This window comes from Macaca fascicularis, chromosome 17, assembly GCF_037993035.2.
Source record: "Macaca fascicularis isolate 582-1 chromosome 17, T2T-MFA8v1.1".
NCBI classification, from domain to species: Eukaryota; Metazoa; Chordata; class Mammalia; order Primates; family Cercopithecidae; genus Macaca; species Macaca fascicularis.
The window spans coordinates 73,657,453-73,729,541 of NC_088391.1; the positions used below are offsets into that span (position 1 = coordinate 73,657,453).

Below are 72,089 nucleotides of genomic sequence, written 5' to 3' on the forward strand. Positions count from 1 at the left end.
TGTGCACTTGAGAAGAGAATATTTTATCTACTTTTTGGAAGCTCACTGTGTCATTAATTGGAAGAGTAAGCTAAAATCTTCATCTCTCTCATGATTTACTTTTCAACTTCTTATACTTTTACCATCATTTTCTTACATATTTTGAGAGTAATATTTCTGGCGCGTAAAAAGTTAAGGCTTTTCAAGTATTTCTGTTGACTTGGCAGTTTTGTCATTACATAGTGGATCTTTTTCCTCCCCAAATAATCCACATTGTCTCAAAATCCCTTTTAGCTTATATATTGTTTTTATTTGGAAAATATTATTTTGCATTTGTCCTATAAAATAAAAATTGGATATCATAGAGAATGATGGGCTTTTTCTTGAAAGGGGTATTAAACAATATTATAAGGACAATGTGGTACATATTTGTATTTCTAGTCTATCATAATTTAGTTTTCAGATATTACTATTTTAGTTTAATTATCAATTCATACTCTCTTATTCCTAGATTCACTTGTATCCATGCATATACATTTACAAAAACTTTACGTAAATATTACATTTGTTTTTGATTATAATGTTTTGTTTTATCCCTTTTTGAAAATCTGTATGTTTTTATTCATCTTTTTTATTGGATTAAAAATTTGTTCTTACTATGAGAAATGTAAATAAAACAAGTGATATATAATTATACTTTAAAATATTAATAATATCTTGTTAACAAATGTTAGATGAAGTTTTGAACTATGATGTTCTTTATGTCTTGTGTTCCATTCAAAAGTAGTTATTAAGAATAAGTTATATTTCTGTAGCTATATTATAGTTAAAATTTCCATGTTGCCTCTTTGATGTGAACAACATTTTGCTTTTCCCAATGTTGTCTGATATTACATGAGTTTAGGCACCTCTTTTTAGGGTGTCATCTATGTTCAGAGCATGATAATTAGAGTAAAATTACTTTAAAGCATGATTATGCACATATTTCAATTTGAGTAATACATATGAATATTATTTTATCACGTTTTGCTTTTTAAAAAAAATGCCAAATTACCTGAAGTTTGAATGTGAGGCTCTGAGAACCAAATGTGATATACAGACCATTTTTTGAGAAGTCCTGCTGTGTAGGTTTGCAAAAGACATTGGCAAGAAGATAATGGAATCCAGAAATTGGGCACCGTTTTGAAGTATAGAGGAGCATATATATAAAGGAGTATAGAACACTAAAAGTTAAATTTCAGTTAAAGACTCTCTCAGTCCTCTTTCCTTGTGGTGGTAATTCTTAATTTGGTTCATTTTCCTCCTAAAATGCAACGAGATGCATATTTTTCTTTTAAATTTCTGATGTAAATATTTTGGTTTCAAACAGAATTTAAATACCATCACTTTTGAAAATGATTTTGATTTTACCTGATTCCAGTGAAGACATTTGTGCATATTCACAGAATCTTCATCAAAATTTATGTTCTTGAATAAAATGATGAATGTAAAATAATATTTTAGATTTTTAAAGACTGCCAGCAGTCAATGTTAAGGGAGTGTTATTTAACTGCTAGTTCATGATTCTTTATTATTAACAGAAACAAACCTTGTTAAGGCAACAGCACCTTGTGACTCCTGGCCATATTTCAGAAATTGTAAACAACAAGAGCAATACAAAACTAACATAAACAGGACTATATCAGAGATATTAATTGGCATGCAAGTAGGTGTCTATCAGGTATACCAAAACAATGCTCATTTGCTGGAATCTATGTGATGAGAATCAATACTGATGCTACCCATTGTATTTTAAATATAAATTTGTGACAAATATGGGTAAGAGAGAATATAAAATAGGGTAAAATCACATTTTTATCCATTTTGAATGAGTCTCCAGAAGAGTTTACATAAGCTGATGTATTTGAAAATACTAAATAGCACAGTAAGGCTTCACCTTTAAGGTTATTTTCCATGCAATTATTAACCTTTTCAATGCACAGCATCTGGTTTTACATGGAAGAGTCTATCCTGCCCTTCAGCTAGTTATTATTTTTATGTATTAGAAAACATTTAACAAATAAGTTAAACTGGCACAATACATAAACTGAAAAATCTTAGACTTACTCATTCTATGTTTTCTTTTTAAAAATAGTTATCTAAACTTTAGAAATTTTTTTAGCAGAAACCTATTTTAATCTTTATTTTTGTTCTATTCAGCTCAGCAGATGCTTGTTGAGACAGTAGCATGCAACATCTTAGATACCAGGATTCAAAGGTGAAAATGCTAATAAGATCTCAATCTGGTAGACAACATGCATGCAACTAAATGTATCACAAAACAAAATAGAACAGAATACTGAAAATAGGACTCTGGTAAGATGTTTTACGTGTTAGCTTAGAGAATAAGATATTAAAATGACATTAATGGGAAACAATATTTCAGGTTGCACAGGCATGTTTTATTTCAGTCTTTCCTGAGTATATATATATTTATAGCAATATCTACATTTGATTAACTGTTTTACTGGCAAATTAGAACAAATCAACTAAAATATAAATAGAGTGAACAGTTGATGATGTACAGTCAGTTGTCTGTATCCACAGATTCCACGTCTGTGCATTCAACCAACCACGTATCCAAAATACTCAGGAAAAGATAAATAAAAATAATAGTACAATAATAATCATAATACAAATAAAAAGCAATACTGTATAACAACTATTTACATAGTATTTATGTATGTAAATTTAAATTAGATATCATAACTAATTTAGAGACAATTCAAAGTATACAAAAGGATATGATTTATATAAAAACATAAAACCATTGTATTTTATTTAACTTTTTTCAACTTTTATTAATATTTTAGAATCAGAGAGTACATGTGCAGCTTTGTTACAAAGGTATATTGCATGTTGCTGAGGTTTGAAGTATGAATGAATCTGTCACTGAGATAATGAGTGCAGTACCCAATAGGTAACTTTTCAACCCTTACTGCCGTCCCTTACTCCCTCTTCTTGTGTTCCCCAGTGTCTGTTGTTCCCTTTTTTATGACCATGTGCACCTGATATGTAGCTTCCACTTACAAGGGAATACATGCAGTATTTGGTTTTGAGATTTTGTTAGTTCACTTAGGATAATGGTTTTCAGTTGCATCCAGTTGCTGCAAAGGATGTGATGCTGTACAATGCCATTTTATGTAAGGGACTCAACTGAGCATCTGCAGATTTTTGGTACCTGTGGGCATACTGGAACCAATCCCCCATGAATACAGTGGGAAAGCAGTATATCATGTTCCTAAATCCCTACAGCAATAAATCCTGAAAATCTATCCCTGAATCACAACCCAAATGCAGTTTTGAATACTTCCATTAAAATGCTAATATTCTGAGAGAGAACAAAGATTATTTCACAATTAAGAAATGGTTAATGATGAGTTACCGGGTGTATATAGCATGAAGCTGCTCTATTTAGATATTAAGGAGAAACAGTAGTCTATATCTGTTAATACAGTCCTTGGAAAGATGTATATGGAGTAGAACCTTTGGGGGTAGTAAATACTATTTTGGTACCTGGACTTTGTAATGAGGGATGCGTAGATAGCCATTGTACTTCTACATTAAAACACTACTTAATTAACCAGATTGCCTCTGGCGGATCATATCTTTAAACGTTATGTTTACAAATTAGAAAATATTTAACAAATAAAATGTAAAATCAAATATATTTAATGTAAATCAGAATACAACAAGATCATAAGTTAATATTTTTTCTTTCAATTTCTTGATTCCATATCTACGATGCCTAGATATAACCTTTTTAAAATGCTATAAGGCTGATACAATTATTGGTTCTCTCCACTGAATTCTTTCTTCCCAGTTTCTGGTAACTACAATTGCATCTCCCCGTTCAGGCTAAGATAATGTGTTATTAGTAGCTCTAGTGTACTGTAATATATCTTCTAGAGAATTTTAATTTCAAAGTAGTCCTTTTATTAACTCCTTCTTAAGTTATACTAATTCTAGTTCACAGTGGGAACCAATCTGATACATTTATCATAGAAATTGATCTAATACACTGAGACTTACATGAGAGTTTTGAAAAAAGATGATTTTATCCACATCCTGGCTAAACTTTAGGGAAAAAAGGCACAATCAAATGTCAGTGACTTAACGTGATAGTGTCTCGTTTGGGTTATATGTCCATTATAGGTTGGCAAGTGGACTTTATCAGTATATCTAAGGAACACTATAAGTTCCACAGAAATACAACTCTAGTATTTCAGAATCAAGGAAAAAAAAAAGATTTTAAAAAATAAGTGTCAGTGGTTTAAATTCTGACCAGAAGGTCATTTTTCTTATGTTTTTCTGGCTGATATGTCACATAGTTTAGCCTGACCTTATCATATGACATTTTTCAAGATGGGACCCATATATGGTTGAACACCAATGCATTCTGTCATTCTGGCCATCAAATATTTGGTTTCCTCCTCATCCATGTATGAAACATTTTTACCCAATCCCAAAAATCCCACCTAATCAGCATATCTAGCATTAGGCTCGAGATCCCATTGTATTTTGTGATTTCTTCTATGTCAGTTGTACATGGCTTCCTTTGCTCTGGACACCTGAAAACTAAAAGAAAAAAAAAGTTATCATCCCTCATCACACAATTGTGCAATATAAAATATAAAAATGAGAGAACTGAGCAGAAACATTACACATATATACATACACACACACACACATACACACACACACACACATATGATATTTAAGAGACAAAAAAGGAGGGAGGCTTATGCGTCTTTGTTATACGAGATTCTGAAACCTCACTGGATACATATTAAAAGGAATATAGTTCTTAGAGGAGCAAATATTCTTTGTCAGACACTTATTTCACTCTCTTTGTCACCGTTTATCATTGTTCTTCTTGATCTTTGGTTCTGTCTTCTGTAAGATCTTTTTTTATTTCTATTACACTTGGTTACATCAGATGGAAGTTACTTTGAATGTAGATTCCACTGACACTTATTCTAGAAATTCAAAAGATAACTTTTTTAATAGTAAAATTCTTTTAAATTTTTTGCTCAGCATGCTTCACTTAAAAATGAAATGGTGTTTAAAATGTGTGTGTGTGTATATATATATATATATATATACACACAGAGATATACACACACATTTATATGTGCACATATATAAGAAAAGTAGTTAAGGAAAAGTCTATGTAAATGCATGATGCTTCCTTACTATTTTCATACCATAAAAGACATTTCAGGAGAGAAATAGAATAGTCACAAAGTATAGGACAGAACAGATTATAAGAATACAAAAGAGTCAAAATTAAATGTAGTATAAATTAGTTTATTAGTTTAAAATGAATCTCATCAATTAAACTATTATCTTAGTGATTAAGAGATTTGCATACCATATAGCCAATAAAACTAGATATATGGTTCTGCTGGGAATTAAGCAATTGGGTATGTTTTTATGCCTCATTATTAATGACCTCATATGATATTTTAGGCCAGTGGATACTTACTAATTTGAATAATTCTGTTTTTATGATAGCCTCAGAACTATATACTTTATACATAAAGCCTCTGGAATTATTTCCCTCTGGAATAATTTAAATTTATAGACAATTATTAAAGATTTAAAATTATTAGCATGCCAATGAAAATGTTAAATAGGGGTAGTCTCACCAAAAGTAATAAGTACCTTTAGACAGTCAACAATTTAAACTTAAAATTAAAAGTGTAATCACTGTTTTTCAAACCTACTTTCCATTTTATTATCTAAACAAAAGACATCCAGAGATTGAAGATAATGTATTTTAAGAATTTCATAGAAGAAATTAAAATTTAATGTCACATGTGATAAGATTTGGTGTCATAAATACTAAATATAGATAATTATGTTTAAGGAATACAACTATGAAATAAACAAATTAAATATGTAATCAGAAGAATGATTATTTGTATCAAATTTTATTTTATTTTTATTTATTTATTTATTTTTTTGAGACAGGCTGTCACTCTGCTGCCCAGGCTGGAGTGCAGAGGCACAATCTCAGCTCACCACAGCCTTGACTTTCTGGGCTCAAGCAATTCTCCTGCCTCAGCCCCCACAACTCCAAGTAGCTGGGATTACAGGCACAAGTCACCATGCCCAGAAAATGTTTTTTGTATTTTTTGTAGAGACAGAGTGTCACTATGTTGCCCTGGCTGGGCTCAAAACTCCTGAGATCTAGCAATACGCCTGTCTCAGCCTCCCAAAATGCAAGAATTACAGGCGTGAGCCACCTCACTCGACCATTATCAAATTTTAGAAACAATCATGACATTTGTCCAACCTAGACACTTATTACAAATGTGCTAATATGGTATGGTGACGTTGCCTATGACTGTTTCTTCTTATTTAACATTAACTTAAATATCTTAACAAGCTGAACAACAAATTCCAATTTTATTTTCAAGTTTATTAATGTGAGAACTACTCAAACAATGAAGTTTTGAAAATTCCTTGTCTAAATATTTTAAAGTTCAAAACTTCTCTGAGAATAAATAAGATTTTCCTGTTCAGGATCTCTACTCGGAGCTGGTTTCTTGGCCATGCAGCCTGTGCAGTCTCACAGGGTCCTAGGTTTAGAAGGTCCTCATACTTGGCTTTTCCATGGCTGTTGTGAAATTATTTTTGAACAAGGAACCCCCATTTCCATCTTGTCCTAGAACACACAAATTGTCCTGCTATTATCTATTTTTTCATATAGAAATAATTATTTGGCAATATGCCTTCTATTTTCTGTTTAAAAAAATTAATTTGAAAAAATGAAGAAAAATATGTGGAAGTAATCCAAAACTCATAAGAGATATAGAGGATACCCATGACCCTTACTACTAAAATTTGTGTTAAAGATCCCGCCTTTTCCTATCACAAAGATAGTTTTGAGTTGCTTCATGGAAAAAGACATTAAATAAATGGCCAGGAGACAAGCAAAGATGAGGCCAGATAATAAAGGATGAGAACCTCAAGTATAAAGGTTTGTCTGGAAAAAATATTTCCCTATAGTTACTCAGCAGGAAAATTTATTTGAAGTAATTAATCCATAAGGCTGTTAAGATAAGAATTCGTTGGGTTATCTTGCCAAAGAAACTCCTTACAACATGTAATGATTTCAATCCCATAAACTCTAAACTGAAAAAAAAAACAGAGGAAGAACTATAAAAATTCAATCCTCTAGGAAGACTATCTTCCTGATATCCAACACAGAAGGGCCAAGAGGACTAATGGGCAAGACTTCCCAGAGGACAGAGCCAAGGGACACGGTGGGTGATAGCAAGGGCAGTCCTGTCAGATTGTAGAAACAGTGCTGACTGTTTAACTTAATTTGTTACCCAAGGGCAAGAAAGTTATACATATTGCAGATTTTTTTTTTCAGTTGAATTATATATATATATTTTCCTATATGAAAATAACACCAAAAAATAGCAAATCAAACACACAAATTAGTAAGTTAATAAAAGAATTGCAAAACAAACCCACAGAAAATAGAAGAAAAAAATGTAAGTTAAGAGCAGCAATTAATGAAATACAAATTAATGTATTTATCTGTATTAATAAAATAATGAGATAAAAAAAGATGGAGAATAAAGAAGTCAATGTCAATTAATTGATAGGATGAAATTTTATAACCTAATTGTTACATAGTAATAACTGATAAGCCAATTATAAATTCTGGTATTTCAGAATTATCAATTTAGAATTCAAACCATTTTTGTTTAGGGAATTCAACACCTGTCACTGTAGTTCTTATTACTCTCTCTCAACTATCTATCTCTGTATCCATCCATCCATTCGTGTCTATATAATCTATATAGATAATTATCAATTTATAATCTATATATGCATATATTGTAGGTTAATTTTAAATATAACCTATTAATTTATAATACATAGACATCATTATACATGTGTTTAGGTAATACATAATTATATATTTTATATCAATTACATATACATTTTGTTATATATTTTATATATTGTTTTTAAATCTACATGAAAAGAGATTGTGTCTGTGAGAGAAAGAGATTGATTAATTGAAAAAGATAAAGTGATCTTTATAAATACATGTTCATAAAATTATATTCAAGGATTTTGTTTCTATTCTACACATAATAGTGACATATGATTAATGAAGTTCAATGCAAAACTTTCTATTTTAAAACTAATTTTATCATAGGGAAACATTATTAATTGCCAAAAGGTTTTCTACAATATAGTTTTCTAATATCATCTAAGAGATCATCCACTGTATTCTTAAGTGTAATGAAGGCAATACCAACTACAAACACCAAGGTTTTAATGGAAATCTACACCAGCAACATGAAGCAAAAAGTTGTTATACTGGAATTAAATTATGAAGTGTATTTCTATGGTTTGAAAAAAATCTCAACTGCACCATCTCACAAGTAAACAATATAAATCTATAAAAAAATGTAAATATCATAAACTCTGACTGGTATATCAGGCAAATAGGACATAATCTTCCTTTGTTTCCCAATCCACAGGACTGGTTTAAGCAAATAATGATGCTTATGGTGTTAATTCTGTGGTTGAGTAATTTTATTAAAAAAAAATTAACACTGTAGTTTGTTTCCTGGAGATTGTTGGAATGAACTCTCTTGATATCTGTGTCCTTGAAAATCCCTGCCGCTTGAATTGAGGCATATCTGCTATTCTTGCATATTGATTTTAACTATTTTAAGTAAAATGTGTTTAAAACGTTTCTTCATACTCATCCTTAACAGATTTTTTTTCCTTTAACTCCCATGGGCGATATGTGCAAATTTTTTGGTTATTTTAAGACTATTAAATTTCATCTAGATTAAATATAGACCAAACAATGATATTATGTGATTTCCGCAGAACATAAGACAAACGGCACATAAGATTTTCATGCAACTTTCCCTGAATTTCTAAGCTCTTTTATTCTATAAGTGCCTGCATTTTAATTTAAACATATATTTGCAAACACTTGGTTCTGTTTAAGATGCATGATTTCAAATGCATAGGTGTATATTTATTTATACTTAAATATGTTAGTTTCAAAGATGACCATCAATGATCTGTGCCTCCTTGAACTCATATTAATAAGGAACAATTTCTAGGGCAGAAAGAATATTATTCAAGTAACACCAGGTCATAAAAGACACTGCTGCTTCACTCTTGCTTTTCTGGATCATGGAACCTGATGTTATGATTATATTTTGATGGGCTTGTAATGAGGCTCACTTAGGAAAGAACTGAGATCTCTGTTAATAACAAGTACACAACGCTGTCCACGTGTGAGACTCCTTAAAAGAAGTTTCAGCTTACTAAAGCCACAGGTGACATGGAAGTACAGCCTCATGAAAAAACTGTCAGCTAATGTCTCCTTATAACTATGACCCACAGAGACTGTGCCAACCCAAACGTTGGTCCCCAAGCTTTTTGGCATCAGGAACTGGTTTTGTGGAAGACAACTTTTCCACGGACGGCAGGGGATGGTTTTAGGATGAAATTGTTCCACCTCAGATCATCAGGCATTACATTCTCACAAGGAGTGCACCGCCTAGGCCACTTGCCTGTGCACTTCACAATAGGGTTCGTGCTCCTATGGGAATCTAATGCTGTGGCTAATCTGACAGGAGGCAGAGCTCAGGCGGTAATGCTTTCTCACTGACTGCTCACCTCCTGCTCTGCAGCCCAGTTCCTAACAGGCCACGGACTGGTACCCGTCCACGGCCCGGGAGTTGGAGACCCCTACTGTAAGCGATAATAAACATTTATTCTTGCTGTAAATCATGAATTTTCAGGGGCAATTTGTTATGCAGTAAGAGAAAACTAATTCTATCATATGTCTAGCTATCTAAGATGGAAACAAATTCATTTAAAGCAAATAGATTTGTTTTATTCAAAGAGATCTCATGGATATATAAGTGTGTCTAATTTGTGACAATTCAGCAAACTGTGTTCTTCTAATGACGGCCCTTTTCTGTACGTAGTCAATACTTCAATAAATATTAAAGTAGAAAAGATAATTTACAATTTTGATTATTTTGCCAGATCTTCAAATTGTTCATCGTTCATACTAACATTATCCTCTTTGTGATTTATTTTATAATGGTTTCTAAATGTGTCATTTGTAATTAATTTTCTTTTCCTCTGTAGAAGTTGGGGAGACAAGTAATGATTCCCTAGGCAAAATATATAAGGATACTTCACCAGGGAAACCAATAACACTACAATTTAAGACATTTGTTTCTTCCTGAGAAAAGTTAAAAAAGAAAATTTGTAAATGTTCTCACTATCACTTTCAAACATATTTCCTGATTTTGTATTATTTTTCCATTTCAGTAGAAGATGTCAGGAATCACTATGGTTAAACATTTGTGATTTTTCCTTTTCTCACCAAATTTTGCTACATTGATTTAGGTTGCAATTATCTCACTATGATTTGTAGATATGAAATATTGCTGTGTCTAAAGTCTATTTGACTGATTTTTTTTCTTTTTATTAAACTGTAGTCTAGTGCAAAAAAAAAAAAGTCAAGAATAAGGGTGGGATACAACCATGCAATTTTTCTCTTCAGTTCAAATCATACTCAATCAATTGAATATAGCCTGACTCTTTGAAACAGAACAGATAAGCAGAACCGCTTATGTTGTATAATGATGTTATCTGATATCAGCTTTCCTGTTTCCAGCACTTCATGTGCCATGAGACTTTCCTTCTCTCTTGAAATGAAACCAGCGAAGTTCACTCAGCCCTTTCAAAGCTTTGAAATACATGCCGGAATTATTCTTCTGACAACCCCCATTACCTAAAGCAAGGCATTCAAACAAATGTGGCATAAATGCAGTTACACTTCTCACTACCATTATCTGCCATACTCAAAAATATAAATGTTATCTGGAATATTAGCATCCGAAAGGAGTCATTAATATTACATTTTCAGGACTTTGCCATCTGGGTCAAGAGTGTACTTTCTAAATAATTTTTAAGATGACATCATAAAGAACTGATATAATTGAACTTCTATATTAATACTTTGATACTGACATGAAATCACTATTTGGATATGTATTTCACCCAAGAAAATGCCTCATGTAGTTATTCTGTAGCATTGTATAAGAGAAGACTTTAAAACATGAATTGTACTGCAAAATGTCATGTTCAGTATGTAGGCATCCTGCTAAGATGATCAGCTGAATTCAGAGGAGGTCTCCAGGATATCTTCAGATAGAAACCATTTACCACATTTGAGATCTTGGTGAAAATTCAGAGACATATAACACAATTTATCAAAAATACTACTGGTAGAAATCAAGCCATAAAAATTTGATAAAATTAAACAGAATAATTGCCTTGGTAATTAACATCAATAGACATGAGACCATCTAGATTATTCATAATAAAGTGAATACTGAAATCTTGTGCACCACTCAGATTGATATGGAGAAGTGATTTAGAATACTAATATTCTCAATAGTAGTCAGAGAAAGTAAGTGTTATTTTTATTTCAGCTGTCTAAAGCCTTTTAATTTTTTGGAAACTTTTTTTCTACCAAGATGTTGCAGTGATGTATCCTTTATCTTACTTTTATTCTGACACATTGGCTACTGTGACTCACTAAAATGTAGTCTTTCCTTCTTCCCATTTAGTGTTATTTTAAAAACAAGGAGGATGAGTGTTATGGGCTGAATTGTGCACTGCCTTCCAAATTAATATGTTGAAGTGTTAAAACCTCAGTACCTCAAAACGTAATCATATTTGGAGATACGATCTTTAAAAGGGAAAATAAGTAAACATTAGTTCTGTAGGATGGGACTAACCCAATGTGACTGATGTGCTTTTAAGAAGACTAAGTTCGTACACACAGTGACACCAGACATGTACATGCACAGAGAGATGACCATGGAAAGACACAGTGAGGCCTCAGAACAAACTGAGCCCGCCAACAACTTGACCTGGACTTCTAGCTTTCAGAAATGTGAGAAATCAATTTCTGTTGTTGTTGTTGTTGTTTGTTTGTTTGTTTTTGTTTTTCAGGTGGAGTCTTGCTCTTTCACCCAGGTTGGAGTGCAGTGGTGCGATCTCAGCTCACTGCAACTTCTGTCTCCCAGGTTCAAGCAATTCTTCTGCCTCAGCCTCCGAAGTAGCTGAGACTACAGGTGCGTGCCACCACACCTGACTAATTTTTTGTATTTGTAGTAGAGACGGAGTTTCACTGTGGTAGTTAAGATGGTCTCGATCTCCTGACCTCATGATCCACCCTCCTTGACCTCCCAAAGAGCTGGGATTACGGGTGTGAGCCACTGCACCTGACCAATTTCTGTTTTTTAAGCCACCCTATCAGTGGTATTTTGTTATGGCAGCCCTAGAAAACTAATACAGTAAGGATGTTTATTTGGAACACATAGTATGTGCCAGGCATTTTTTGGGGGAAGAGTAGAAGAATTTGGCAAATTCCAGGTAATATTGCTGTGCTTTCTATCTGATTTCCCTTTGACATCATAATTCAATTCATTTTTGTAACACAATTTTAAGCTATCGCTTCACAATACCATGCATTTTCTTATTTCTACTCCCCCATTGTAGAGGTGTCTGTTATGGAATATGCACCTGGAATAATCTCCCCATTTTTTGGAGATTTCAACTCTTAAAATAACTAAAACAAATTCCACTATTTTATCAATCCACATCATTTTTACTGTCATATAGCTATCATTTATGAGGTGCAAACATTGATATCATAGTAGTGACACATACGAAATAGACTTTTAACTAATTCCTTTTTCTCATTAGTGTCAGGTTGACTATTTATTAGTTGTTCAATGGTGGCACATGTTTTAAGAATAACAGTCCTATATGTTTCATATAAACAAATTAATGTGTGCAACAGGTGCAATAATTTTAAAAAGCAAAAATATAACACTAGTGGGATATAACACATTTATATATTAATATAATATATGTATATATGTTACCTAGTAATAAGCAGCACTTACCATGTACTACAGCCTATGCTAATAACACTAATAGGTTATAACAATTTTAGAAATATTATTTATATATTATCTAATACTTAAAGCAGTTGCCATGTTTCATGGTCTATATGAATAATACACATGCAATATTTTAAAATTTTATTATTACAGCGAATGTTTTCAGAATAGTAGAGATGATCTTAAAGAGTTTAAGTAACTTGCCATGGTCACATATCTTAGTTTCATTGTTGGGATTTAAATACATCACTTTTGACTGAAGAGTGGAGATGTCCAAACATTAGTCTATACTGCTATTCTAAATTAAGTCAATAGATACTAGGTAAAAGACCACGCATAGAATTATTACCATTACACCAAAGAAAGTTAAAGCAACATTTGTTTCTGTGTCTTTGTGAAACAATACTAGAATCATGGATGCTCTATTTGGCCTGTGTTAAATACTGCCGATGACAAGAAATATCTTAGCTACTTGTTTCAGGGGGAAAAAGTGGTGATCAGAGTTGAAACTGTGAACTCCCTCAAATAGCTTTCTTCATGATGTGAACAGCTTATCAAGACTTGCATGAAGACTTTTGCTTCAATGTGCCATCTAAAAAAATAAAAATAAATAAAAACAAAAACAGAAAGAAAGAAAACTGCATAAAAGTCTGCACAACATCACTTAGTACTTTGGTATGCAAGAGCCATCCTAAAATGTCTTACTTTAGGCCCTAAGGTTTTATCATTATCCTCCTTCTGCATCGCCCATTTGAGATACCACGAACACTGTCCCTGTGGTTTTCTGATGTAAAGAATATTTGACTAATACAAATAACTATTTAATCAACAGTTTTATTTCTGATGTCTTTTAGGAAGTTTTCAGTTAATAGACATATAACATATGTAAATTTTATGTGTCACTTGGGTAGAAAATGATTTCGATAGACTTATTCATTAGTACTATATTTATAATCGCTGTTCTAGTTCACAAACAATAACGTAAAGCATCAGAGCAAAATATCAAGAGTATATGCAAGAAATGTAAATTATTTGTTAAAAAGACTATGAATGTTTAGGAGACAGAAAGTGTATCTCATTTGTTAGGAGCACTGAATTTGAAATATGTGGATTAAAATGAGGCTGGGAGGAAATTAAAAGATGTCAATTTATGCAACAGTTTAAATACTTTACCCAATATTTATGAAAGCGAAATTGCCCTAGGGGCATTTGGCCACATAAAGAACTAAATGTACTTTTATTCTGAGTAATAAATTCTTCCTTATTGATCTATGTTTAATAATTTCACTAGATATATTGGAAATATGAATTTATTCTTCCAGAAGAAATTTTTGTGTGTATGTGAACAGGAGGGAGAAAGACAAAGTAAGAGAAAGATTTTTAATGAATAAAACTTTGTATTAATAAAGCCTGAAAAATTTGAAGTTACAAGTATCCATGTGTTTGCCTAAAGCATCTTGCCTGATATCACACTTCATAAGATATGTTGGTTTCATTTTTAAATAAGATTATTATTTTATTTATCATATTTTCTTGTATATCTTGGCCAGTACTATCTTTATTTTAATAGTGTAAGTCTGAGAGCCCAGGAAACCTCACATTCCTTACAAAACAAAGCCTCATATTCACTCTATAATATTCAGCATACAAAGAACAAATCTAAAAGGAATATATGTGTTTTTTCTGTTATATCAATGGAAATGATGAAATTGTAGAGAGCTTATTTTTAGTGTTTATTTATTTAAATTAGTTGCATTTTTATACTGTCTTAAATCATTTATTAGCGTCCAAGACATGCGGCAAAAAGTCATGTACAAATTTATGAGTTCTCCTCGACATTGATATGAATCAAATGAAAATAGCAGAAATGTATATATGTTCACATTTAAGTTTTATTATTTTATAAATGCAAAATATTGTGCTTTCAAAAGGATATAAGAGGACCAATATAACAAACTATACATTTTCTTATGTTTTCAGAGCATTTATAGGAGTCGACAAACATCTTTAATGTATTATACTGACAACTTCTTTAAAATTATTTTTAATTGACAATAATAGTACTAGTTTACTACTAATAATAATAGTAATAGTTTATGAGGTACAAGATGATATTTCAAAACCTATATGCAATGTGTATCAATCAAATCAGAGTAATTAGCAATCCATCTCTTCAAACATTTATTATTTCTTTGTGTTGAGAATATTCAAATCTGCTCTTCTAACTGTTTGAAAATATGCCATTGGTTGTTGTTTATTACAGTCACTAAATAGTGCTATGGAACATGAGAACTTATTTCTGCTATCTAGCTGTACGTTTACATTCACTAATCAATCTCCAGCTATGCCCAACATACTCTTCTCTTCCCAGCCTCTAGTAACCACTATTATATTCTCTACTACTGTGAGATCAGCTCTTGGAGCTTCCACATAGGAGAGAGGATATGTGATACTTATCTTTGTGTACCTGTCTTATTTCACTTAACAGCCCACAAGCTAATCCATATTACAGCTGACAAAATTTTGTTCTTCTTTATCACTAAGTAGTGTTTTAAACAAGGGCAACATTTCTCTTATGACACTTTTATGGCAAATAAATAATATAAGTATATTTGTTAAAAATTGAAATGATTATCTTCCTGGGCATAGTTTCTCAAATTTGCATAATAATAAAATCAATTGAGCATTTCTGAAAGTACTTCTTCCCGGAGCCCACCCCAGGCAAAGTGGCTCAAAATCAATTAAATATATTATTATTTGTAAATTAACTTCTCTTAGCTTAAAAATAAACACTTTCAAAATGTGTTTTCTCAAATATGAATAATTAACACACAATGCAGGCCCCTTTTCCAATCATAAATCAAGCTTTTGAAAGAATGATGCTGAAAATTAGGCAAAGCACTAATAATCAGAATAGTCTCAGGTTTAAGTTAAAATAAATTATTTTGCTATCAAAATGAGGGGCCACATGGAAGAGCCTAATGAGAGATAAAATTCAGTCAGTACAGTACTATGTATATATGTGAAATTAAGGCTTCTTAAAGAGAAGAACACATAATATCTATTGATACTTATTTAGTGTGCTGAGTTATAGAAATTTCTTTGGTTTCTGGGAGTTACAGTATTAAAACTGAGACAGCATCAGCCAATAAGGAGTAGCAATTGCTATATTAATTGAATTACTGATGTAAGCAATACTATGTAGAAAATAAAGATTGCTTTTTGCAACTTATACAGTACAGATAAATTAAGACCTATTAGATGACAGTTTTGTAACTAACACATTAAGTTTGTGAAATTTTTCTTCATTTCCTATGTGAAAAATACAGATTCAGAAAATAAATAATTCATTAGAAATCTCATTAAAAATTCATTCATAAAATAACTCATTAATAAGTGTCAGATTTCAGTTTGGGAGATTCAAAAGGAAGTGTTGGGATATTCCAAAACACTTGCTCTGAGTAGGTGTCAGAGATCATTAAATAAATATTGTAGCAGAATTTTACCACTCCAAGTCACTCTTGTCAGATGAAGCTTTTGACAGTAATTATTTTGTAAATGCATCATAGTGAAGAACTCAGGAAATGAGAAGAAACTTTATATTCAAATGCTCTACAAGGATAAATAAATACTTTAACATTTGAGAAAATGTATTGACTGTGCCAGATTTGTATTAGTTTATACCTTTGTGGAAAAACAGGATGAAATATGTAACAAATATTGTATGCAGTAATATTCATGATATTTCAATTTATCTTTTTCATGACTGGCCATATTTATTCAAATAGATGGTTGGTGACAAATAAGAATTACTTATTTTGACATATTCAGTAGGCTTTACTGTATTGCCTAATGTGGTTAGGTGCTTCTATATACAAGAAAATAATTAATTATCTTCCATCATCATAACAATAACATTGTGAAAAACATAATTTATTTACGGTTATGAAACTGAGTACAGTATAACAAAACTTTTAGAGTTTTCTCATTTTATGCAACTATTATGTCACAAAATGAGATCTTTATACACAACTTGCTTTTATATAATGACTGCATGTGTCCCCCAAGTGAATTATTTTAAACAACCATAATATCGTTCAGGCAAAAGTCATAAATCAGAAGAATCATATCTGCAGTATTATTTTAGTTGGAAGTTATTAGGCAATACTTATGTAATAACAACAAAATTCAGTCACTTGCCACAAAGGCTTATTTTCTGCTCTGGCTGTGTTTTCATTGTTGGTCAGCTGACTCTTTTCTCTGTCATCATTACTCTGTAACAAAAAAACGGTAGAACAGCCTTCATCTGTATTATGCCCAATTGTCCTGGCAGATAAAAAGAAAACAAAAGTAAAAAGAAAAGAAAAGAAAAGATGACTATGGTGGGTCTCATATTGTTACAGGATTCCTTTGGTGCCACTTTGCCAGCTGGAAATCTCTGTGGCCGCCACTGCCTCTGCCCTGGCCTTTCTAGGGCCACCTACACTTGCTCTGTCTGCTCAGCCCAGCAGCCTGCAGTCAGTTCACTCCCTGGGCCGGATCCCTTGACTGCCTTGGCTCTATGCTCAGCTTGAGGCTGAATCAGGCATGCTTTGAGTGGCTTCTGCACAGGGCACCATAGTCTAAAATAGGGGAAGGTGTTGGTGCCCAAAACCTCCGAGATGCCAGCAATCAGCAATCACCGAGCCCCAAGGGGTGTTACAGCTCTTGCTTGGGGAGTCCCAAGGTTTGAACCCCCAAGAAAAGTTGCAGCTCTTCACTCTCGTAGCTCAGCCAGAGCATGTTATAGCTCTCTCTTGTAGTCTGGCGAGCAGGAGTGTGTTACAGCTCTTTCAATCCAGCCGCCCACAGCTCAATAAGTTCCAAGTTCTTGTCCTGTGACCAAGAAGAATAAGGTATGTGGACACTGGAGAGTAGGAAAGGCAGAGAAGAATTTTATTGAGCAACAGAAGGAAAGTTCTCAACTATGAGAAGGCACCCTGAAAGCGGATTGAGGCTGAGTCTGGGTTTGTTTGGGTTTACAATGGGAGAATGTGTGCTGATTGGTCCATAGTTGGTCTTTAAAAAAATCACCATCCAATTGGTTAAAAAGCATCATCCAGAAGGAACCAATCAAGAGAGAGAAGGTAAGCTGTGGATAGAAGTTCTAACTCTGATGTGAACTCTATCTGGAACTAGCAGCTCAGTGTTCAGGCTTTAAACTGCCTTTGGCTTGAAGGTCGGGTTTTACCAGGGACTCATCCCTGTCTGCCTAGGAATGTGTCTGTCTCGTGTCACTGTCAATATTGGCATTAATTATTTAAAGATGCTGGCCTCAAAAAGAGCTATTCCATCAGCACATTCAGTTCCTTGCTCAGCATTTGCCACAAAATCCCATAAACCTACAAGGTAGATTGGAAGTGCAATCTTACCAGGTGCTTCAAATAAATCAAAACAGAATATTTATCAAATAGCACATAAACTGGTATAAGTTTATTATTATGAGATTATGGCCCATATACCATATCTCACCTCTTGTCTGATTATTAAGAGATGCCTCTCTCCCAACCAGCCAAATGAAAAAAAAAAAAAAAAGATGTCCCTCTTCAGTTAAATGATTTGTATTTTATTTTATTTTTTTTTCTGCTGAGGGCTTCAAGAGATTATTTTGAATGAAAAAACAAAAATAGTCGAAGGTTATTTACTAGTTTTCTGCTATAACTGACCTTTTTGCATTGTGGGCGCCTAGGTTATGAGAAGCATATATAAGGAAGTATGGAAAATAAATAGCTAAAATTAACATTTTAAGATATTTTCTGACTCCATAAATAAAGCCAAGGTTCCAAAGGAGTGTATAACAAACTTATAGTATTGGTCTCTTCTGGGAAGTAGCAATGAATGTGTTAGAAGAGAATGTTACGCTTTGCTGCATTATATTATACATATAATTTACAATAACTTCAGTTATATTTAAATTCAAGAAAATAAGTGAATGCAGGAAGGAACAAAAATAATAAAGAATAAGTAAATGAAACACAGAAATATGACTAAATAAAATTATATGAGCCAAAGAATGAAAAACATGGCATTTAATACTTAAGCATTTGGTTTTTATTCCGTAGTCTAACCAAAAGCTGAGATTCATCCTAATCAATTTGAAGGTTAACTTTGCCAAGGTTAAAGACCATGGCTCATGACACAGCCTCAGGAGCTCTGAGGCTAACAATATGTGCCCAAGCTAGTTGGGTTACAGCTTTGTTTTATACATTTTAGAGAGATAGAAGATACAGGCAAAGACACAAATCCATACATGTAAGATAAACATTTATTTGGCCCAGAAAGACCAGACATCTGGAAGCTGGGGCTTCCAGATCATAGGAGGATCCATAGGTGGATTTCATGATTTGTTTTAATGTTAATGCTGGTCAGTTGTGTTTAAACTCTGTAAAGCAAAAAGTACCTCAGACAAGTCTCAATCAATTTAGAAGGTTTATCTTGCCAAGCTTAAGGATGTGCCTGTGACAGAGTCTCAGGAGGTCCTGACAATATGTGCCTGAGGTGGTCAGGTTACACATTGGTTTTATACATTTTAGGGAGACATTAGACACCAGTCAATATATGTAAAATATACATTGGTTTGGTCTGAAAGGCAGGACAATTCAAAGTGGGGAAGGGGCTTCCAGCTCATAGGTAGATAAGAGGCAAATTGCTGCATTATTTTGAGTTTCTGATTAACTTTTCACTGATACACAATTTACAGAGATAGTCATTTGTGCTTTTGTCTGGCTTAGTGAAACAGTAGAGCAAAGGAAGCAATTGCATATGTATTTGTCTCATGTGAGCATAGGGATGACTTTGTGTTCTGCTTATCCTTTGTCTACAAGGAATTTCCTCGTGGGCAAATTGTAAGGGAGATATGTAGCTTTTATGTAGCTATCTTATACAGGAATAGAATGAGAGGCAGGTTTGCCTGAAGCGGTACCCAGCCTGACATTTTCCTTTGGGTTAGTGATGTTAGGGTACTGAGATTGATTTTCCTTCCACAACTCCAAAGGCAGAAGGGCATAATGAGGCATGTCCAACCCTCCATTTCCATCATGGCCTGAACTAGTTTTTCAGGTATCTTTGCGGTCTCCTTGGCCAAGAAGGGGGTCCATTCAATTGGTTGAGGGGCCCCAAATTTTATTTTTGGTTTAAACTAGGCAGTAAAATATCTTTTTAGGTTTCAAAGAAGGTTGGTAACATGATTAGATTTATATGTTACAAGATATATATAATATTATGCCATTATGCCGTATATTCAAATAAATAATAATGAAATAGCAGTTAGTTGTCATTCAACCACTCTATGAAAAATGAATGACACATCTCCTTATGAATCTCTGTACTAATATGTCTAATTTTAAAAATATATTGAAATTGAGCAAAAAGTGAGTTATCACAACCTAATATCTACAATATCCCAAATGCTTACCATGTTCCAACTACTAACTTATGTACATAGTAGCAAAGAAATATTCATCATGTTAAGTAGCATTTATCCACATTAAATCTATCAGGCATACCAAGCAAGTTCAACACATTTAATCCTCACAATACTTCACCATAGTTGTAAGATGTAGGTATTACTAGCCCAATCTAATAGATGAGAAAAATTCAAAGAGGTTTAATTACTAGCCCAAGGTCACTACCTCAAGATTGGTCCACATATGAGTCAAGCCCAAGTCTGTCTGTCCTTAAAAGACATAAGTTTCCCACTAAGTTTTACTATTTCTCTATTTTGATTTTTATAGTAAGAGCAAGTTGTTTTTTTCAGCACATACATTTTTACAATGGGAAAAAATAATCAGAAAAAATTGCTTATAGTGAATAAAATGTACATAGAAGACACTGAAGCTATTAGAATGTGTGTACTTTCTTTATATTCATTTTGATTGCAGTACCTGAATAAGCTGATAACTTCAGTTCCATTTTGAATATGTAGTCACAGCAAAATGTTATTTTCTGATGCCAATTTTTTTCTTCCTTTTGGAGAAAGAGTTTTATTTTCCTTTTTTCTTAGACAAAAAAGTCTTTTACATTTGTCAAATATACATTACCCCTATGTTTGAAAGGAGGAGATGCAAGCAGCGGCAAACAGTCTGAAAAAATCAGCAATAAGTACAGTTTAGCTATTAGGCAAGGGAAAAACATTGACATATGTATTATGTTTCATACAACCTAATGCTTTTTTCCCCAGAAACTAACTTTAGACTAAACAAGAAAACAATGTTCATTAGCTGTTACTTACAAGAAAATTTGCCTTTAGTGGGGGAAAAATAAAAAACTTTAGAAAGAAACCCAATAGGAAAAAAATGCACATGCTACAAAGACCTTTCTTGAAATACCTTTTACTTTTTATTTTACATTTCCATCCAAATCTCTAATTCTGATTCCAACTAGCAATCTTTTTAACTTATTATTGATATGAATAGGAGACAGGGAAATACTGGGTAAAAGAGGGCGGGGTCTCTGGCAAAGATTCCACCCTCAAACCTAAACCCGTGGCCCTAAATGAGAACTTCACATCCTTCACATCCCCATTTTCTTGCCTGAGTGTTGCTGCCTTTTGGCTCACTATACGCCTCACCCTGTACCCATAAAAAACCCAAGCTTCACTGCCAGAGGAGCAGAGTGGCATAGCAGAGAAGGAGAGAAGAGAAGAAGCAACTGAACCTCTAGAGGAGAAGAAACAACTGAGCCTTGGAGACTACAGATAGAGGCAGCTTCACTCAGAGATCACCTTCTTCCCACACCATCTCCTTTCCAGCTCCCTTTCTGCTGAGAGGCACTTCCACCGTTCAATAAAATCCTCTGCATTCATCACCTTTCAAACCATTCACGTGACCTGGTGCTTCCTGGATGCCTAACAAGAACCAGGTATCAAGAGGGTAGGGTGTAAAAGGCTGTCAACTTGACTCTCCAGTGAGCTGCTTAACACTTAGCCATCTACAGGCAGCAACTGCTAAAGGAGCATTAATTATAACAAACCCCTAGATGCTACTGTGGGGCTGGAGCCCAAAAGTGCTCGCCCTGGCCCAGATACCTGCTCACCTGAGTTCTCCCCCTCCCATGATGGATTTGAGCACAGTGACTAGCCAAGTAAGCAAGCCACGCTGGTTACAAGTCCTACAAGGGGTCAAAGAAACTCTCCCATCTCATTATTTCACAGAACATGTGCCATTGTATTGGTGTATCACAGTCGATAATATTTTTCATCATAATAATCATCTATTAAACCTTCTATTTGCCTATCTTCCAAGTAAGCATTATTTCTTATTTAAATCAAAATTAAAAGAATTGGTAGTGCATATTCCTGCACATTTATTTTGCATGATTTTTGTATTTTAAACTTTAAATTATGCCCTTGTTTCTAAGCTGTCCCTGTTTCTACAATATATTGTTTACCTTTGTTTTATGTTTTATTTTATTCCCATAGATTACCATCATTTCATTCTTGTTCATTAGCCACATTGGATTTTATAGGTATTAAATACACTAGCTGGAAACTTATTATGTTTGTGAAGAATGATGCTTACTTGATGTACCATGAAATACTAATCATAAATGGCAAGCTCTCAAGTGCTCACATTTACTGAGATTCTGAAGGCAGGAATGTAAGTTTTTGTCTTATTTAATGATATTTTAAATGATGCTTTATTGTGTAAACATATCAATAAAATCAAACCTTAAAACTATGTTCCAAAGTCTTTTAAACCTAACAAATACCAGACAAATTAATGCAAAATGATATACATTAACAATATGGGAAAAAAAACACAAATGATTTTTTTTTAATAGTGGCACTTGCATAAGAAATCTGAAGATACATGTAACTGTTCTTCCAAATATCAAGCCACATGCAGTTTCAATGAAGATCATTTGTTTTTCTGTTTTTGTTTTTTAATGCAGAAAGTCATATTGGATCTAATAATTGTATCAGTTGGAAATCACATATCTCTTTTCTTTAAATATACATGTCACTATCCAAAATTTTTTCATGTGTTCATTAGAATAAATAACCAACACACAATTTAAAATAAGGTTATTTAATCAATGTTAAAAAAAAAACTGAAATAAAAATCAAGCCTATATGTTAAGTGTAAAGAAAAATGTCTAACAAATTCTAATTTTCACCGAATATAGTAAATGTTATGTATGTGTCTAATTGAAGAGAGCACCTGGACAGGCTAAGTGTGAGCAATAAGGCTGTCTATTCACTCAGGTGCGAGCAGGCTGAGTCCGAAAAGGGAGTCAGAGGAGGGTGGTGGGATTGGAGCTAGGTTTATAGGTCAGTGGTAAGCAGTGGAAAGTTACAGTTAGGGGCCGTTTATTGCAGGCAGGGGAAGAATGTCGCAAGGTACATTATCACAAGGTGGGAGGGGTCACAGGGCACATGTCAGGAGGTTGATTGATCAGTTAGGGTAGAGTATGTCACAATGGTAGAAGGTCGCAAGGTTGGCTAATCAACTAAGACAGGAACTAGTTGTTTTTCTTCTTTTGGGGTCTTCCTGTTGTCCCAGACTTTCTGGCTCCAGGAGACCTTCTGGATGTGTACATGTGGGTCACAGAGGTCGCAATGGCTTGGCCATAGCACAGCCTGCTCCGAGGGGCTTACAGGAAAAACAACTAACATGTTCAGTGTTCACCATATTCGGATACCAGGATAAATATTTTCACATATATTATTTTACATCATTTCTGTGGCATAGATATTATCATTGGGTCAATTTTATAAATGAGGAAACTGAAGCTCAAGAGTGGTAACTTGCCAAAAGTCACACAACAAAGGAATGTCAGGATCAGCCTTTGGCCATTTGTTTGACTCAAGTCTGAATAATTACAACTGTTTTAAGTGGATTAGGGCTAGGTCATCAGGCAAGAGGATAAGGATGCAGGGAATGGGAACATTAGCCTGTTAGTAGAGCTGAAAACCATTATATCATATGTTCATTTGTTCACTTAAAATTCACTTTCTTCTTACATGTGCCACCTCTTCTACAATGATGATTGAGAGATATGAATTTGATGCAGTAAACTAGATGTTCCATAATCTTGCAATTTTTTTTAATTAAACCTGTTAATTTATGACTATTTCATTAGCTAAGTGAATAAGCCTTTTCTAAGTGAAAGTCCAGTTCACCTGCCAAATATAGATAGGGAAGTATAAATGAAATGAGCTATGAGGTGGCTAGCTGAGGAAAGATATACAATATGAAAAGCATTAAAAGGGAATGAGACAGAAACACAAAAGGTTTAATGTAGGCCAGGATCAGAATTTGAGCTATTGAAGGAAGGCAACTTTGAAGAAAATTTAAGGGATAAAATTGATCACAATTTCTTGAACAATGGATACTTTTCATAGAACTGAAAACTAAAGAACTCCAATCTTCCACTAAGAGGACTACACAAATCTGGGGGCATATGCTAGGAAAATAAATAAATGGGCTAGAGAACAATTAGGAAGGCACTAGCAATGGAATGTCTGGGACAGTAAAGAGGTTCATATTAAAAAGTAAGTTGAAGGCCAAGTGCGGTAGCTCATGCCTGTAATCCCAGCACTTTGGGAGGCCAAGGTGGGTGGATCACGAGGTCAGGAGATGGAGACCAACCTGGCTAACATGGTGAAACCTCGTCTCTACTAAAAAACACAAAAAAATCAGCCGGGCCTGATGGCAGGCGCCTGTAGTCCCTGCTACTCAGGAGGCTGAGGCAGAAGAATCACTTGAACCAGGGAGGCAGAGGTTGCAGTGAGCTGAGAGTGCACCACTCCACTCCAGCCTGGGCAACACAGCTAGATTCTGTCTCAAAAAAAAAAAAAAAAAAAAAAAAAAGTAAGTAGAAAATATTTGGAATGCAGGAAATCCAAGTTCATGGCCTTTCCTTAATATTTCCTGCATTAACTGTAGAGCATTCTCCTCACAAAACAGAAGAAAATGGAAGAGAGGAGTTGTCTCGTGCAAAATCCACACTTATTTCAAAAACGTTTATATACTGGAAATGGAAGGATCAATGAAAAAGTAAAAATTGAAGTAGCTAAATACATTAGTAAAGGCCAAGAAAAATCAAGAACTGAAATATTGTTGCATATTTCCACATGGTATGAAAAGACATACGTTTCAGTTATTCCTGTCAATGAGAAAGGGGAATGTATGAATTTGGATTCTCAGTACAAGTTGGATCATGTCATTTGTATTCTTCCCATTGTTAAAGGGAGCAATGCCACAGTTAAATTTGAGGAAAGGAGAATTCTCCAAACAAAGTATATCTTTCAGTTGTAGACTCAGAATAACCTGTTTGAATGGATTGTATGTATTCATTGAAAATGAAATTTTGAATAATTTCTCTTAACTTTTTAATATCTTCATTTATTGGTCTCTGAAATCAAGTCTGGCAGTGGTACTGTGGAAATAACAGTTTTGCTCAAACACAATTAAAAGGGATGTTGACAGGTCTTGTTTAATCTTATTGATTTCTTGGCCTTTTGAAAAAGGGATACATAAAAGACTCGGATTATTCAGATCAGTGTATATGGAGAAGTGCTGAAAGAGCTATAACTGTTTAATTGGCAAACATTTAGGCTATAGTCCCTAAAGTAGGAAGTCTGATTATAACTAGGGAAAATAATTATGTCCATTGACAATAAATTAATATTATGGTTTTAATTTCCTGTACTGCATATTTCCATGCTCTACAGCAATAACACTAATGATATTGTATAGCTGGAACAATGCACAGCTGTTCCCCAGTCAAACCACATAGGAAAGTCACCTAGGCATTTTTATATAATATTGTGTCTGTCCTTATCTACTAAATGAGATTGGGTAAAGGAAATAAATATAAAATACATATTTGTAGAAGTACCTTAGGTGATTCTTATGTAGTCACGCCAACATTTTTTTTCAGATGAGCTCTTGAAGAAACATATTTGTTCATAATTTTAATTTATTTGTGGCTAAAAAAAGAAATTTCACAACTGAGGATTAATTATACTAACATGAATTTGATAACAGAATTGAGTTTATAGTTCTGCAATCTACAACATTCTAGAACACAGACAGGTAATTATTTAAATAATACTACCACATCATTTTCAAGAAATTATCCTTATGGCTGACTTTGATTGGAAGAATTAGCCAAGCTCAATTCAATAGGGAGATAGATTAGGGGATAAAGATTTCACCTAGTTTATAATATATCTTTAGTTTTGTGCTTATCTCGACCTATTTCATAAACAACTTTTTGCACATGAGAAAACAATTATTAATTTGGCTGATCTACACACATTTCTGATATGAGGAATATATATTTAACTTTGGAGAGAAATATATAATCGTAGCACTGGGATTCTTCAATAATATCTTCATTTTTTATTCTGAGTGTGTTTTCACCACATACACAGTGGACCACAACCTATGTTATCAGCTGGACATTTTCATTAACAGAAACAACAAAAAGCAAGTGAATATAGATCTCGTACTCCCACTGTTGTGAGGATGGAGATTCTCATCTGTATTTCATAATACTTATTGGGAGATGTTTATCAGAGAATGGTTTCACTGAGCACTATCAAGCAAGGTACAATAAAGACAAGCCCAAATTTCTGTGAATATGTGTAGTGGAAGGTATGCAAGTGTTTTATACAAGAAACTATGAAATATTACTGAGGAGAAAATTAATTATATCTAACTAAATGGAAGGTAATTATTTCATGTTTATGTATTGAAAATCCAGTAACATAGAGATGTCAATTTTCCCCAAATTATTCCGTACCTTGAATGAAATACTAGCCATATATCAGCTGAGTATTTGCAGAAATCGGTAAATTAATTCTAAATTAATTAATTAATTAATTCTAAAATTCACATAGCAATTAAATAGCCAGGATTGGTAGGACAACAGGAAAAAGAAGTAGAGAACTGATAACAGCAGATATCCAGATATGTGCTTGTGTTGGATAACCAACATCTTCCAATTTTCTAACCTACAGCAGTGACTATAGTTAATAACATTGTTTACTGGATATTTGCTAAAACAGATCTTAAGTGACCTCACCACGAACACACACACACACACGCATGCATACACACACACAAACACACATTAACTGGGTATGGTGAAGACTGTGTTAATTAATTTGATTGTGGTAATAATTGCACAATATAAATGTGTACTGAATGATGTACACCTTGAATATATACAATTTTTATTTGACAATTATTCCTCAATAAACCTAGAAAATAATCTATAATGAATCTGTAGTAATTAAGAGAGAGTGGTAATAATAACACAAAAATTGTAAATACTCACCAAGGGAGGAGATTACAGAGTCCAGCAATACACACAATGGAATTCCTTGAATGAACTTCTGCTTCAAACTCTCCACTAATTGGTTGGTCCAAAATATTCAGAGACCTGTATTGTAACCCAGGGCACTGATTCCCATTTCTTTCTTTTTTCTCTTATTTCAACAGCTATCAGGGTTGAATTGTGTTCTGAAGGTTCTTTGTGTCTTCTGCTGCCTGCTTCACCTTCACAGGTGTTTCCTCAAGATTCTTTTGATTATCTAATGTTAGCCTGGCTTTTGCATCTCAGGGGACCCAAACTGACACTATAACCTAAGAAAATGTGTGTGTGTTCACATGAAAAATAACCATTGCAGCACACTATCTGGAACATGTATTCTACACCTGTATATTAAAATGCATGGTATTACTCCAAATCAAGCCTTTTCAAAAAAAATCATAGTCATTGAGACTAAATTTCACTATAAATCATTAATATTCATAATATTCATCAACTGGTCTTGAATATCAGAATAACGATTATTATATTTGACATACTTGCAATTAATAAAATATTCAATTGATTTTGAAAAGTACTATAAAAGTCTTTTATAGAAATACATTAATTTTGAAGTATATTTGTCTTCTCTTTAAATTTTGAATATTGCCACCATAATTTAATTGTCAGTGTCTTTATCAGAATTACTTGTCATTATTTATTAAGAAAATTACCCTGCCCCATGCTATGGTATGTGGGATAGAAAATAAAGTAGATATGTTGTTAATGGTGTTCTACTATGTCCCATTAATTAGATTAGACTATTTGAGTTATTCCACAATAGTAATTGATTAGCACTTGCTTGTTATTACTCTCAAATAGTTCATGTTAATAAGGATAACATACAAATTGGAAAACTGCAGGAAGTACTGTATTTAGAAATACTACATTTGGTCATAGAATAGACCAAGCTAATCTATGTACAAAGAATTTAAATAAAACAGAGGATCCAATGGATTATATGTTCTAATTATAATGCCTAAAATTTAGAAAACATGTTAATGTTTGCAAGATATTTTCACATAGTATATTGGTTTCCATTGCTGCTGTAATAATTTACCACAAATTTCATGGCTTAAAACAATACCACTTTTTTCTCATAGTTCTGTAAGTGATAAATCCAGTATGCCTTATTAGGTTGTCTGCTCCAGGTCCCATAAGACCAATATAAAGCAAAAATCAAGGTGTCACTCACTGGGTGTCACTGCTATCTGCAGGCTTTGGGGAAGAATCTATTTCCAAGGTTATTCAGGTTGTTGAGAAAATCCAGTTTCTTACAGGAGTGTCATTGATGGCTGTCATCTTGATGTCTGCTACTACACCCCAAGGCTATATGTCATTCCTTCTTCAGTGACCTCCTCCATCTTCAAAGCAACAAGAGCACATTGAATCCTTTTCCTGTTTTGAATCTCTTTGACTTCTTCAGCCATCAGCTGGAAACAAATTCTCTGCTTTTAAAATCTCAAATGGTTAGGCCAGGCCTCTGGGATAATCTCCTATCTTAAAGTCAGCTGTGCCACATAATATATAATCATGGGAGAGATGTCTCTCATAGTCACATGTTCCAGGGATCAGAATTTGTCATCTTGCTGGTGGGGAGGGTTAGGATTCTGCCTGTGATACACAGGTTATCTATGAAGCTGGTACTGTAATTATGACATTATCATTATCACAATTAAACTTTCAGAGACTCAGATTGATAACAACTTATATAAATTCTGGTAGTTTGTAATAAAGTTAGCTAGCTCTTGAATAAAAAAATCTTTGAATAAATTTATTTCCCAAACAGTATTCTTATAAGAACTGAGCTACATAGATACGAAAAAGGAAGACATAAATGCCTCCAATGGTCAATACAGTGATATGCGGCTTCATTTTTGATTTGGTTTTTTATTTTGGTAAAAGATAATCTGTGGAAATAAAGATAAATAAAGATACTATCACATAATCAGAGTGGCAAAGGCTCAATATATATTTAGTTATACAGATTATATGACATAGCAGTCACTAAATATACAGTAAATTTTTTTTTTTTGAAATAGAGTCTTGCTCTGTCGCCCAGGCTGGAGTGCAGTGGCACAATCTCTGCTCACTGTAAACTCTGCCTCCCAGATTGAAGCGATTCTCCTGCCTCAGCCTCCTGAGTAGCTGGGATTACAGGCCCGCGCCACCACGCCCAACGAATTTTTGTATTTTTTTTTTTGGTAGAGATGGGGTTTCACTATGTTGATCAGGCTTGTCTCGAACTCCTGACCTCGTGATCTGCCAGCCTTGGCCTCCCAAAGTGCTGGGATTGCAGGCGAGAGCCACTGCTCCCGGCCAGTATATAGTAAATATTTGAGCTTATAAATGATTGCATTCAACAAAACATCCAAAAGATTATTCTCAATTATCATTGTAATGGTCTATTTCTCTTGACCTGGCACTACCTAATATATAAGCCATTCCTACATATGATTATTGAGCACTTAAAATACTCTATCAGATATAAAAAGCATAATCAATATTGAAGGCTTGATATGTAAAAACAAAAATACAAGATATTGCATTAATACTCACATAATGATTACATTTGGAGTAATATTTTGAAAATACTAGATAAAATAAATTAGTAAAACTAACTTTATCTGCTTTTTAAAATTATTCTTAATGGGGTTTCTTGAAAAATTCTTAATTACATCTGTGTCACATTATGTATCTATTGAACAATGCTGCTTTAAAACAATATAGCAAGAAACATTCTTCAGGATACGTTTCTTATATATCATTGTATATATAAGAGGAAATGATTTATTTTTCTATTATCTACAGATCACCAAATAAATTATTTATAAATAAATATGTTATTCTTTGCATATGCTCAATTAATTTAAGTTCCTAAAAAATAAAAAAGAATAATCAAAATTTAAAGCTGTAAAAGCTATTTGATTATTAGAATCAAAACAGAATATAAAGCAATGTATCTAGTATAATCTCATTTTGCTCTTGTCTTTGTATTCCAGATCATTCCTCGGCTTGTTGAGCTCATTTCTTCTCTCCTTCTAGGTCTGATAAATTGACCTCAGTGTTCATCTTCTATTAATTCAAAAGAAGCTTTGTGCTTGCATCAGCGCTGCCTGACACAGGGGAAAATGAGAAATGCGGCCATTGATATGCAAAGAAGGGCAATGTGGCTAAACTGAAGAGAGTAGGCTTTTGTCCAGCTACTTCCAAAATGGCTCATTTCAGATTCCCACTTGTTCAACTAAAACAAAATATTAATGAATCTGCTAAATAAAGCTTATAAATGCTGAAGAATTAATAAGGGTGAAATCTGAAGGGCATAAGTATATTTTCTCAATAAATTCTCTTTGACCACTCATGCTCAGGTGTGTGATATGTTACCTCTTGTTTTTATGAATCCTTCCATTGTTGTAAATGGGCTCTGTATAACCTTTTCAGTTAGGAAAGATCAAAGAGACTTTGATAAAATATATTGGAAAGTTACCTATGCTTTAAAATTTAATCAAATGACCAAATGACTAAGCAAGCACTGTTTGGTTAGAAAATAGATTAATGTCAAGAATTATACTGAATGTAGGTAGCTATATCTAAAAAGAGTGATAATATGTATAGTTATGTTGCAAAGAGGAGAAAATAGTTAGATTTCTTAGTTTAAAAGTAATTACCGGTGCTGGATGCCATGACTCATGCCTGTAATCCCAGGACTTTGGGAGGCCGAGGTGGATGGATCACAAAGTTAGGAGTTCAAGACCAGCATGGCCAACGTAGTGAAACCCCACTTCTACTAAAAATACAAAAATTAGCTGGGCATACTGGTGCGTGCCTGTAGTCCCAGCTATTTGGGAGGCTGAGGCAGGAGAATTGCTTAAATCTCCTGGGAAGTGGAGGTTTTAGTGAGCCGAGATGGCACCACTGCACTCCAGCTTGGGCGACAGTTTGAGACTTCGTCTCAAAAGTAATAATAATAATAATAATAATAATTACTGGAATGAAAATTTAGTTTCTTAACACATATAGGCACCAACTTAATTGAATAGAATTTTATTTGCTATATTTACCTTTCAAGTGAATATTTTTTTACATAAAAATTTTGTGGGAAATGTTTTCATGCATTAAAAAAGCAATAAAGGTGTAAATTGAAGTGTATATACTTTACGGTAGCTACAGAACAGCTTCGTGTAAGTAGTACGAAGAAAGTAAACCTGCACTTATGTTAACTATGCATAGTTTCTTTGAAGACAAGATAATTTACCACACATTTGTCTCTTGGTATTTGCAGGAAATTGGTTGCAGGACCTCTACACATATCAAAATCTGCAAATCCTTCAGTCCCTTACATAAAATGGTATTATATTTGCATATAATATACACAAACTCTGTTACAAATTTAAATCATTTCTAGATTACTTATAATACCTAATGCAACATAAATGCTATGTAAATAGTTGTTATACTATACTGATTTTTTATTAGTATTGGTTTTTACTGTTATGTTGTTATTTTTATACTTTTTCTTTTATTTTTGATCAAAAGTTGGTTAAATCTGCAAACGCAGAACCTGTCAATTTGGAAAGTCGACTGTACAATATTCAAGCTTCAAAAATGTTAAACAGTGATACTTTTGGAAGATTAGCGATGCGCTGGATTTGTGAAGAATGGAAGAGCATGGTTTTAAACACTTGGATAAATATATTGGTGATATTTAAAATGGAAAATAAAGCATTCAACTAAAATTTTTGGAAAATAACAGACTAATAATCACTAAAGATAAACATAAAAGTAGTGTTTTTTTAAATAAAAAGGAAAAGCGGTTAATTTAATGCAAATCCAGATTTGGTTCTTGAAAGACTCAGAAGCTTGTTATAGCCCTTCTTACTCAAATTGTGAAAATGAATACAAAACTACTACAATCAAATCTAGACAACAAAATAAGTAAATATACAATTAAATATACATAAATATACAATTAAAATTATAAGAGATTACTTGCTATATGTTAATTGTAGGATATTGCTTGCTCCATGGTAATAAATGTGAGCATTTGATTGCCATGTTGAATTTTCTAGGAAAATGAAAAAAATTCAAAGTGAGTTAAACAGAGGTTGAAAATATAAATAAACTGAGAAAAGAAATTTGGTAACTTTTCAAAAAACAAACCTTTGGAAAATAGCTCACTTCATGAAAAAATATTTTTACATCTTAAGGATATATGATTATTGTGCAAGTTTTCATAACATAAAGGAAACAGTATTTGTCTTCAATTATTTTAAAAGTAAATGCACAATTGATGCAAAAACTTAAAGAAATAAAATTAAAGATTTATGGAATTCACATTTATGCCTATAGAATCCAAAATTACATTATTACTAAATATAATTCAATGTGGTATTTGAAACATAATTTACCACATTATATTCCAACTTCTTTTATGTCTGTAGCCAAATAACTATGTATTCATTAAAGAAGTGTTGTTATGTTGTATGAAAATTATAGGATTCTTTTTTTATTTTTATTTTTTTAAATAACAAGTAAGCTTTACCCTTTTCTCTTTCTTCTTTCCTGCTGTCTGGTAAGCACATGAGATGGCTAATGCTCCTGTAACCATTTTGTACTAAAAGGTAATTTTGATTATAAAATTACATGGTTTGAGGCTGATAGAACAAACCTGGTTCAATGTTCTCTTCACAGTGCTGATAAATTAGGCTGCTCTTTATATCTCAGTACCTATTTATTTGAGAAAATTAATTTATGTTTCTTTGTGCCATTATTGCTCTATCCTAAACGCAATTCTACAGGTAAATTATCCTGACATCTTAAATTTAGGTTATCCTTGGAGCATGTCTTGAAGATACTGTAATGATAATGTGCAGGGAACAGTTAAGAAATTAAACTAGTGCTCAAGGTAAAATGTGTAACATGTGAGGAGAATTTGAATAAGTGATATAAGACCAAATTATAAAAATATTATAATTTATTTTCAACAAATATAAAAATATTTGAAAGAATTAGCCAAAATATAATAAAAATGTAGTGGAGGAGATTATGAAGTCCTGAACTAAATCAATGGTGTGAGTACTTAAAAAACCTTAGAAAAAATTTGTCGGTAGATGTAAAATTACTAACATTTTGTAATAAGTCAGCTGTATTATATTCTAAATGTATAAAACAGACAAAAATATTAAATATAATCTGTTATACTATAATTTATATTGTTTCTGTAGTTTATGTTGTACAATATCCAATTCCACAGTGTTGCTAGTATTATGTAGATGTAGCATTACTTTATAGGTAATTTTCATAATACATGAAAGTTATGAATCATTAAGGGACATTTTCCTAAGAAAGCCTAAGCAATATATAAAAATCTTTAGAAAGAAATGTTGAAATTTCTGCAGAAGCTGAATTCTTTATATAGTCTTTATATAAGTAATGGCTTCAAGAACTACTCTATTTTTGCCAAAACTTTAAGTAAATTTTGGTGCTGACAGTGCAGAAAGTGAAGATGTAAAGCCATTTCTAGTTACAATATCGATTGGTAATGAATGCTATGCCACATATCAATTCTAAATTTTGATGGAACTGGTCTCTATTGGAAGAATATGCCACCAAACAACCTATAACTCTAAGGAAGAAGCTTAAGTTTTCAAGTTAAAGATGCAGAATATTTAATGATAGTGGTCCCAGACATTATTGCCAATGGAGATCCAACGGCGCTGTTTAAAATAAGATTATTTATGGTTTTGGTTGTGCTCTCATTAAAATTCACATAAGTTTATGTGGTTTGCGAATGATCGATTTTTAGTCGTGTTAAAAGAAAAACTTTAAACAAATTAAATTTTACAGAGTTTAATTGAGCAAAAAACAATTGACTCTCCATGAGTCCATTCTTAACATTGGTTTTGTATGCTCCTAAATACTAATTTCGTTACCTTAATTCAGGTTCCTAACACTGCTTAATAAATGGGTTATCATTGGTAATTTGACTTGTGCCATGGAGTTCATCCAAACTGCATATTTTAACAATTTTAATGCTGGCTGATTTCACATGAAATCTTGCAGGATATTTCCTTGTATGTAACTGAATTTTGTACCACTCGGGTTAGCAGATTTATGAACCAATCAGTCTCCTGGAGTTTTTGAAATTCTTACTCAAACCAAATGATATGATCTCATAGTTACGGAAAATCTGTACTCAAGAGTGCTTGTCAGTGCCTTTTCCATATTTTCCATGAATCTTTTTGAAGAAATAATACCATAAAATTCTACCTGCTTGTGAAGAACTTCCAGAAACTACATCAGAGTTAAGCAACTAAATGTAGAAACAACTTAAAATGGTCATAGTTAAAAACACAGTTGACAAGAAAATGTGGTTATTTCCGTGGCCTACAATAATTTAACATAATTACAATAATTATGACTAACAAAATATACCAAGATATGTCAAAATTTTATGAATCTCATACAGCATTAGGACATACATTAATAACATATTCATTGAAACATAACTCAAAAAGGTTAAACATTTTTTCTTACAAAGGCTTAAAATAATCAAAATAGAATCACAGGTCACATGACAAAATAGAATCACGTGACTAAATAATAGCCTTTCATTTAGCCAAAGTGGTAAAAAAATGTTTTAAAAAGCAAAAACTTTTATTCTTTGATAGGAGACTCAATTTTCCAATTGAAAGAGCTGAGGAAAATAGCGAGACAGACTCTGTTTTTCTATCCCTTGTCTCTCTTTTGCTCTCTTTCTCTTTTTTTTTTTTTTTTGCAGTTTACTCAAAATGTGAATAAAAATCTTCTACTGTCACAACTGTGCCACATGAAAATTCTTGTTTAAAAGAGAAAACCAAACTTTCACCTTTGTATTAATGTATTATCAATTCCAAAACTAATTTAATAAACTCTAATAAGCCAATCTCAGTCATTATTTTGACCACACAAGATTTCTAAAAACCTTTTGTTATCTCTTACAAAATTTTATTCTACTTTCTTTCTCTTTCCAACTCTTTATTTTTTATCTATATCTTTTCATTTCTTTAATTTGAAGCAATATTTAAGTAAATTTGAAACTAGAGAAAATTATTTTTTTCAAAATCACACATTGTCATGCTTTTACAACTTTTGTCACCAAAAGGGTAACTTGCTTTGTAATGCACGTTTTGTATATAGAATATTTTATATCTGGTGGTTTTAATTATACATATTAACTACAATTTTAACTCTTAGGAAGCCTAATTTTTAGTGAAAACATAGGAAGTAATTATGTACTGTTTTATATCAGTATTTATAGATGAAAGCCATTTCATAATATTTTAGAAAGACATGTTTCCTTAATGTTTTGCTTATTAACAGATCTAGATATATTTAGTTTTTCTAGATCATAGAAGAATTAGGTGACAAAGTATGTCAGTTGAAACATATTTAATAATTAATGTTTCACTAATTACAAATGACTTAGAAATTTTATAATTATCTATTATTTAATTTAATAGAACATGACTTTAAGATTTTAAATTACTGAAAAGTGAAAAATATTTGGAAACTATGACACAGGTACTCTCCCTTATGTCTTCCCCAGTCATTATAGGTCTCAAGTAGCCATATAACACCTAGGATATTTATGGAGGGCAAGGCACATCTGGGTGCTGAATTTACTCACCAGTTATAGCACTTAAGACAGAAGATAAAGCTGTAAAGACTATGTGTGGAGGGTTCAAGCCCTCCCAGCTTGCCCAGGAGGCAAAGTTGGACCATAGAGGAAGGAGTGACAGTGGGTTTGACTTTCCCTTGCAGCTGGTAGTGAATTCACTGAGGACATGTTCCCAGGCCTCACATTGGCCACCTGTCCTGACCCCAGAATCAAGAAGCTCAATACTGAAAACATAGACTAACAATTATATCAAGCAAGTATCAAAAAGTTTATAGAAGCAGCAGTTTTACGACCTTAAAACACAACGTAGAGGCAACATAAACCTGCCTAACTGTAAAACACATAGCAGAGACAACATAACCTGTCTAACCAGTAGACACATGCAAAAATGTCTGAATTATATTAAACTGATAACTCCGAAGCCATTTCTATTTTAGTTTACCAAGAATTTCAAAACTATTTCTATCAAGTATTATTATACACAGGTAACACCTATAGAAATATAGACAAACAGAGGCAGATCTTAGCTGTTACAAAGAATTCTCATTTGCCAGTTTTCAAATAGTATTTCTTTTCCCCATTCAGCCTATCAACTCTCAAATGACCTGTTTCCTTGGCCTCAGCAATTGTTAGCTAAACAATACTAAATTTACATTTCTAAAGGGATGATTCAGGTGTTACAAGGTAGAAAATTTGTATCTCAAAAGCACATAGCTGATACTTTAGCTTTAAATATTGCTCAAATATTTGAAAAATCATTTATTCAAATCATGGAAAAAGGTAGTGCATAAAGGCCCAGTTAAAATGAGATGGCTGAGAGAAGCATCTTAAACAAAGGTAGGACTTTTATGTCAATTTCAAACAATGGTAAGAATTTCAACCCAGGCTTCCCTCTTTGGCACCCTTACAAAGTAAAATTTTCTTTACAGTTGCAAATTTCTTTTAAAGAAGGATTTCAAGACAGGTAAATGTCAGAAAGGTATTTTGGAGAACTGTTTATTTCAATAGGTGGTTTTCTTTAACTTAGCTACTGTTTCCTTAACAAAAAAAAAAAAAAAAAGGCTCCGGATAGAGTCTACTAAAACATAGGGCAAATAAAGCATTCTTTATGCCTGGACTCAGCATGGACGGTTCTGAAAAAGAAGCAACTCTGCTTTACCTGAAGACATATATTTTTTAAACAGTTTATCCACCATAGCTTTCTCTGCAACTTCATGCAGGATAGTAACTAATTCAAAAGTTAAGCAGATCAGATTTTTATTATTAGTCACTTAAGCTTTTTATTTTCATTTTATAAAGAATCTTTTAAAAAGGAAATAAAAATTTCATATTCTTTTTAAAAGTTTATGCATATCAGTAGGCATGCCTGGAGAAGACTAATTTGGAAGTTTTCATTTTTAAGTGCATTTCTTAAAGGGCGGTGTGTTTCATTTGGAATACTCCACTGTGATTTCTAAATTACCTTTAGTAAGATTTCACCATTTCTAAAAGTGTTTGCTGCTTCTGGGCCTTAATACTTGCACATGTAAATGTGGGCATAACCAGAAGGTGAAGTAACTAGTTCTTTAGAAATTAAGAATTCCATTTTTATATTTAATTTTAATTTTGGCTGTCAGATATCCTTGATCAACTAAGACTATGATGTTTTTTTCTACCGAAGAATTCAAGAAAAATAAACACAGCAGATAGATTATTAAAAAAAAAAAAATTCCTGTGAATTTCTGAGAGATAGAATCCACACCTCTGCAATATTACCATTTACTGCCACTTTCTGTCTGACCCAGTCAGACAACTGAGGCCTGTAATGGGATCCAATCCAGCTATTCATCAAATCCATCTAATCCTGGATCTAGCCTAATTTTTGTTGAAACTTCCAAACCCATTTCAGATTTTTAAAAAATTATTCAAACAAGCCTAAGATACTCAAAACATAAATTGTTGAGCTTGGAGACAACTACTTACCCATAATCCTTAGTTGCTGGGAGAGAGTAATGGACATAATGGGTCCAGCGAACACCTTGCTTGGTCTTAAGGCTCCTGTGAGTCTCTAGAAACTCTAGTCCAGATCCAACTTCTGACACCATCTGTTAAAAGAGAAACTTTAGACAAATTAAATTCAACAGAGTTTAAAACTCTTTTATGCCTAGTGTTCTATTACTGGAATGCTAAGCGTATGGGAATTATTTATATCTTACTGCTCAAAGTCATCATCAAGGTCTGATTGCAAAACTTCAAAAAATTGCAACCTCATGCATAAATGGGTTAACTGAACAAAGAATGATTTGTGAATCAGGCAGCCTTCTGAAACAGAATAGATTCAGAGAGACTTTAGCTCTGCCAGTCAGTTGAAGAGTTACAGAAAAAAAAAGGAAAGTGATGTGCAGAAAATGAAACTGAGGTACAAAAAATGAAAGTGAGGTACCAAAATAATTGGATTGTGTATAGTTTGACTTTTTCTTATTTGAACATTGTTTGAACAGTTGATCACCTGTGACTGACTGAAATTCAGTGATCAGTGAAAGGGTAAGCTATTGTCTGTTTACACATTCAGTTAGGTTACAGTTCCCTATTTACAGAGAAACTTTTAGGCTGTACTAACAAGGAGGCAGCTTTAGGCCAAACTTAATGGTTGCATATATTTTGAGTCATATGATCTTGACCCTGTTATTTCCATAAGTACTTGTTATACTTTGTCTGTGATATTTTAGAAAAGAAGGTGCTTTTTGTTTATTTGGTTTTTTTTTAGAAAGTAGTTAAAGCATTAACACTTATAATGTTTATAGTTCTCATGATCAAACATAAATGTTTAAGGGCACCACAATCTTTAAACAGATATAAAAGAAATCAAATTGTGAGAAAAATATGTTCATTTTGGGAAGGCAAATGTAGAAAAATTTACCTAAAGATAATTAACTGAAAGTCAAGAAAGATATGTACTTATTTTCTTCAAATAAGCCTTGTCACATGAAAGGTGTGATCTTTGTTATTCACAAAATGTCAAACTAAGACCTATGTTTAACCCTAATGCAGGAACGTCTGAAGCTTAGCATGCATGAGAAAGGAATTTTATGACACATAAGTCTGAAGGAATAATGACTTTTCTTCATGAAGTAAGGCTTTGTTTATATTTTTCAATGATATTAAGAAAGTTTGTGAGAATATTTTAAAAGGCAGCCAAACAAGCAACAGCACTTGATTCTTGAAAATTACATAAAACTCTTCCCTTCTCGTAATTGGATTCTATTTTAAAATAAACTATATATAAAACATATCGTAATTTATTGACTCATTTTTTAGAAAAAAAACCATAAAGAATTGTGTTTACTTAAAAAATCATGGTACCCATCAACCTGTATCAAGCAAATGTCTTTATAAAAATTGTGTTGCATTTTGAAGAAAAATAGTTGTGTGCATGCATGTGTGTGTGTGTGTATACAAAGATACTGATTGATGATTCAAATAACTAGCAGGAATTTTATCTCTATGTCAAGGATATTACTAAAAACACTTCTGATGTCTAAAAAGTGAGACAATAGCTATTTAAATTAGCATTAGTCATTCCAACAGGTAATGCTTGAAAAGTAACCACTGATTAATATGCTGCTTTCTTACGTGTCTAATAATTTGATCAATGAACTTTTTCTTCTGAGTATGAAATGCATTTTTATTAAAAAATTAAAGGGTAACTAACTACTAATTTTGTTTAGAAACACAAAACTGATTTGTTACTCATCTGAAAGACTTTAGAGATTAAATTTGAATAAAAACAAAATCATAAGGTTCTTCTTTAAAAAGTACAGGGAGTTGAAGTTATACATGAGACTCAAAAATATTTTGATATTTAATTTCTCAAGGGATGGTAGTGACTCATGTATAATTTCCTTTTTACAAATCATTATTATTCTTGGTAATCAAATCAACATATGGTACATTATTGAAATAGTTTTTATAAAGCTATTTGTCTTACACTAACAAAACATTTAGATATGATTTATTTGTGTAATATCTTTCCTAGCTAATTCTTACAGTATTTAGTATCATCAATGTTTTGTATATTTCACTAATCAAAACATGACAAATAGCATGCAGTATTTAGCAAAGCTTAATATTGTAGCAAACATACTCTATAGGGAATATGTCCATTTTATAAGTTGTCATACATAACATTGCAACTAAAATGATAATTTTATGTACTATTTGTTTTCCCATAAAAACCCAAGAAATTCTTGATGTCAGAAGCTTTTATTTTTGAAAGTAGTAAAAGGTGATAAGCCATTTCGATTTGAAATTTGTTTCCCAAAAATTGTAATCCTCACATCAAGTAAAGAAATATTTGAAAAAATTGAAAATTAAAACAGTGGGCATCTGTATTAGTCTGTCCACATAGTGCTCATAAAGACATACCTGAGATTGGGTAATTTATAAAGAAAAGAGGTTTAATTGACTCACAGTTTCACAGAGCTGGGGTGACCTCACAATCGTGGCAGAAGGTGAATAAGGAGCAAAGCCATGTCTCACATGGAAGCAGGCAAGGGAGCTTGTGTAGTGGAACTCCGCTTTATAAAACCATCAAATCTTGTGAGACTTATTCACTATCACAAGAACAGCACTGGAAATACCTGCCCCCATGATTCAGGTATTTCCCAGTGGGTCTCTTCCACCACATGTGGGGATTATTATAATTCAAGGGGAGATTTGGGTAGGGACGCACAGCCAAACCATACCATTCTACCCCTAGCCCCTCCCTAATCTCATGTCGTCACATTTCAAAACCAGTCATGCCTTCCCAATAATCCCCCAAAGTCTTAACTCATTTCAGCATTAACTCAGAAGTCCAAGTCTAAACTCTCATCTGAGACAAGGCAAGTCCCTTCTGCCTATGAGACTGTAAAGTCAAAAGCAAGTTGGTCACTTCCTAGACACAATGAGGGTACAGATATTGAGTAAATACATCCTCTTCATATGGGAGATATTGGTCAAAATGAAGAGGCTACAGACCCCATGCAAGTTCAACATCCAGCAGGGAAGCCAAATCTTAAAGCTCAGAAATGATCTCCTTTGACTCCATGTCTCACTACCAGATCATGCTGATGCAAAAGGTGGGCTCCCATGGCCTCAGGCAACTCCACTCCTATAGCTTTGCAGGGTACAGCTCCCCTTCTGGCTGCTTTCACGGATTGGTGTTGAGTGTCTATTACTTTTCCAGGTGCACAGTACAAGCTGTTGGTGGATCTACCATTCTGGGGTCTGGAGGACAGTGGCCCTCTTCTCAGAGCTCCACTAGGCAGTGCCACAGTGAGGACTCTGTGTGGTGGCTCCCACCCCACATTTCTTTTCCACACTGTCCTAGCAGAGCTTCTCAATGATGTCATTTCTATACATCCTCTGAAATCTAGACAAAGGTTTCCCAAACCTCAATTCTTGACTTCTGTGCACCCATAGGCTCAACACCTCATGGAAGTTACCAAGACTTGGAATTTGCATCCTCTGAAGTCATGGCCTGAGCTATACCTTGGCACCTTTTAGCCATGGCTGGAGCAGCTGGGAGGCAGAGCACTAAGACCCTAGGCTGCACACAGCAGGGGGTCCCCTGACCTAGCCCAGGAAACCAATTTTCCTCCTAGGCCTCTAGGCCTGTGATGGGGGAGGCTGCTGCAGAGGTCTCTGCTATGCCCTGGAGACATTTTCTCCATAGTCCTGGTGATCAACATTTGACTTCTCATTACTTGTGCAAATTTCTGCAGCTGGCTAGAATTTCTTCTCAGAAAATGGGTTTGTCTTTTCTACTCCATCATCAGGCTGCAATTTTTTGAAACTTTTATGCTCTGCTTCTCTTTTTAACATAAGTTCCAATTCCAAACCACATCTTTGTGAATACATAAAGCTAAATGCTTTTAACAGCACCCAAATCACCTCTGTAGGATACCCTAAATCATCTCTTTCAATGTCAAAGTTTCACAGACCTCTATGGCAGGGGCAAAATGCAGCCAGTCTCTTTGCTAAAACATAGCAAGGGTCACCTTTATTCCAGTTTCCAGCATGTTTCTCATCTCCATCTGAGATGAGCAGCATTTGGTCAAAAAGCCATTTAGCAAGTATCTAGGAAGTTCCAGTCTTTCTCACATAATCCCGTCTTCTTCTGAGCCCTCCAAACTGTTCCAATCTCTGCCTGTTACCCAGTTCCAAAGTCATTTCCAAATTTTTGGGTATCTTTACAACAGCACCCCTCTCTACTGGAACCAATTTGCTGTTAGTCTGTTCTGACGCTGCCAATAAAGACACACTGAAGACTGGGGAATTTATAAATAAATGAGGATTAATTGACTCACAGTTCCACATGACTGAGGAGGTCTCACAATTGTAATAGAAGGCAAAGGAGGAACAAAGTCACATTTTACATGGTAACAGGGAAGAGAGAGAATGCACAGGGGAACTCGCCTTTATGAAGCCATCAGATCTGGTGAGACTTATTCACTATCATGAGGACATTACAGGAAAAACCCACCCCCATGATTTAATTACCTTCCATCTTGTCCCTTACATGACATGTGGGGATTATTACAATTCGAGGTGAGATTTGGGTGGAGGCACAGAGCCAAACTATGTTAGTATCTGTGTCAGGACTACATAAATATCTCAAAATTCACTAGGGAATGGATTATAGTCATATACTAGTGGAATAGAAAATAGTAATATGTTTACATTTCAATTTAATAAACATTACTCTTCAGAAAAGTTTTCATATATAGGAAAAAAAGATACTATAAAGTTTCCCATACCACATGTCATTTTCTCTATCAATGTCCTACAGTAGTATCAAACATTCATTACAATTAATAAATCAATATTGATGTGTTATTATTAACTAAGTTCACAAGTTATTCAGTTACTCAGCTTTTCATTGTGTCTCTTTTCTGGAACCAGGGTTGCGTTTAGATTTCCACATTACCTTTAGACATATGGTCTCTTAGACTCCTCTTGGCTATTATAGCTTCTTTGATTTTTCTCATTTTTGATAATTTTGACAGCTTTTAGGTGTACTAACCAGGTATTTGTAAAATGTCCCTCAATTAATGTTTCTTTAATGTTTCTAATACGATTAAACTAGAGTTCTAAGTTGTAGGAATCACAGAGGTTAAGTGTTATTTTTATCTAATTCTGTCAAAGCTGCATGACATCAGTGTGATGTGATGGTTGACTTTGACCACTTAGCTGATAAAGTGTTTCTCTTATTTTTTAGTGTAATGTCCCTCTTCCCCTTACTGTACTCTTTGGAAGGAAGTCATCATGTGCAATCTACATTTAAGGAGTGGAAACTTGTGCTTCTCCTTGAGGGCAAACTCTCTACATAAATTATTAGAAGTTTGTCTCTTTTTTCCATGTATTTATTTATTGAATGCTTGGTTTTGATTATGTATTTATGTAAACATGGCTTCATGGGTATTTATGTTACAATTTGGGTTAAAATTCAACATTGCTTAATTTTCTTGCTTAGTTTTTTTCCTAGTTCTGTTCTTTGGGAGCTCATTTGGCAGACTCTGGTCTCCTTGATACTTTTCATTGTGTGGTTGTTTGGTTTGGTTTGTTTGGTTTTCAGCACTTCCATTTTTACCCTAAGCTCAACTTCTACATTTTCTGCTCCAGCCCGAGAATCAGACATTTCTCCAAGGAGTCTTTTGGCAGCCTTTTTGAATGAGGCTATCTCTCCTGGATTCTTGAATTAAAGAATTATATTAGAGACCAATATTTGAGTTTATTGCTACTAGGGTGTTGCTAGTTCTTTCAGAAAACCATTCAAAAAATATATTTGTGTATATGCTATGTGTATGTGCATTTTGCAAATATTTCTGCATATAACCATCTGTCTCCACATTAAGCTACCTGAGTTTAAACAGAGATATCCAACTTTAATGTATCACCTCATGGATATTACCATATAGCCTCTATGTAACTTTTAACTCAAACAATGAGAAACTTGCTTCCCACCATTAGCCATCTATTTACACTGATGTTATGACAAAATAAAAGCAATAGAAGTAAATGTATGTTGTGAAAATCCAGGAGAACAAGAAAAAGAATCTGTAGAGTTTCTTCTCCAACATCCTCAGAAAACTAAAATCATCCACTAAAAGATTATTTTTTGCACTGAAAGAGAAGATACTCTTTAAATATGAATCCATTTCAAATTGGTAAAATAAACGGACATGAAATTAGAAGAGCCATGAGTATAGAATGTTTTTCCATTTATGTTGTCTATTTCTTTCAGCAGTGCTCTGTAGAGATGTTTTATCTCCTTTTTACAGTTAGACGGATTTCTGAGTATTTTAATTTTTGTGGCTATTGTAAATGGGATTGCATTGTTGATTTGGTTCTTGGCTTGAAAATTGTTGGTGTATAAAAATGCTAATCATTTTTGTGCATTGATTTTGTTTATCAGTTCCAGGAACCTTTTGGAGAAGTCCTTCGGGTTTTTTAGCTATAGATCATGTCATCAGCAAAGAGAGATAATTTGGCTTCTTTTTCTGCTTGGATGCCTTTTATTTCTTACCTTTGCCTAATTGCTCTGGTTAGAATTTCTAGTACTATGTTGAATAGCAGTAGTGAGAATGGGCATCGTTGTCTTGTTCTGGGTCTTAAGTGGCATGCTTCCATCTTTTGCCCAGTGTGATATTATCTATGAGTGTGTTAAAGATTGTTTTTATTAGTTTGAGGTATTTCCTTGGATATCTAGGGTATTGATGGTTTTTATCATGAAGTTATTTTGAATTTTATCAATAGCTCTTTCTGCATCTATTGAGATGATAATATGGTTTTTGTTTGTAATTCTATTTATGTGGTGAATTTCATTTATTGATTTTCATATGTAGAACCAACCTAGGATCTCAGGAAAAAAACCTACTTGATCACAGTGAATTAACTTTTTGATGTGCTATTGAGTTCACTTTGCTAGTATTTTGTTGAGGACTTTTGCATCCATTTTCATCAGAGATATTGGCCTATGGTTTTCCTTTTTCACTGTGTCTTTCCCTGTTTTGGCATCAGGGTGATGTTGGCTTTTTAGCATAAGTTAAAGAGAAGTTTCTCCTCCTCACTTTTTTGGAATAGTTTCAGTAGAATTGGTACCAGGTCTTCTTCGTACATCTGGAATAATTCAGCTGTGAATCTATCTGATGCAGGGATTTGTTGTTGTTGTTAGATTTTTTTTTTTTTTGAATTAGTGATTCAATTTTGGAACTCAATGTTGGTATGTTAAATATTTCAAATTCATCCAGATTCAATCTTGGGAGTTTGCATGTTTCCAGGAATAAATGTTTAATTTTAAATCTAAAATATGACCATAAGTCAGAATGAAGATAGAATAATAACCATTTACATATTTTATTTACTGCCAATATAGAAATAATGAAACCAAAATATTGGAAAATAAGAGACAAAACAGGAAAAAAATACATTTATTGATTATGATATAAACAATAATATGAGGCAAAGTATATCAATAAAAATGTATAAGCTAAAAAAAGATTAATAGAAACAGTTGACTACACATATTAAAATGGTTTAAGAGTAAAGCTAACAAGTATACTTAAAATACAAACATTTATACTTTTAGATAAAATTTAAACATTGGAATAATTATATTCTCTAATGAGTAAATGTAAAAGTCAAATCACCAATTTAAAACATTTAAAATGTCTTAAAGGGAGGAACCCAAATAAATGTTATTTCTATGAGAGTCAACTAAAACAGCGTGTTTAAATGGAAATAATGACAAGACAAATAAAACCAAGAAGAAAATCAGCATTTAAGTACCAGGCAAAAGAGAATCAGGCAAAAGTTTCAACTGGGCACAAATTTTCTTGAGCAAAGTCCAGGGGACAAGCAGAAGATGCTACGGATATGAGCGAGTACAGGAACACAGGGGCTGCCACCGATGGAGTGGGCAGGTGTGAAGGGGCTGGGTGCAAGAGCCATGTTTGCTTTCTCAATGAGGCTTCTCACAGCCTGAGGCAAGGTTTGAGCAAAGTGCCGCTGGAATGAGACGGACCTTGCCAGCTGCATGGGAGCTGGGTGAGACGTCTCACTACTGGCTATTTCTCACTTCCCTGGTGAACTATATAATACAGAAGAGGTGGCCAAGGTCGCCTAAGAAACATAAACTCCATTGGCCTGAGAACAAACCCCCACTCCCCATAGTGGCCAAGGTAAGCCCTAACCAAGAAGAGTTTGAGCCTAGATCTGCCTAACCCTGCCCCTATCTGACGGAATTTCCATTCCAGACTTTGTAGCTGTGCACAAAACATAGATACTCTTGGGAGCTTAATGGCACTGCCCATTGACAGAAAATTCAAAATATTTACCCTGGCCATCTTAAGTCAAGCTTAGGGTCCCCTACTACTATCATAGTTGGTGCTCTGTTGAAAGTACCTCTTCTTGGCTGGAGGCCAGTCAACTGAAGACATTACTGCACTCATGATAGAATAACCAAGATCATAGAAAAGAAAAGACAACACCTAATTCCATTGCCTGCAACATCCTGGCTAACCAGAGTTCCTGAGTGTGTCCACATGACAACTTCACTGCTAGTATAACCAGCATTCAAGAAAGACAGCACGCAAAATACTCTCACAGAGTCTACTTCACTTCCCTGCCACCTCTACCAGAATAAGTGCTGGCATCCATGGATGGGAGGCCTAAAGACAGATCACATCACAAGACTCTTTGCAGATATCCCCCAGCACCATCCAAAGCCTGGTAGCCTCACTGGGTGGCTAGACCCCAAAGAGTAATAACAATTACTGCAGTACAGCTCTCAGGAAGCCCCATCACTAGGGGAAGGAGGAGAGCATCACATCAAGGGATCAACCCATGGGACGAGAATCTGAACATCAGGGCTTGAGTTTCTGAACTCTCCACTGAAATAGTCTATCCAAAGTGAAGGAATCAGAAAAGTGATTCTGGTAATATGACAAAACAGGGTTCTTTAATACCCTGAAAAGATTACATCAGCTCCCACCAACGGATCCAGAGCAAGAAGAAATCTCTGAATTGTCATATAAAGAATTCAAATGGTTGCTAATTAAACTACTCAAGGAGCTACCAGAGAAATGTGAAAAACAACTTAAATTTATAAAAAAAAAAAAAAAATACAGGATATGGTTGAAAAATTCTCCAGAGAGACAGATATCATAAAGAATAAAAAAATCACAACTTCTGAAAATAAAAGACACACTTAGAGAAAAACAAAATGCAGTGGAAAGTTTTAACAGTAGGCTAGATGTGAAAAAAAGAACTTCAGAGCTCAAAGAGAAGGCTTTTAAATTAACCCAATCAGACAGAGACAAATAAAAAAATTTAAAAATGAACAAAGCCTCCAAGAAACTTGGGATTATGTGAAATGGCCAAAGCTAAAAATAATTGTTGTTCCTGAGAAAGATGAGGAAAATGGTGTTCCTGAGAAAGGTTAGATATCTAAAAGTTTGAAAAATGTATTTGAGGAATTAATTGAGGAAAACTTGCCTGGTCTTGCTAGAGATCCAGACTTCCAAATGCAGGAAGTTCAAAGAACCACTGGGAAATTTATTATAAAAAGATAATCACTTAGGCATAAAGGCATCAGGTTATCTAGAGGCATGACAATGGAAAGAACATTAAAAGCTGTGAGACAAAAACATCAGAAAACATATAGAGTAAAACATATCAGATTAACAGTAGACTTCTCATCAGGGATCTTATAAGCCAGAGGTATCAGGGTACCGTCATTAGCCTACTAAAACAAAATAATTGTCAGCGAAGAATTTTGTACCCAGCAAAACTAAGCTTCATAAATGAAGGAGAGATAAAGTGTGTTTCAGAGAAACAAATGCTGAGAGAATTTGTTGCTACTAAACCAGCACTGCAAGAAATTCTAAAAGAAGTTTTAAATCTTGAAACAAAACCTCAAAATATACGAAAATAGAACCTCCTTAAAGCATAAATCTCACAGGGCCTATAAAACAAAAGCAAAATGACAAAACAAGGTATTAAGGTAACAACTAACATGATGAATGGAACATTACATCACTTCTCAATACTAGCATTGGACATAAACGGCCTAAATTTGCCACTTGAAAAATATATAATAGATGAAAATCCATCAACCAAGTATCTACTGTCCTCAAGAGACTCACCCAACACATAAGAACTCACTAAACCTGTGGTAAATATAAAGATATTCCACACAAATTGAAACCAAAAGTGAACGGATATCATTTCCTATATCAGGCAAAGCAGACTTCAGAGCACCAACAGAAAAAAAAAGAGGGACATTACATGATGACAAATGGATTAGTCCAATAGGAGAAGATCACAGTCCTACATATATATGCACCTAAAACTGGAGCTCCTAAATTTATAAAACAATTAGTAACTAGATCTAAGAAATGAGATAGATGGCAACACAATACTGGGGGGGGGGGGGCGTATTTTAATACACTACCAACAGCACCAGAGAGGTCATGAAGACAGAAAGTAAAGAAAGAAGCAATGGACTTAAACTATACCCTAGAACACATAGATTTAACAAATATTTATGGAAAATTCTACCCAAAAACTGCAGAATATACATTCTTTTCTTCAGCACATAGAACATTCTCCAAGATAGACCATATGATATTTAACAAAACAATCTCAACAAATTTAGAAAATTAAAATTTTATCAAGTATTTTTCCAGACCACAGTGCAATAAAGCTGGAAATTAACTCCAAACAGAACCCTCAAAACTATACAAATACATAGAAATTAAATAATCTGCTCTTGAATGATCTTTGGGTCAGCAATAAAATCAAGATGGAAATTTAAAAACTTCTTTAAGCTGAATGATAGTGACAAAACGTATCAAAACCTTTGAGATACAGCAAAAGTAGTGCTAAGAGGAAAGTTTATAGCATTAAATACCTATATCAAAAAGTCTGAAAAAGCACAAGCAATCTCTACAAATTCAATGTAATTCCATCTAAGTACTATCACCATTCCTTACAGAACTAGAAAAAACCCCACAGAACTAGAAAAAACCCACAGAACTAGAAATCATATCTGGAGTCATCACATTACCAGACCTCAAACTTTACCACAAAGCTGCAGTTACAAAAACAGCATGGCACTTGTATAAAAAATAGGCATGTAGACCAATGGAACAGAATAGAGAATTCAGAAATAAAGTCAAATAGTTACAGCTAATTGATCATCGACAAAGCAAACAGAAACATAAAATGTAGAAAGGACACCCTATTCATTACATGATGCTGAGATAATTGGCAAGCCACATGTAGAAGAATAAAACTGGATCTTCATGTCCATCTTATTCAAAAATCAACTCCAGATGGACAATAAACTTGTATCAAAGACTTGAAACCATAACAATTCTAGAAGATACCATTGGAGAAACTCATTAGCTTAAGCAAAGAGTTCATGACCAAGAACCCAAAAGCAAATGCAACAAAAACAAAAATAAATGGGTAAGACTTAATTAAACTAAAAGTCTTCTGCACAGCAAAATAAATAATCAGCATAGTAAGCAGACAACCCACATAATGGGAGAAAATATTGAAACGTATACATCTGACAAATGACTAATATCCAGAATCTACAAGAGACTCAAACAAATCAGGAAGAAAAAAAAAAATAATCCCATAAAAAAGTAGGCCAAGGACATGAATATACAATTCTCAAAAGAAGATATACAAATGGCTAACAAACATATGAAAACATTCTCAACATCACTAATTATCAGGGAAATGCAAATCAAACCCACTGTGAGATATCACCTTACTCCTGCAAGAATGGCCATAATTAAAAAAAAAAAAAAAAAAAAGATGTTGGTATGGACATGGTGAAAAGGGAACACTTTTACACTTCTGGTGGGAATGTAAACTGGTACAACCACTATGAAAAATGGTATGGAGATTCCTTAAGGAACTAAAAGTAGAACTACTGTTCAAAACAGCTGTCTCACTACTGGATATCTACCCAGAGAAAAAGAAGTCATTCTATGAAAAAGACACTTGCACATGCACGTTTATAGCAGCACAATTTACAATCACAAAGATGCGGAACCAGACTAAATGTCCATTGAGCAATCAATTGATAAAGAAAATGTAGTATACATACAACATGGGATACTACTCAGCCATCAAATGAAACAAAATAATGCCATTTGCAGCAACCTGGATGGAATTGGAGACCATTATTCTAAGTGAAGTAACTCAGAAATGGAAAACCAACATCATATGTTTTCACTCATAAGTGGGAGCCAAGCTATGAGAATGCAAAGGCATAACAATGATATAATGGACTTTGGGGACACCGAAGGAAGGGTAGGAGGGAAGCTAGAAATGAAAGAGCACACATTGGGTACAGTGTATACTGCTTGGTGACAGGTGTATGAAAATCTCAGAAATGGTCACTGAAGAACTTATCCATATAACCAAAAACCACCTGTTTCATGAAAACTATTGAAATAAAAAATTATAAAAAAATTAAATGACCTAAATTCCATATTGCAGGGCAACAAATAGAAAAAACTTTATATTCAAATAAGTGAGTGCTATACAGTATTTAACTTTCATTTTTTAATTGACAAATAAGCATTACGTATATTTATGGTGTAAAAAAGTTACAAAACTTATGAAAAAATAATAAATACTTTAAATTTTATATTTTAGTATATAGTGATAATTGTAGGATAATTCATGGTCTTAAATATAAATAAAATTGTATGAAAAAATTAAAATAAAACAATAAAAGTAATTTGAAAAATAAAAACCAAACAAAAAACACACTTAAACCCCAAAGTTTTACAATCTTATGAAGCAAACATTTAATAAATATGTAATCCCCCAAATACATTAATTTTTCCACAACATCAGAAATAAGGGTTTTTTTTTTCCTGTATAACCAGTATGACATTGATATGGTTTGGTTCTATCAACGGTGTTCCCACCCAAATCTCACCTTGAATTGTAATAATCCCCATGTGTCAATGGTGGGATCAAGTGGAAGTAATTGGATTATGGGGGCTATTTTCCCCATGCTTTTCTCATGATAATGAGTAAGTATCATGAGATCTGATGGTTTCATAAGCATCTGACATTTCCCCTGCTTGCACTCACCCCTTAGGGCTGCCCTGTGTGAAAGGCGTCGGCTTCTCCTTTGCCTTCCATCATGATTGTGAGTTTCCTGAGGCCTCCCAAGCTATAGGTAACTGAGTCAATTAAACGTCTTTCCTTTATAAATTACCCAGTTTTTGGTATTTCTTCATAGCAGCATGAAAACAGACATTGATATCTAAACCACTAATGATAGCACATGAATATGAAAATTACAAACCAATATCACAAATGCAGATCAATTTAAAGTTCTTAAATAAAATATAAAGTAATAGAGTGAAATGTATGAATTAAATGATACAATATGACAATATGGGAAAAAGGTTTATTACTAGGGACCAAGTTTATTTCAATGTTAGGAAAATCATTAATTTATCATATCAATAAACCAAAGGTGAAAATTTTATGGTTATCTGTATAATGATGATAACACATTAAACACCCAATATCAATTTCTGATTAAAATCCATTAAGGAAAAAGGGGTTGATGAATATTTATTTTTCACAATTACATCTTATATTTTAGTAATAAAACACCATTTCCCAAATGTGCCATGAATCTAAATATTAAAAATTGAACACCCGCAGACATGTGTGTGTACAAGAAGAAAATATAAGTGAATTCATCATGCTAATCTGAATATACAGAACTGTTTTTAATAAGGATACCAATATAAAAGGACATAAAATAAATGACTTATAACTTGAAATTAGTTTTTACAATTTTTAACATGGGTAAAATGCAATTAAAAAGTCAAAGGACAAATGCCAAACAAACACCTGCAACATTAATCACAAATAATATACCATATCAACAATCCTCAGCATCCTACAAATGTTGAGGGGAAGAAATAGAAACGTTGCAGAAAAATTGGAACACATAATAATAATTCACAAAGTATGAAAATTGCTTGTTAATATAGGAAAAATTTCCAACTTTATAAATAATAAGAGGAATAAAAGTTAAACATATCCTGAGCAACTCTTTTTCATAGTTGATCAAAAATAAAAGTGCAACAGTATGTTTATTTGGGAACTAAGCACTCGTATATTGCTTTAGAAATGCAAAATGTTTTAACCTTATGCATTTAAATTTGATAGCATCTAATAAATCTGTAAATATTTTATCATTAAATCCAATCATCTTCAATAGGAAACACATCTGCATGATGATACTCATTGAAATTTTATTTGTAAAATAGTACAAAAAAAGAGCATATAAAATGTTTGACATTTTATGTTAAAGAAAGGAGAAATAAGAAAACATTCATTTATCTGCATATTTTAATAAAAAGAAATGCAGGAAGGATAAACCAGAAACTAATTAAATTGGTTACCAACATGGATAGGTAGGAGCAGAGTTGAAAGGATTGAGGGAGAAATACATAAATGAAAACACTTTTCTTATACATAATTTTATTTTGGGGATCATATAAATTTCTTACTACTCAATAAAGTAACAAAATATAAAATACGGTTATAAAAAGGACAGATGCTATATTTAAAATTATTTTTGCTCTGGTATGTAATCTCCAAGTGAAATTTATCATTCCAAAATGCTCAGCTTTAGTCCAAGATTTGGTATTTTTATTGTATAATTCTTCATTTTAAAAACTGTCTAAAAACTGAAGTACAGACTATATTTATAATACGCAAAGTCTATGGTGGCTCAATTTAAGGCATCTGGAAGTGTTTTACTTCCCAGTCTCATTATTAAAGACTACTCCTATCATGTTGACTAAAAGTAACATTGGTCATTTTTCATTGAAACTCTCCTTTCAAGCACACAAACACACCAGAGTATAACAAAATATGTTTCATAGCTCAATTGAAAGCATTCTGTAAAATCAGTTGCTTATCAATTTTGGGGCATTGACTTTTTACGAATTAATGTTTAACTTTTGATTCTAAAAATATGCACAAAAATTTAATATGATATTATTTTCCCCTTGCCTAGCTGCATAAATGTGCATGGTTCTTATTTTTTCCTTTGAATGGATAGAAGCAGCATAGATTCTATCATATTTACAAACCTCAAGACAGTATTAAACATGATAAACAATATTGCTGCATTTAAAAATGGCCTTGTTGAGGCCGAAAAGGAACTAGATATAATTAAGACCTTCTTTCTTGGTCACTGCTTAATATAAAGCTTTATTTTTCCATCTCTGTGTTTAATATGGGAATAGAAATAAAGTGAGATAAACAAATATTAATGAAGCCCTTAAGCAAATAGTGGAGGTGAAAAGTTCAACAAGCAATAAAAAACCTGATATTGAGGAAAAAGGATATGTGAAAATGAATGTTTATCTACATGTCATCTTGGATAGATAGAGTCTATCATTCATAATACTGAGAGCTCTAGTTCAGGTTTCACATGAATTTTACTTTCTATGATAGCAAAAAGCTCTGTTCCATAATCTTGGACATTTTCAAGTATGTACATACACATACACATACACACATTTTAAAGTTAGATAGGCAAACAATTCTGTAACAATCAATTAACATTTATTTTAGTAACTCTTAAGCTCACCATTCTGCTCTCATAGCTGAACGCAGTGGGGTATCAGTGATATGAAATATCATTTCTTTTCAATCCCAACAAAGTAGAAGATAGCACGAGTAAAACATCAAGCCACCAGAGCTAAGGAGAATGTTTTGGCAGTGTAACCTAGGAAATGCTCAGCAGAAGTCTATTTTCAGCTCAGCTGAAATGATCTGGAAATGATTCTTCCTGCCAAGAGGATTACACGAAATGTATATACCAAACTTATCCTTATTCCTTGCTTACCAGCTTTAGTTTGTGTAAATTGTCTCTGAAAAACCTTCCACTCAGTGAAAGAAATTGTTAGGTAAATGAATACCAATATAACAAGTTTAATTTTTGTTAGTATACTTTCATAATTACAAAGAAGTTGTAAAGCAGTATAGAGAACTCCTGTATACCCTTTACTTATATTAACATGTTGTTCATTTGTCTATATATCTCTTTCCAAGCACAGACCCATTTATTTTTGAATAATGTAATAGGAATCTGTAGATATCATCTCCCTTAATCAATATCAACTTCAGTGTATTTTATGCTAATGTCTAATGCAATCACAGGCCTAGTCTTCTATAATCCTCAATTTGAGAAGGGATCCAAGTATATATATCTGGAAGCACATTTCATGTTAAAAATAATAGTCAATTACATTAATAAACAATACTTTTTACCTAAAGACTGTTCTGTTTGAAAAGTAACAGTTACACACAGTAGCTTTTCTTTCTCTTCAGGATTTGTTTCATGTGCCCCAAAACTTAATGGTTCTGTAAGTTAAAATAGCTTTGAGAGCTTTACAAGATTATGGATAAATCTCAATTCTGGCTTCATGATAACAATGAAAGTGAAACCTGTTGTTGCATTCATATCTGTGGTGCACTCAATTTGTTTTTGTTGTTTTTTGACTCAATATTACATTTGCAGGTCTGATGAGGCAATGAACTACTCAGGCACTCAGAGAGTCATTTTTTCTCATCTAAATTAGGGATTTTTTCACACTATAATAAATTTCTGTTTTAATTGGTTTATAAAATTATGACCATTAGTATTTTGATGCTCAAAATGTCCAGTATTTGGCCCATGGGAATTCTTTAAGCTGCCTCTTTGTGACTTTGATCATGGCCTGATCATTTTTTGAGCTCTTCCTTATTTTCTGGCACAAAATATATTCAGTCTCATCTTGTATTTGCTCTCTCTCAGCACTGGAACCTGTATTTTTTTCAAAGTGTCCTATTTTATGGACAGTTATGGAGAATGATTTTTGGAAATAGAGATATTGGCCTCAGTATGTTTATTGCTCTTTTAATGTTGCTGCACTCATGCTCTTACAGGGAAAAGAGCAAACTTCACACACACACATGTACATTACTATCTATCTGTCTCTTTATCTATCTATCTATCTATCTATCTATCTATCTATCTATCTATCTATCTATCTATGATCTATCTATCTATCTATCTATCATCTATCATCTATCTATCATCTATCTCCATCTGTCTATCTATCATCTACCTATATCTCCATCATCTATCAAAATCAATGATCACATTGATTTCTCGAATTCTGTATTTGTAATTCCCTTTTCAGGAAAAGAGAAGGCATTCTCCCATTATTCTCAACATGTTTACCCATTTAAACTTTTCCCCAGTATGTAACCTACTGCTAGCACAGTTTGGAAATGTGTACATGTATTTCCTTGCTCAAATTAACAACCCTCTTCTAAACTTGTACCCCCATCCTATCATATGGACTCACCTAGCCCCCATGCCAGTTTGCATTCCTATATTAATTTACTGCTCACCTCCTTAACACTTTACAACTCATCACTGCCAGCCATACAGGCATGAAGGTACTCCTATCCCCATTTAACTCTGTCATTCTGACTGATTAAATAATTATTAAACCATGAGGCCTGGCATAGCGGCTCTCACCTATTGAGAAACCAAGGTGGGAGCATTGCTTGAGACCAGGAGTTTTCGACCAGCCTGAGCAACATAGCGAGATCCTATTTTCTGCAAAAAATACAAAATAGCTAGTATACTTGGCGCACACCTGTAGTCCTAGCTACTCAGGAGACTGAAGCAGGAGAATCGCTTGATTCTAGAAGTTCCAGGCTGCAGTGAGCTGATCATACCTCTATACTCTAGTTTGGGCAATTTGGCGAGACCCTGTCTCAAAAATTAAATTAAATTAAATTAAATCGTGCTTTAATTTCAGAAATTACATTCTCTCCTACAATCTAAAATGAATCAGAGACTTAGTTATTTACTCTTCATAATTAAGATACTCTTATTTTTTTTTGTTTTCTTAGTTTTTGTGGGTACATAGTAGGTGTATATATTTATGAAGTACATGAGATATTTTGATACAGGCATGAAATTGAAGTAAGCATATCATGGAAATGGAGTATCATCCTCTCAAGCATTTATCTTTTGAGGTACAAAAAAATCCAATTACACTCTTCAAGTTATTTTAAAATGTACAGTTAACTTATTGACTCTAGTCACCCAATTGTGCTATCAAATATTTGGTCTTAAGCATTCTCTTTTTTTAATGTATGATTAACCATCTTCATTTACCTAATTTTTATTTTCTTAAACACTTTTAAAATTTAAAAGCTTAAAAACAATAAAGCATCTATTTAAAAAACTCCTTAACGTGGGTGTGGTGGCTCACATCTGTAATCCCAGCACTTTGGGGGGCTGAGGAAGGAGGATCACTTGAGCCCAGGGTTCAAGAGCAGCCTGGACAACATGGCAAAACTCCGTCTCTACTAAAAATACAAAAATTATCTGGGCATGATGACACACACCTCTAGATCCAGCTACTCAAGAGGCTGAGGTGGGAGGATTGCTTGAGTCCTGGCAGTTGAAGCTGCAGTGAGCCATGTTGTGCCACTGTACTCCAGCCTGAGTGACAGAGCTAGACCCTGTATCAAAAAACAAAATCAAAAATAAAAAACACTAAAACAAAATCCCAGCACACACAAAAAGCCTCATTAATATTCTGAGACTGCAGTAGTCACAAATGGTTTAATACAAATGAGTATACTTTTATTATTATTATTATTAGTAGTAGTAGTAGTAGTAGTAGTAGTAGTAGTATATGGACCTCAGTTGCTTAGAATTGAAATTATTACAATCTTTTGCTTATGCCATAATCTCATTCAAATCTGTGTATGGTCATTTTGTACTTACGTATTCACGTTGTTTATCTAGTTTTCAGTAATTAGTGAGTGCCAGTAAACTCGCTGAGGAATTGAACTGATATGTTCCTGTGCACCATTATCACTTGGCATCTCACTTGAGAAACTGCTGAACCCTGCAATCATGGTTATATAGTTGTCATGTTTTCTTTTTTTAATTGACAGATAAAACTGTATGTATTTACTGCATAAAACATGATGTTTTGAAGTATGCATACATTGTGAAATGACTAAATCTAGATAGTTAACATATGTATTGCTTCACATAGTTTATTATTTTGTTGTGGCAAGACACTTCTACTCTTAGCATTTTTCAAGAATGCAATGTACTAACTGTAGTCATCATGTTGTCCAACAGATCTCTTAAATTCTGTATCCTTTGACCAATTCTCCTCATCCCCCACCACTCTATTCCTTGGTAATCACCGTTCTAGTCTCTATTTCTATGAGATATCTCCATGTACGAGTGAGATCTTTCTCTGCTTAGCTTACTTCACTTAAATAATGTCCTCCATGTTCATCCATGTTGTTGCAAATGACTTGATTTCCTTCCTTTTTACAGCTGAATAGTATTCCATTTTGTATGTGTACCATATTTTCTTTATTCATTAATTTTTGATGGACACACATTTCTTCATGTGTTAGTTATTGTGAATAGTGCTGTAATAAACATGGGAGTGCATATCTCTTTGAAGTATAGATTTTTTTTTGAATGCATTGTCAGTAGTTGGATTGATGAATCATACGGTAGTTTTATTTTTAATTTTTTTTGAGGAAAATTTCTATTATTTTCTATAATGGCCATTTGACTTCACATTTCTACCAACAGTGTTATATAGTTTTAATGCATCTGCATATTTACTAAAATGCACATGTGTATATGAACACATACAAAAACACATTTTTTTTAAACTTGGAAATTGGATATTACTTTGCATGTACATTATTGGGAGTCTTAATTTATTTACTTAGTACTATTAAATATCTGTGATTCATTCCTATTGTACTTTGCCTTAATCATTTAACAGCAATATAATATTCTGTTTTGTTCACTAATTCATTTTCCTGCCAATGAAAATTGTGTTTCTTTTCTGAAATTTGTTATTGTGAAAAGCACTGCCACGAAAATTCTTGGAAATGTATCACAAAGTATATATGACAAAATTTTTCTTTGTTGTATACTGGAAGATAGAATTGCTGAGTTGCAGAGTACACAATATTGACAACCTTCAGAAATAGAATCCCCTTAAAATCCCACCAATAATGTATCATCTGGAGTCACATACTAACAGATGGCTCTGTCAGATTTTGTTATTTGTATATTTCAATAAATGGATTTTCAAAATTATGTTATTGATAATTTGAATTTCACAATTATTAGTACTTTTTCCTGGATTTCGATTTATGACAAGAGAATTAATATTTTTTTACTAAAAGAGCTGAGGTTTCAAATAAGTTTGATGGTCTATGATTGCATACCAGAAACAAGCATTTTGGTGAGTCTTTCTTTATAATTTTAGTCATATTCATCATGGCAGGTAGGCAAGTCCTCTTTTTAAACACTTCAATTTTAGAACCTTAATTATTTTCCAAAAATAGTTACTATATTAAGTGCTGTATCTTATATAGAGTCTATTGTTATTTTAACTTTCAACTCTACCTTAGGAGTCTTCTCAGATTATAGTAGATATAAACCTGCTATCAAATGGCTTATTCTGCATATGGCCTGATGTGGTTCAATTTCATCTAAATACTTTATGGTCAGTTATAGCTTCTCAAATAACTTTTAATTCTTATTGACCAGCATTATTGACATCTTACAATGACAGATAAGTCTATGTATTATCTTTATCCATTTTATAATTCTTAGAATATTACACTGGGTTTATAACATGGACAATGGTTTTATAAATCTATCCAAGTTAATACAAAATAAACTAGTTATAAAATAGACACATAAATCAATGGAAGATTATAAATCCTCAAAATAAGTTCATTAATATTATGACAAGGTCATGAAAATTATTTAGCTCCTTAGCCTGTATGGATAGTGTATGCTTCTTAATTTGATAATTTATGTCACAATATATTTATAAATGATTATGTCTTTATATTACTATTTCAATAATAAACTTATATAAATGTATTAAAACATAACTTCAACATATAACTTACTGTAAGTTTAAAGTGAGTCTAACTGTAGGCTCACTTTAAATTTCTATCTACCAAGAATTTTACTTTCTAAACTTATGATACAAAAATTTCCTTATAACAATAAACATTTAATTTAATAACATTAATAATGTAGGAGAAACTTGATTTAAAATAGCATCTTCTAGGAGACAATTCTTCAAAATATCTAATATTCATAGACAGTAGGTCACAGTGTTCGTGCCATGCTTAAGAGTTTGTTGAGTTTGTTTTTGTGAGATTTCATATTTGGCTCATTCTGTAAATTATGTTGTTATAATATGTGATACGACCTATCAAAACGAGCTGGAGTTCTTCTGCCTTTTCCTCCTCTCTTTTTTCTCTTATCTTCTATCCTCTGTCTTTTACTCCTTCTCTTCCTGAATATTTTAGTTCAAAGGCTACTAGGTGGGACTGAGCAGAGCAGATGCTTATGTGTGTGAGTGTGTTGGTAAGAAGCAATGGTGCTCCAGCACCCAGAGTCTGACTCTGAGTAGGGTGATGACAGTGTTCAAAGGAAAAAGACAGCCTCACAAGGGCTGTTGGTCACAAACCAGTATTACCCAGAAAATCCATACTGGGCAGAGGAGTTGGTAGAAATGGCAGTGGCTGCTCAGCCCACAGTACTGGAATTAGAATTGGGGGAGAATGCTATGCATATGAGGAAGCTGCAGTTTACCTTGTGATATCATTGAACAAGTGGAGTAAGCAGGCTGTTATTGGTGGGCTAGTAGCTTAGAGCAGGGAGTCATAGCACATGTCAAGGTGATGAGACATCAAATTAATGGGGAGGAGTTCATTTTTGGGTTTTGGAGCCCAAGAAGTGTGAAAACATGTGGAGAAAAATGGGGAAAATTAAAGTAAACCCTGTAGTGTTGGATTCAAGTTGGAGATAACAGTGTGAGCTCAGAGATTTCAATATATCAATATAAAATTAATATAAATATGAACATGTACATACAGGTATGTGTGCAAATATATCTCTACTTCCGTTTACTACCATATTTTTATGTACAGTGTCATACCAATAGCAATGAGTACATGTATAACCAAGATTTGTGTTTCTTTTCTCTACTATCCACTGCAATGATCTAGGGGTCCTTGGAGAAATGATTGATTCTAGAAGTACAAAATGAGATTGGAGAATTTTCTGTGAGAGAAAATTTTAAAAAGTGCTCAAAGAACAAGGGGTGCATATCCAAAGATACAGAAATCAACTGAAAGAGATACTCACTGTGGAATTTGAGCCTTTAATAACAATAGTAATTAATTTAAATCATATAGAAATTCATGAGTCTATACTAATATAAATAATGAGTGAATACATAGAAAGTATGATGAGATATTTCATAATATCACCATCCAAATACTTATTTAGAACAAACAGAAATGGGGGAGAAAGAATAACTTTAGAATGAATAATCCTAGCATGTGTCATCTTAATCAAGGGCCCAGAATCAATAAACAAGTAATGAAATCAATTCAAATGCTGTGGCCCTGATTGACTGGATAGGAGGAGTATGGTATCACTTCTTTGTGATTCCTGTCAAAGATGCTTAATCTAAATCTAATTATGATGAAATATCTGAAGATCACAAATTGAAGGGGAGTATACAAAATTACTGGCTTTTAATATTCTCAGATATCAAACTTACAGTTATAAGTTCTGAAGATCTACTGTGCATAATGGTAACTATAGTTAACAACAACATATTGCATACTTGAAATTTTCTAAGTAGATGTTAAATATTTTCACCACAAAAAATGTAACTATGTGAGATAATGCATATGATATTTATCTCAATTATGTTATTTACTCACAATATATGTGAATATTAAGACATTAGGCTGCATACTTTTAAAAAACTTTGTCAATTATATACAATTTTTATTTGTCAGATATACCTTAATAAAACTGACAAAATAAATTACAAAAATAATATTACCATGTGTCAAGATCATCAAAAGCAATGAAAGACTAAAGTCCTTTTGCAGGTCAAATAAAACTAAAATGACTTCAATAAATGCACATGTTTCATTTAAAAGTATATCCCTCTCTTTGAATGAATATTATTAATACTGGAAAAATTGAAGAAATTTTAATGGATCTTTGGAGTAGATGGTGATAATACATAAATATAAAATCTAGATCTTTATGTTTTACTTTGGTTTTCTGGAACATAATTGTTAGTAAGAAATACATACAATGACTTTTACTTGTGTGATTGGGCATCATCTCAGTAAGTTACTCTTAAATGATTCAGAAAAAATAAAGTTGTATGTGATTTAGGAACTTAAAGAAAGAAAAAACATAAAATCATTTGTAATCTACTTGCCATTTTAATAACTTGTAGGTTGTTAAAAAATGAAAAAAGAGACATATTTATGCACAAATTGGCTAATATGTATAAGAACAATGACACAGAAGTTTATTTATTTATTTTGCTAGAGCAAGACAGGAGAAATTGTCCCTCCAGATTCACTTTACAATATGGTCATGGAAAAGCCTTCTCCCAAAACACATGAAAGTGTTTAATGATTGCTTTTTATTGTAATTATTTAATAGTTGGTTATACAGAACATAATTCATAGATACAAGTTATGGTGGGTATGCTTTCTTATCTTCTAATGTTTACAAAAATTAAAGAAACTTGTAGTGTTAATTCAGACTAGACAAAAACCATTATTTCAGATTTTAGTCATAACTATGGTATGGCATCAGTGCATTTAATGCCAATGCCTAGTTAAAATAAAATCAAGTAAAGGAAAGCATTTTGAAAATTAGACTTTTAATATTTTACTTTTTACTTACAGAGAAAGCTTTTGCTATCACTTTAAAGTGAAAACATGAAGGTTAGCAACATATTGTCCATGACCAATAGACCATAATTAATTAAAGCAATCTATCAATAGTTGGTGTAGATTATTAGCAGTATTAACACTAGCATCATCATTTCTCTTGCTTTTAGGTTAATTTCAGAAAAATCATATTTCTAATTTCCCACTCTTCATTAGTAGTAGAAGCAGAAGTAATGATAACTATAATAGTTATACTTAGTGATGCCATTTCATGGTACAGAGTATGTTCTCATTCATTCACTCGAATAATCACAACCATCCTACATGAATCATTCTTATATTCATTTCATATATAAATATATTAATTCTCAAAATGTGTGGAAGATGTTATCCAAGGTCAGGCAGCAAAGTTGAGGACCTTGCACTTGACATCTAATTGGATTGGCCTTCAAAAACCATGAATGACTTGAAATTACTACATTGTTTTATTGCTCCCATCTAGCATAGTATTTCTCCCCATGCAACTTTGAGAAAAAATGTTTTCATGTCAACGTACCCTCAGGGGCCATTTCTAGTAGTCAATTGATTACTTATGCTCTTCCCTTTTGAACTTCTATTGAATTATGGGAGTTGTTTATAAATCTTTAGAGAATTGGCCTTAATTATTCAGCCACCTCTATATGTTTTGATTTTTTAATTTTTCTTTATAAAAATTGTGTAAGTTTAAGAGGTAGTAATACAGTTTTCTTAGGTGACTATAATGCGTAGTGATGAAGTCTAGGCTTTTATTGTATCCATCAGCCAATTAATGCACATTGTACCCATTAAGTAATTTCTCATCAGCCGCCTCCTGTTACCCACTCCACCCTTTCAAGTCTCCAACGTCTATGATTCCACACTCTATGTCTGTATGTACACATTATTTACCTGTTGAATGGAAAATGAATATAATTCTTCATTTTATTTTCTATATATTTATATACTAAAATAATCTTGCCACTTTTCACTAAAGGTAACATGGTAGAATATGACATAAAAATTGCAAATAGGTATCTGCTATTGTTTGAATGTTTGTGTCTCTCCAAAATTCATATGTTGAAACTGAATTCCCAGTGCAATAGTATTGAGGTAGGGCATGCAGGAGGTAATTAGGTTATGAGAGTGGAGCTCTTATGATGGAAATAAATGGAAGAGATCCAAAGCAGCTTGATTCCCCATTCTGCTAAGTGAGGACACAACAAGAAAACACCAGACACAGAATCTGTTGGTGCCTTGATTGTAGACTTAACCTAAGGGACCATGAAAAATAAATTTCTGTTGTTTATAAGACACTCAGTTTATGGTGTTTTGTCATAATAGCCTAAATGACCTAAGATAATATGATTCTAAAATATATGTCATAACAGGAAATATTTCAGAGGAACATTATAATGTGTTCTGAACTATGGGCATTCATTATACTTTAACAACAACCAGGAGGAATTTTAGTGTGTCCTCTAGTAGCTTGATCAATCATCTTCATTTTGCACTCCACATGTAGTCAGAAATAAAACTGTAGCTACAGAATATGTTTTCCATCTCTGGATTTAGCTCAAATGCTTAAGATTTATTTATTTATTATTTTATTTTTATTTTTTATTTTTTGAGCAGCAGCAAGATTTATTGTGAAGAGCAGAAGAGCAAAGCTTCCACAGTGTGGAAGGGGACCCGAGCAGTTTGCCAAAGGTTGTTTGTATATTTTGATATTCTTTTGCCAAATTACTCTTTCAGCATTTTTAGAAAGTTAAAATATCTCACACCCAATGTTTTCAGGATGAGCTTGTTGAAGTTTTTTATAAAAGAGCAAATGTAGTTAAAGGAAAAGTGACACTGTGAGTTTTCCACATAAAATAAGCAAAAAGTAACATAAATCACTTCCCAGAAATGATCTATCAGATGTGTGTCATTAATGTTCTTTGTAATAGCATAGTAAATCCATATTATAACACAATGATGTTGTTCAAGATCGCATCATTTAAATTCTCCACATATGGAATATAGCAGTCAACATCAGTAGTTATTTTGTTTCACTTTAAGAACAAATTTCTTTTCAAGTAACTAATAAAGGGACATATAAATTATATATCAACAATGAATATATGAATTTTGGGTTGAAATTTAGTCTGTAAAATATTAACCATTATCCAGAGGAGAAAATTCAAACATATCAAATGTTTAACTTATAGAAAATATGCAGGCATTAACAAAATATTACAATTTACTTTGATAAAATTTTGCATGTAGTTCTGATATTTTACTTTTTTGATCATATGAAAATATGAACAGTATACACTCAAGCCATAACAAGTATGAAACATAAAAGTTATGCAACACTGACTCATTGCAAAAGCAGGTATCTTGTCCATAAATAATTCAATGAATGCTATACAAATAGAAAATTAAAATGTCATTTTTTATTAAGTAAAAATATACACATACACCATATATCTATATGGAGAGACAGAGAGAGAAAAGAGAGAAGAGGAATTACAAGGTAAAATTAGACCACTTGTTAGTATTTATTAGGTTTAGAAAATTTAATATAGAGAACTTGAAGGAAACAAATACATAGAAGTTTTCAAATATATGATATTCAAAGTGTTAATAACAATGAGTTTAATAAAACCAAAACAAAGCAAAATATTGATATTAATTTACACAAACAGGAACCTTAAAATTTAAGAATTATTTTTGATGTTCAAATAAACAATCTGTGTGCTGAAAAGAAAATATACATATGGCATTGGACTCTTGTTATAAACAACAAAGAAGACTTTATTCACGACTATTGCAGCAGGACTCACGACTATTGCAGAGGAGTAAAGGACGTTACTCTAAACACATCAAGGATGGTTGAAAATGTGTAGCTAAAGAGTAGAGCTAGAGGGTCAATGGATAGAAAAATTGTTCAGAGGAACTTGATTAGATACCAAGACTCTTGCTAAACTGGCTTAACAAGATTCTTGATGAAGGCAGGATAAGGCTGAACTACCAAGAATGAGGGATGATGAATTTGATTACATGGTAAAGGTGGGAGATTCTTGATAATTGGCTTAGCAAGATTCTCTGCTAAAACCGGGCTCTGTAGGCCAGGGTTTCCAGGACAATGTTGAGGCCTAATTAAAAAGAAAGTTCTCAAGACCTTGACTAAAATTTGGTAAAGGAGAGAGTCCTTGCCAATATACATACTCTGTGTGTGTGTGTGTGTGTGTGTGTGTGTGTGTGTTAAAGTCTTCCTGTTGAAGCCAATATTAGTACAACGATAATGGCTCTGGGGCTTCAAAAGCGTTATCAAGTGAATAGAAAGAAAGAATGAGAGAATGTGAGAGGGAGGGAAGAAGGGAGGAAGAGGATGGGAGAAAGAAGAAAATTATGAGGAGAAAACAGGTGAATAGAAAGAAAAATGAAGTGAAAATACTAATAATTTTTGATACAAAAGACAGAAACTACTTTTGTGGTTTCAGTCCTTTTAGTTATCAATTTCTGTATAATAAAAGCACTCCTAAACTTTGAAGGTTTAAAGAGCAATAGCACTGTCATTTATTATGATTCTGCAAATTGACTACTTGCAGCTGGTGTATCTAAGGTTATTCATGTAGTTGTATGACCTGGAAGCTCAACTGGGGCTGAAAATCCAAGATGCTCTCTAACTTCTTGGACTCTCTCTTCATTAAGATCCTCCAATCACTCAGAGACAGAATATGAAAGCTGCCAATTTTCTAAAGATGTAGACCTGGAAGTTATGGAATATTGAACATCACAACTTCTGTAATCTATTGATCAGTACAAGCCACAGGTCGAGTTCAAATTCAAAGGAAAGACTGACTCTGAAAGTAAACCAGAGATCATCTACTTCAAAGCTAAATAAACTTTATAACTGTTAACCAGATACTATCTTACTCAAATTCGTAAGCTCTTTTGGCGCATTCTGTATCTTCTGTCTCTGTAATAGTTTCAGTAATTGTCCCACCAATTCGTAACAATTTTAACTTTCTCCAGCCACCAAAATAATTTTCTCACTGGTTGTCTAGTTTTGACAAAGTAATAATACATACTAGGTGCAAGCTGGAAAGTTTCAGACTATCAATTCTGCTGCACTCTATTGGTCAAAGGGAGTCATGAGACAAACCAAAGTTTAAGGGGAGAAATAGATTACCTTCTAATAGTGGAAGTAGTAGCATGCATGTACAGATGGAATATGTTATTGGAATCTGAGTTTGGACACTATCACACAGGAATGGATACAATATTTCTAAGAATGTTCTCAAAGAAAAAGATCAATATAAAATATAGTTTTAAGAAGACTACCATTTTGATAATCAAATATATTTAACCCCGTAAAATAAAATATGAGGTGGATAAAAATTAAATTTTTTAAATATGAAGAAACAAAGGATTAATATTCTCCCTAAGACAAGATAACAAATAAGTACTAAAACATAATAAGACACATTGAAAGGTTTGAAAGAAATTATTGTGAGTAGAAAAGCCACAAAAAATGAATAAAATTAATGAAGAAATAATGTTTAATGAACTAACAATTTACCTATTCTATTTTAAATGATAATCTGATAAGTTAAAAATATTTGACACAAATTCTCATAAATGATATTTTAGATATAGTTTTTGCCATGATAATTCAGTCACAAATTAAAATTGATACATTTATTCTTTTTTCTATAAATTTGTCATTTAATTGATATACAATAAACTGCCTACATTTAGAGTATATATTATTATTATTGTTATTATTATTTTTAGACAGAGTTTAATTATGTTGCCAGGCTAGAGTTCAGTGGCACGATCTTGGCTCACTGCAACCTCTGCCTCCCACATTCAAGTGATTCTCCTACCTCAGCCTCCTGAGTAACTGGGATAACAGGCATGTGCCACCATGCCTGGCTATTTTTTGCATTTTTAGTAGAGATGGGGTTTCACCATGTTGGCCAGGATGGTCTCGATCTCTTGACCTCATGATTCACCCGCCTCAGCTTCCCAAAGTGCTGAGATTATGGGTGTGAGCCACCACACCTGGCGAGAGTATATATTTTAATAGATTCTTACAACTTAAAAACATCATCACCACAAATAATAGAAAAATATCATCAACCAATATTACCTAGTGCTTCTTTGTAATGTACTATTCACACACTATTCGGGGTCTACACAGGCCATAACTCATCAGTATTCTGTCACTATTGATTATTTATGTTTTCTATAATTTCATCTAAGTGGATTTATATGAGTGGATCTATTTTTTTCTAGTTTCTTTCACTCAATATAATTGAGATTCATTTATGTTTTTGCAGTTTCAAGGTTTGATTGTTTTTATTGTTATATAGTTTTCATTTTATTAACACACTACAATTTTTTTATTCATTCATCATTGTTTTGGCTGTTACAAATAAAGCTGATATAAATGTTTATGTGCAAGACATTGTGTAGAGATATGTTTTTATTTATTATAAGTAAACACTATGAAGTGGAATAGGTAGATGGTATGAAAAGTACATATTTTGTTATAGGGTGGTTATATCCATTTTATATTCCCACCAGTCCTGTATTAAAAAATTCAGTTACTCCCCATTCTCCTAGCACTTGATTCTTTTTTCCCCTCCCTTCCTCCCTCCCTCCCTTTCTCCCTTCCTCCTTTCCTTCCTTTCTTCCTTCTTCCCTTCCTTCCTCCCTTCCTTCCTTATTTCCTGCCGCTCCCCTTTGTTTTCTTTCTAGAGGTATCTCATTTTATTTTATATTTGCATTTCCCTAATCAGGTTGTGGATCATTTTATATGCCTATTTGTCATCTGTAAATTTTCTTTACCAAAGTGTGTGTTCACACATTTTCTTTGTTTTCTGAGTTTTGTCTCCTTATTATCACATTATGAATTCATTAGCTATTTTAGATATAAGTACTTCGTCAGATACTGTTTTGGGAACATTTTCTTTCTGTTTGTACCTTGTTTGTTCATTCTTAAAATAATGTCTTTTAAGAATAAAATTTCTCAATTTATATGAAATCTATTTGTTGATTTTGTAACACTTTATATTATTTGTGTCCTATCTACAAAATCTTTGACAAACTCAAAATTGTTAACATTTTCTCTTTTGCTTTAAGTTTTAAATTTTTGCTATTTCTATGTCTCTAATCAATTCTAAGGGTTTCTTTTTCTTTTTTTTTTTTTTTGGTTTGTTCATTTGTTTGTTTTTGATATTTTACATAGAGTAGTGATCAAAATTAATGTTTTGACAGACAATTGTCTAATTTTTCTAGAGGCATTTAAGAAATTATTCTGAAATTATTAAATAACCTTTGCTAATTTTCCAAAAGTTATTATTCCATGTATGTGTGGGTTATTTCTGGACTCTCTATCCTGATCTATTATTTTATTTGTTTATCTTTATGGAAATACTACACTGTGCTGATTCTTTTGGTTTTATATTAATTCTGGAACTCAGGTGTTATGTGTCCTCCAACTGTTCTTGTTTTTTTCATTTTCAAAGCTGGTTTTGGTACTTTATGTTCTTTGAATTTACATATAAATTGTGTAATCAATTTTCCATTTCTACAAGAAAGCCTCCTGAGATTTAGATTGAAAATACATTGACTATAAAGATCAACTTGGGGAAAACTTGACATCTTAACAATATTGAGCATTTTGACTCCTTAACACAATGTTTAACCTATTGAATAATGAAATACAATGTAATCATTGATATGTAATAAGAATATTATTTTGAAAAAAAAATAAATAAATAGATTCTATTTTACTTGTGAATTATGTGTTCCATTTTATCTTTAAACCTTCCTGGTAGATCCAGGAGACTTAACAGTAAAATGTGGAGATAATAAATAACTTCATGGAACTTAAAGCCTTTGATTGGCCTTGAGTCTTAATTCTTAATTTCTTGACTCTTTATTCTTGAGAACCAAACAGAGGCAAAACCTTTTTCTAATTTATTCTAGCTTTAATTAGAATCATTGGATTTTTTTCCTATATGCTGAAATTACAAGGAACTAAGGCTATGGCCTGAAGTTGAAAGCCCTGAAAAGCTGTAAAATTTTTAAAAAATGGAAACAAAGAAGACACAGATAGTGATTACAGATAGATCAAACAAGATATTATTTTTCTCACATTTTTCATGTGGTTTTTTTGAAGTCAAGTGCCACTTTTGCCACTTTAGAAAGTCCTAACCTTAATGCAAGAGGCTTCAAGTTAGCAAATATGCTTCATTCCATCTCAAAACTAAATTTCTCAAGTGTTTCAGGAGATTTGAGCTGTATCCTTCAAAGCATCATAGGCTTTAGTGAGTGCTTAAGGACCCTTTCCTGAGTCATCTCTCCTGGTTCTGAGAGTGCCGAAGTGTGGCCAAAACAGGTACTCCCTACGAGCCAAATACTGCTTGCTTTTTTTTTTCCCCCAATGTTTTACTGTCTACAACGTAGTTGTTTTCTACTTTCAATTTAGGTACGTCAGACTATCTATTCACTAATATATCAGGAAGTAGGAGTTCATTATGAACTACTTTAGCAAAATTTGGTGGTTTGATATGTAGGATCATTTGAAAGATTTTATTCTGGGTTGACTCCATAAAAACTGTCAGGTTTAAGTCAAATTAACATTGCACTCTTGTGTATGTTTATTGTTTTTTAAAAAATAAAAACGACATAATTATAATATAGCCTTTGAAAAAAAATTCTGATTCCATTTTATTGCATCTTGAAACAAGTTGTTTAACTTTTGTCAGTTTTTTGTTTGATATAAGGACATACTCTTGCCTCACAAGGTTTTTTCAACAAGTTAAAAATAAATGCACTGTTCAAACCTGAAAATTAGAAGATAAAATTAATTTTTTAATTAAGTTCTTTTCTCCTAATAACCTCTGTCTGGAGACAAAAAACCCTGAATTTTAGTAATTTTATTTAATGGAAAATATGCATTTCATATAGTAATCCTTTTTACATCTTTTTCCAATCACAGAAGTACTAACTGAACATATAATACATACTATTTCAATCAGATAGAAATGGATAAAAATATTATGTGTAAAAATAAGAAAAATATATATAATTGGGCATTTATAGGTTAATGGATTACTCTTACATCCATAACTCTACTCATAGGAGATTTATAATAATTTTTATTTTCACCCCTAAATTTACATTCATGCATTTTTTAGACTTCCTTTCCATCTTTGAAAATCATATAACTTAAAGCTTAGGAATGCTCCTATCCTTCAACTTAATTTTAAAAATTGTATTTCTAAATAAATGAGCATATGTAGTAGGAATATATTGGGGTCAGTTCTGACACTATCAGTAGGTTAGTTAGATTAGAAACTTTACTGTATAAGACATACTTTTTGTTATGTTACAGATAATGCAATGGCAGTCCAGTAAATAAGTTTTAATGATAAAAGTATGAATTTACAGGAAAGTAGCAGAGACAGGAAGTATAATAAACCACTGATATTAGATACAGAGAGTGAAAGGTTTGAAGATAATATTTTAATATTTTTCTAAATGCATAAATATGCTATATGGTATAAAATATTTATACTCTGATAACACATTCATTTGGCTATTTCTTTTCATTGCACTTTTCGGTCCTGTTACAGCTATTTGGGTCATGGAATAAAAGAAAGAACAAATGAGTGAAAACATTACCCGCCTATGACATAAATAAATACATACTAAAACTGATAATATGGAAAACTTGAAAAATAATCATCAAATCATGTTTGGAAGATTTTCCAAAAAATAAAATAAAAATATATTATCAAAATAGGATCTTGAGTAATTTTCAATCACTTTTATGCAGCAATTTTTTTCTAGTAATTGTATGTAGGAATACAATGTTTGCAAAGGATAAAAGAGGGTATCTTCAGAAGTTAATCAGATTAATTAAATGTAGATACATAAGATGATTTGATAATTTATCTGTTTGCGTTTTCTTTTTTCTTTAATTTTATTACAGTTTTCCTACACACTAAAGAAAAATCAGAAGTGAATGGCTTGGAAAATATAATTATCTTACATTACCATCACAACCTAGTCTGAAAGTGGTAATCATCTCTATTAGATTGTCTATTCCATCAAACATTACCCATACAAAAAAATACAAATAACAAAGGTGTTAATAATTATCATTATATATAGAAATTGATCATACATCTTACTCTTGTATAACACTGTTTTACAGAAAGTAAAACATTTTGGTTATTTTCCATATCAGTCATATGTTTAATTTAAATCCATTTATATGAATATGTAGTTTTAAGAAAGACAAGTATAATTTTTAAAATAAGATAACAAAGTAGGTGCTAATTTGCAAATTTTGGATTTTTTTTTGTTTGATTGTACTCCACTGAGATGCTTTAAGTCAAATTAATTGTATAGTAGAAATTATAATTTTTTTAAATTAATATATTTGAGGCGGTATTTTATTTGAATAATGCTATTTTAAAAAATAAGTAGAAAATGTCTTGATTAGTATTTATTAGATAAATATGCAGCATAATTTGAATTTACTTCATTAATTTTATTCTGCAATATGCTACAAAATGTTAATAAAATAATATTCTTGGTACATTAAGAAAACAATTTAATCCAATTTGAAATAACTTTATATTCTGTATATTTTGGTTTTATAATACATTTTTATCCTGAAATTTCTCTTTAAACTTTGAATTCATAAAGAAACATTATCAATATCAGACCTCTGAAAATCTTGAAAAATAAATTCTTTGTATTGGTGTGTAGATAGAATATACTACAATACTTTTGGCCATAAGTATCAAATACTGTATGGCATTGGCACTAGTTTTGGAATGAAGAGGGAATTATATATTTTAAAGCAGAACATAGTTTTCTAGTGTTTAAAAAAGTCTGTATGAAAAGGAATTCATTTTTCTCATATTTTTCTTAATTTATCTACAGTCATACTGAGTTTTATTTATTACTGCACAGTTTAGCAATAAGATAAAATATTAGACTTAGCCTTTTTGTACTTTCTATTGGCATTTCTATGAGAAGGAATATTTGTCCAGGCTTATCCTTTGCCACATTTATAATAAAAGGCTGTAAATGTGCCCCTGTCCCCCAAAAAGGTAGTAATGGACTATGAAGAATAGAGA

General features: G+C 32.7%; 2 long non-coding RNA genes across 2 annotated transcripts; both read right to left on the minus strand.

The window, feature by feature from the left end:
• Positions 1 to 20,935: 20,935 nt before the first annotated feature.
• Positions 20,936 to 28,988, minus strand: LOC102145743 (uncharacterized). Its single transcript, XR_010582627.2, has 3 exons — positions 27,342 to 28,988; positions 25,896 to 25,986; positions 20,936 to 21,133 (listed from the first exon to the last, which is right to left on the minus strand). It is a non-coding gene; the product is annotated as an uncharacterized lncRNA (long non-coding RNA).
• Positions 28,989 to 32,363: 3,375 nt separating this feature from the next.
• Positions 32,364 to 53,848, minus strand: LOC141408943 (uncharacterized). Its single transcript, XR_012426691.1, has 3 exons — positions 53,714 to 53,848; positions 37,996 to 38,117; positions 32,364 to 32,439 (listed from the first exon to the last, which is right to left on the minus strand). It is a non-coding gene; the product is annotated as an uncharacterized lncRNA (long non-coding RNA).
• Positions 53,849 to 72,089: the final 18,241 nt, after the last annotated feature.